The 57,885-nt window shown below is 36.4% G+C and overlaps 4 protein-coding genes across 6 annotated transcripts; all 4 read left to right on the plus strand.

The window, feature by feature from the left end:
• Window positions 1–7,584: 7,584 nt before the first annotated feature.
• Window positions 7,585–16,688, plus strand: LOC112751107 (uncharacterized). Of its 2 annotated transcripts, XM_025800152.3 has the most exons (14): window positions 7,585–8,165; window positions 8,819–8,893; window positions 8,974–9,081; window positions 9,489–9,521; window positions 9,602–9,691; window positions 9,824–9,949; window positions 10,126–10,269; window positions 10,515–10,931; window positions 11,049–11,183; window positions 11,657–11,875; window positions 11,976–12,254; window positions 12,402–12,539; window positions 13,056–13,358; window positions 15,956–16,688. In XM_025800152.3, the coding sequence occupies exons 1-14, from the start codon at window positions 7,968–7,970 to the stop codon at window positions 16,181–16,183; spliced, it is 2,493 nt and encodes an 830-aa protein (XP_025655937.1). In that variant the 5' UTR covers window positions 7,585–7,967; the 3' UTR covers window positions 16,184–16,688. The 2 variants fall into 2 exon arrangements, with proteins under 2 accessions (XP_025655937.1, XP_072073233.1); XM_072217132.1 differs by lacking the exon at window positions 9,489–9,521 and having other exon boundaries at window positions 7,588–8,165; window positions 8,974–9,092; window positions 9,586–9,691.
• Window positions 16,689–17,855: 1,167 nt separating this feature from the next.
• Window positions 17,856–24,366, plus strand: LOC112751106 (chloroplastic group IIA intron splicing facilitator CRS1, chloroplastic). 2 transcript variants are annotated; one of them, XR_003176217.3, is made up of 10 exons: window positions 17,856–18,984; window positions 19,679–20,132; window positions 20,212–20,342; window positions 21,229–21,576; window positions 21,982–22,138; window positions 22,217–22,509; window positions 22,609–22,668; window positions 22,786–22,869; window positions 23,221–23,441; window positions 23,962–24,366. XR_003176217.3 is itself a non-coding variant. In XM_025800151.3 (9 exons), exons 1-9 carry the CDS (start codon window positions 18,046–18,048, stop codon window positions 23,356–23,358), a joined length of 2,604 nt encoding a protein of 867 aa, XP_025655936.1. In that variant the 5' UTR covers window positions 17,856–18,045; the 3' UTR covers window positions 23,359–23,762. The 2 variants fall into 2 exon arrangements, 1 of the variants encoding a protein (XP_025655936.1); XM_025800151.3 differs by lacking the exon at window positions 23,962–24,366 and having other exon boundaries at window positions 23,221–23,762.
• Window positions 24,367–27,397: 3,031 nt separating this feature from the next.
• Window positions 27,398–29,521, plus strand: LOC112751119 (uncharacterized). Its single transcript, XM_029293379.2, has 2 exons — window positions 27,398–27,682; window positions 27,789–29,521. Exons 1-2 carry the CDS (start codon window positions 27,575–27,577, stop codon window positions 29,334–29,336), a joined length of 1,656 nt encoding a protein of 551 aa, XP_029149212.1. The 5' UTR covers window positions 27,398–27,574; the 3' UTR covers window positions 29,337–29,521.
• Window positions 29,522–30,316: 795 nt separating this feature from the next.
• Window positions 30,317–32,692, plus strand: LOC112751117 (probable serine/threonine-protein kinase SIS8). Its single transcript, XM_072217141.1, has 6 exons — window positions 30,317–30,515; window positions 30,648–30,688; window positions 30,963–31,031; window positions 31,645–31,745; window positions 32,103–32,181; window positions 32,286–32,692. Exons 1-3 carry the CDS (start codon window positions 30,317–30,319, stop codon window positions 31,008–31,010), a joined length of 288 nt encoding a protein of 95 aa, XP_072073242.1. The 3' UTR covers window positions 31,011–31,031; window positions 31,645–31,745; window positions 32,103–32,181; window positions 32,286–32,692.
• The last annotated feature ends 25,193 nt before the right edge of the window (window positions 32,693–57,885 follow it).

The following is a 57,885-nucleotide window of genomic DNA, read 5'->3' on the forward strand; positions in this document are numbered from 1 at the left end:
ATATCTTAGTTGGGATGTATTATTATTTAATGCTAAACTAATATATAAAATACTATTAAGATATATTGTGATACATATATACAATAAATTATAGGAAGAAGGATTCTAACCGGTATAGAGTATATAAAAGGATGATCAATTCATTGTATTAATGAGACCAATAAACAATAAATTAAGTATTACTATATTAACGACAGTGACATTGTATTGATGATATGTATTTTTATTTTAATATTAATAATTAAACGTGATATTAAATTACTCAAAATTTATTCTATTGGTTCGAGAGATACAGTTAAAGCAAACAAAACTCATCACGAAGATAATAAAAAGAGAAATATTGGATCAAAAGAATAAAAAGTAATGAAATAAATTTTTATTATATAATAATAATATTATCTATTTAGACGGATATACTAATTATGTTAAAAATTTAACTTTTTTTTTCAGCCATAAACTCAGAAGAACACAACTAGCTCATTTTGGTGACAAATAATAATATAAATTTTTAATAAATAAGATGTAATGTCATTTAATTTACATGTTGTCATATATAAACTAAGACTAATGTCATTTTTTTTTGTCTTTTCAAAAAATTCAGTGCAAAACAAGATATCTCAATTCTACGGATTTTAATTGAATTAATTGAATTTGTCTTTGTAATAAGGAATCAATTTAATTGAATAATCTTAAATCGTTTATATAATTATTTTTATGGTAAAAAAATGTGACAAATTTTCAAGACTCAAGAAATTATTAATAAGGAGATGTATGATGAATTACAAAATTTTTTGTTCAGATACACAATTTTTATATTCTCCTATTTTGTTTATTAATTATTCTTATAATTTTATATTCAAAAACAAAAAAGACAAGCATTCTTATTTCTTTTATTTTTTCACTTGCTTCTTTTGTTTTTTCACTATTGATAGGAAAATGAATCTCTTCAGATCCAAATTCATATTTTGGCCTACCACTTAAAAAAAATGAAGACAAATATAAATATCCATGATATTTAAGCAAAATTATCTTTTGTAAATAACTAACATGTATTTTGATTTATATATACTCTTTTTGAATCAGGATAATATTATTATCATTATTTTTTTAACTATGTTTTTCTCATAATATATATATATATATATATCTTTATTTGGTGCTTTTATAATTTAACATTTTAAAATTTTTTATAGTAATTTTAAGGTAAAAAAATGATATAAATAAGGTTACGGTAATATTAAAATAATGACAAAAATATTTATCTAATAAATTTAAAAAATAAATAATATATTAATAAAAAAATTAATTTCTTAAAAAATAATAGAAAAGCGGCTGAGCCGTTGAGCCGCTAGTGTTATTAATACAAATAGAGAATAAGAGAAAGGAAGAAGAATACATAGATGTAGATATCCGTGAGTTCATGAAGCAAATGATATGAGCAATCAAAGTAAAAGGTACAGGTGCCCAGTAATATATGGTATCTTCATGTAATGTATGCTTGTTGTGGCTGGTGTTTCATGAAATTGTGTTGGTTTGTAATGTTAGGTGGTACAAAATTTTTGAAAAATTACCTCCATTGTCAAAGTATATTTTACTAGAGTTACGCAAAGTCTCACCTGAATTAGATTGTATCAAACCTATTACATGTTGCAACAACAACTAAACCACTTCACATAGGTAGATTTCAAAATCTATGCTGAGAGCAGTCTTCGAAGATGAATTTATTTTTTGACTTTTAGATTTGTCAACACAGTATTCTTAGCATATGAAAATTGCGATTGTTGCTCTTACTCTTCTTTAGCTTTTCGATGTTGTCCTTCCATACCTGCCAGAAGGAGAGAGTTTTCATCTCTAGAAATCATCCTAGATGATGAACTTCTTGCCCATGCTTTCATTGATTTGGAGCAAAAGAATAAGCAATGGCTAGTGGTTTCGGGAATGAGGTTGTAGCGACGGGAAATGGCGAGGATGCACCAGTGGAGATTTTGAAGGACCGGTAATTTGTCATGCAAGCATCGTTAGAAGAAGAATTTGATTTTGGAGATTAGAGACAATTTTTTTTTGGATTCCGCTAGGGAGACAATGGACTATTTGTACAATGTGTACAATTACAAAATGAACATCTTCATACTATCTAGAATAACAAGTACTAGAAATAATAAACATTTTTCTAAAAGCTTAAACTGATTTTGGGGTTCACCAAGGATCAAATTTTTGACCTTTCGAATCTAGAGTTCTAATACCATGTTATGATACCACTCATCCCAAAAGTTTCAACTGATGGAAAAAGGTAACACTAATGGTTATATTTTTAATACTCCTTAAACCTCTATTGTACACATTATACAAATATTCCATTAGCTTCTCATACTTTCCCTTTTTTAAAATACCGTCCAAGTTTGTTTGTGTTGCAGTAATTCTGAGCAGAGTTCAATTAGAGAATGGTAAAAATTTTAAAGAATGAAATAGAAGTATATTATTTAAAAATAAATTAAAATTTTAAAATTTAAAATAAATAAATAATTTTTAAAAATTATTTCTATTTATTTACCGATAAAATAGCATAAGTTTTTCAACTAGTTGAGACACAAAAGAATATCATTAAATTATTATAAAATAAATATCAGAATTGTATTTAAATGTTCAGAGTTAATCTAAAGAATAATATCATTTTTTTTTTCGAAGTTAATACTTTTATTGCAATCAAATAGTTCAATTATAATATCTACTGCACACAATCAGGATAAACATATATAGAAATAAAAAATTTGGAAAAATTTCTAAAAAGAACAATACCAAGCTATAGCATTAGGGATTCAAAACAAAAAGGTCAAGCTATTCCTTCCTCTTCATTTCGATTGTTATGCCTCCCAAGTCGCCCAAATTCTTCCGCTAATGTCAGAGCTTGGGATAGAATTTTCCCAACCTCAACTTTGTAATTTTAAAAAATGAGAGAGTTCTTGAACAACTAGATTTGTCATAGCAGGTAACTTACTTGACTGAGTTTTTCTTTTGAATCTCCTCTTCTTCTCACCGCTTCCATCAACTGACACCACCATTCTCATGGTTCCATAGTCAGATCTCTAGGAATCACACTTGTTACTGGTGATTTATTCCAGACTTGTGCAACTCTCTTACAGAAGATCAGGACTTGGAGATGCATTTCCAACAGTGAAAAACATCGCGGGTACAAATTGGGGATATGAGGTATTCTCTTATGAAGAATCGTTTTCATCGCTACCTCTTCATGAGCAAATTTTCATAAAAAGGCATTGATTTTTGGTTAACATCGAACCTCCCAGATGCATTTCTAACAGTGAAAAACATCGCGGGTACAAATTGGGGATATGAGGTATTCTCTTATGAAGAATCGTTTTCATCGCTACCTCTTCATGAGCAAATTTTCATAAAAAGGCATTGATTTTTGGTTAACATCGAACCTCCCAGATGCTCCTCCATAGTTGTCTACTTTAAAATCTGATGTAAAGAATAATATCATTATTTGTTTGTAAATAATAAATATCATATCGGATACTTGTATTTATAATTTTAATATTTTTAAAAGATAATTTATATTTATTAAAATTAAAAAATTTAATATAATTTCATATCATTTGAAAAAGATATAGATTTATGTTTATTTATTTATTTTTTGTTAGTTTATGTCTTTTAAAAGTATTTTAAATTTTAAAAATAATTTTGTCAAACACATTGTTATAATTTGTATATATTGAAAATAAATTTTTATTTTTATTTTTTGATTTATCAAACATAACTATTATAAATAATAAAATTATATTTTAAAATTAGTTTTAATAAGTTATTTTAAAAATTAATTTTTTTATCAAATTGGACTAAAAATGTCCAATTACCAATGAGAAAATTACAACATGAAATAAAACAAAGATTACAATGCTTGACATGTCTCAATTGCATGTTACAAACATGTGAACCACTCGTTGATAATGACAACAACAAGGTTTTTAAGGGAAGCTACTGCATGAAGTTCTTCTTGTCAAAACAAAGCTTGATCAACAAACACCTTCAAAGAGAAAATTAAATTTGGTGGTGTTTTTGGATGCTGTCACATTTGGATGTCTAGAAATTGAAAAGTCTTTGACTGGCGATCTATGTCATCAACTCACATTCTCATGAATCTTCGGTGTCAAATTTTCTTCCTCTCTCTTAACTCTATGTAATTTTATTTTGTCTACCTCTAATAGTATACTTGAGATTTTCTATTTTTTTTTTCACATGTTTATGCTTATTGTCCTGTTAGACCTATTTATAATTTTATTTTACTCGTCAATAAAGTTTGATGTATTTTTGAAAAAAAATGCAAATCAATTTATTTATAATGTACATTTTGTTTTTCATAATGAGTATGAAAATTTTAGGTTTGGAGTAGTATGATCTCTATTCAAATGTAATAGTGTTGAGTTGTCATTTCTCATAGAGAAGAGAGATTATTATAGAGCAAATGGAATTAAAAAAATAATCAATTTTAGAATAAGTAATAAGAGAAAATAAATAAATAAAAATATTATTAGAAATACTAATTTTAAGGAATAGTTTTATAAATTCATTCTTAATTTTTATAACTTTAATACATTCTAATAATATTTTAAACTAAATAAAAATTTTAAAATCAACACTCATTTAAAAACAGAATACGACTTCTGTTACATAATTTACGATTACAAGTACTTGATCAAGAGAATTGAGAGTGCTTGTAAGATGAAAACCACATCTTATTACATGAACAAGACAAAAACACTTGACTAATACTTTCGGTACTTTTTATCCTTTAAGGATTTAATAATTAAGCCATTTACTTTATCGAGAAAAGAAAATTCTTCCAGTTATGGTTTTCTTTTAGCAATAAAAAACACACAAATTTAAATATAAATTAATATAGTCTAGACCGGCCAATATTAAAATTTAATTTGATGGTCAAGCCTATCATTATGGAATAAGACTTGCTACCAAGAAAATAAGAGAGAAAAGTCTAATGGCATATCACAATTAGATTGTGGGTCAACTCGGGTATGACATATAGGTTGTTGAATCAATCTACAATTCTCTAATAATAATAATAATAATAATAATAATAATAATAATAACAATATAGCAATGTTTGGGAACATTATCTTTGTACAACTACTGTACGTTCAAGGTTTAGATAATTCTTATGTTTATTTATGTTTAAAACATTTTTATATCATGGATACAAATATGAAAAATTTTTAAATAACATTCAACACAAAAAAACAAAAAGCAGGTGAGAAATTTGGATGTATAGGTTTGTTGTCATCATTGGCAATGGGGTGGCATCGATCGGCATGAAAGGCAAGTTGTCCTTCAATGTGGCTGGCCACATGCTGCATATAAAGTAATAAACCTACCTTTCTGATTTGATATATTATTTTTCACTTCATTTTAAAATAATTATTATTTTGTTTTTTATATTTTTCTACCTTTTATTAATTTTTTATGTATTAAAAAAAATAAAACGAAAGAAAATAATATTTCTAGTTCAGATTGGTAGTAAACAAATAAATAAATAAGAGAATGAAACTCATTATTATAGTCACTCATTCGGTGAAATATCTGAATATATTTTTAATTTGCTATTTAGTATTATGTTTTAAAGAAAATCTTAATATTTTTTAAAACAATAAACTTTACATTTTTGTTCTTTCTTTCAATAAAAACTTAGTACCAATTTAAAAATTAAAAAATTCTACTTACGCATAAAAAAAAAAGAATTTAAATTTTTTAAAATAAAGAATCAGCAACATGATAAAATAAGGAGTTAATTGAATATTTTTAAACAAATAAAAAGTATAAAAATTATAGATATAGATATAGATTGAAATATTTAATTTTTTATATTTTATTATTTATCTCATTTTCATATAAAACGAATTTGTTATATACATATTTCATTCTTAAAAAAGATAAGATTAAAAAAAAAAAAACAGTGTATTTAGTTTGTGATGAGATAAGATATTATGATCATTGTAAATATATTTCGCCTATGATAAAGAGAAGATACATGTATAACTATCTCATTTACGATGAAGATGGAATACATGCAAAAATAACCTATATATATTCGTCTGTAGACGAGTTCATTTGTTAATTTTTTAAGTTCTTTTAACATTTTTTTAGAAAAATTCTGTTTTTTCTACTTTTCTCGTTAGATTTTAGATCATTGAACATTCAACCGATTGAATGCGACTACACATTGCTAACGTTCGCCTATAACTGAATTAATTGATTATTTCAATATTATTAATAGTATATTAATTTTGTTAATTAGTTTAAGTTAGATAATAATGATTTTAAAAAATATAATTGTTAGAAAGTATGTAGTTTGTTTGGATTATTTGTTGGGTAGTTAGTTATATCTTACTTAATAATTTTATTCTAATTAATTTAAATTAGTTAGACTTTTTGTGACATGATAAAATATTATTGAAGAAAATTGAAAAAATAATATTGGTGTTATAATGACATACATAAACTCTTTGTAAAGCTGAAAATTCTTAATTATTCTATATCACATATATGTACATATGACCATTGAATTTTTGATGAGGAGACGAGATACTTATTTAAAAAAAGTGAGTTATTTAGATAAAGGTATCTAAATTTTTTTTTAAATATATTTTGTAGTAATTAAAATTTAATACATATAATCAATTAAATTGTATTATTTTTGTCAAAATTAAGTCAGACAAATTAATTTGATCAAAAAAATAATGAATCAAATCTTGAATTAGTCTAAATTAATATTATAGAAAATGACTAAAATACTCATATATAACGCTATGACGACAGAGAATTAAAGAACTAGAATTTAGGATTCTCAAAATTAACACATATAATAGGAGTATTTTAGTCATTTTCTATAATAAAGGTATTGTAGTTATTTTCTATAAAAATAATATTAATTTAGGGCGGTTCAAGATTTGATTCACTATTTTTTTCAGTCAAATTAATTTATCTGGCCTCATTTTAACAAAAATAATACGATTTAATCAATTATATGTATTAAATTTTAATTACTAAAAAATATTTTTAAAAAAAGACGTTTAGACGTTTTAAACGTCTTTATCCGAGTGACCCCTTAAAAAAATAGTGTTAATCACAATTGAATTTTTAATTTTTAGAAAAGGTGTATCTTATTATTTTAATTTAAATATGATTAACTTTTATTTCATTAATTTAAAAAATAATTACAAAATTAATTATAATATATTTATATATAAATATATATTATTTAATTTATTTTTAATATATATTTTATATTTTAATATTAATATTAATCACTGATTTTATATATATATAGTAAACTTGTTTTAAAATCTTATTGTAAACCGGTTTAAATTCACCGTCAGTAGATATTAATTATTACCCATTAATAAAGACGATCACTCTCCAAATGATTGAAATATCATCACTCCGAAATCCATATTATTATTTATTACTGCTATTGAAATTCATGATCACTCCATAATTAAATAATTAATTAAAATAAAAAAAGTATATAATATTAATATCCGCATTTTTCCACTTGAAGACATTCGGAAACTGCTTCAGTTTCAGTTATCGAATTTACCATTCAGCTCTTCCCACTTTTTGTGGTCTTTGTTTCTCTCTCTCTTTCTCTCTCTCTCTCTGTTCTTCTTCTAGTAATACAATCCCCTTCAAAATCCGTCAAATCTTCTTCCTTTATTCCATTCTTCAATTCCATTTCCCAATTGGGTACTCTTTCATTTCCCTTTCTCTTACCCCACCTTGTTTTCTGGTCTCTTATTGTAAAAAACTATGAATGAGTAGGTAATGCATAGCAACAAGATCACACTTTTTGACAACTACAAAGAAGAAGAACAAGAAGGAAAAAAAAGTTTCCTTTTTTATTTTTGTGGCATTAAGAGCAGAGTGATTTGGTGGTTGCAATGAGTAGAAAGAAAAGGGGACTTTTGTTCAACATAGAAGAAGTTGCAGTGGACTTCTTCTTCAACCATCTCTTGAAGGAGAAGCCATCAATTCCATTCTTCATTCCTCTGGTTTTGGTTGCTTGGGCTATTGAGAAATGGATGTTCTCTTTCTCCACCTGGGTTCCCATTCTTCTTGTTGTGTGGATAGCTATACAGGTAGATATTCAGTGATGATTGGTAACTTTTTTATTTTTATTTTTATTTTCTCATTTTAAAATCTGTATTCAATACATGAATTGAATTTGAAGCAACAAAATGTTCCCCAATTTGGTGGTCTTCCAATCATTGTCCTTAGTTTCCCCTCTTTTTGTCTTACTTTATCCATCTGGCATTTACTAAAATATTTGTGCACAATTTTTAGTACTACAAACTATCTTGCCTGATCACTTTAATTGTTGTTGTCAAATTTCATGAAATTGAGGTCATTTCAGATTCAATTTTTAACTAATTATATTTCTGATTATGGTGATACCTAAGTTTTTAGTATAAACTGTTAAGATATGCACCGTTGACCTTTTTTGATTAGTTGACATTGGAGCATAGTTACATAGAACGCAATCCATTTGTATATAGTATGCCACATTTAAAATATTTTTTGAGGGAAATATATTATGGGGCTTTGGTATGCAGGTGAATTGTGAATTGGTCACTTAACGGGTGAATTCATGTAACTATGCATCGAAACACTTATGTGTAATGTAATAGAAGAAAATAGACAAAATCAATGGTGGTTGAGCCTGAGCTTAATGATATTTTTCCTAGTGTATGATATAAGCAGTTAATGTGAGATTTTGCTGTTCCATTTTTAGTATGGTAGGTATCAACGGAAACTACTTGTTGAGGACTTGGATAAGAAATGGCAACGAATCATACTGAACACATCGGTACCTTTCCCTTCTCCTTTTCATCATTTCACATTCCCAAAGTGCTTTATGAAGTTGACTTCAGCTTCCTGTTCTTATAGCCGATCACTCCGTTGGAGCATTGCGAGTGGCTGAATAAGCTCTTGACTGAAATCTGGTCCAGCCATTATAACCCAAAGCTTTCAATAAGGTTATCGGCGATAGTTGAGGTGAAATATCAGTGCCGTTTCCTAGTACATTTATGTTACTGTCAACATTAAAGTATAGTAGTTATTATGGTTAAAGTAGTTTGTTTAGATTCTACATATTGTTATCTTCTACATTTTGGAATACTCTCTATGTTTTCAATAAAAAGGGTAACTTAGATTGGAAGTCTGTAACACAAACAGATTTCTGTTTTTGTAATTTGTTTTTTCCTTTAGCTCTTATGGTGATTAAGAAAACATTGAAAGAGTCGATAAGTTTCTTGTTGGCAATTCTTATTCATTCTACACTCTGCAAGATTTCTACATTCTGTGCAACACACTCTTCAGACATGCACTAACACCCCACCCCCCGCAGGAATTGTTATGTATTTTCTAATTTGATTTTCTTGCTTTTATCTTTATGTCTCTAGAAACGTTTAAAGCTCCGGAAGCCAAGACTTATAGTAAGAAACACTCTTTTCCTTCAATCATAGATGCTGGAAATTTCATAGGTGCATGCTGAACTAGGGAAATCATTCTGTAGGAAAGAGTCGAGCTGCAGGAGTTTTCATTGGGTTCATGCCCTCCTAGTGTGGGTCTTCAAGGGATGCGATGGTCAACTATCGGTGATCAGGTTTTACTTCCTTCACATTTCAATATTATAACCTGAAAAACAGTAGTTTTAGATATTTTATTAAGAATATTTCACATGATTAGGTTTTGATTCAGACACAAATGAAATGAGCATTTTCTTGGTATTTAACAGCGAGTCCTACAACTGGGTTTGGATTGGGACACAAATGAAATGAGCATTTTGATGCTTGCGAAGCTTGCAAAGCCATTGATCGGAACTGCTCGGATTGTGATTAATAGTCTTCATATCAAGGGTGATGTATGTAAAAGCAATGTCCGCATTTTGAATTTTGAAGAAGCAAATTTAGAGAAAAAGAAAACATTTGGATATGTTATCTTTACTTCTAGGGCTATGAACTGATTTTCATGCATTAATTAAAAACATGGTTTGGTGCTTTATCTTTTTGTTATTAAGATTCATATTTCATTTTGCAGCTTCTATTTACACCAATCCTGGATGGAAAAGCACTTTTGTATTCATTTGTATCAACTCCTGAGGTGAGAATAGGAATCGCCTTTGGAAGCGGTGGAAGCCAGTCACTTCCTGCCACTGAATGGCCCGGTGTTTCTTCTTGGCTGGTGTGTTTCTACTACGTTTGATTTAATATAATTGTTGTAAGAAAAATAATAAATTTCGAGTTGTGCTGTTTTCCATAAAAGACTTCTATTTGCGGTGCTGTTGTAGAAAGAATATGAACTTCGGTTTTGATGCAACTCTTAGAAATTGTAATGCATTGTGGATTATGAAGCTGATTCTATGTAAACGGATATCAGCTTGATGCCTTTCTTGTAATCATGCTTATTTTGAATTTATTTTTTTGTAGGAAAAGCTTTTTACTGACACCTTGGTTAAGACCATGGTGGAACCTCGGCGCCGCTGTTTTACTTTGCCTGCTGTTGATTTGAGGAAGAAGGCTGTTGGTGGCATTATATATATTAGAGTGATTTCGGCTAGTAAACTTTCAAGGAGTTGCTTCAAGGGGGGATCTAGGAGGCCTCAAAATGGTACAACCAATAGTTTCTCGGTGGACAGTTTTGATGACAAGGACCTACAAACATTTGTCGAGGTAGAAGTTGGGGACTTAATCAGGAGAACAGATGTTAGACTTGGATCAACCCCTCGATGGGATGCACCATTTAATATGGTTTTACATGATAACGCTGGAAACCTTCGTTTCAATCTTTATGAGTCTCATCCCAACAATATCAAGTGTGACTACCTAGCAAGTTGTGAAATCAAGGTACCAAAATAATTACCATGTCAGGTCAAATAGTAGTTACATTTCTTTAGTCTTTATTATGTTTTGGAAACTACTTCAACTTTTATACAGTCCTTACTATGGTAAGTTTTTGAGCAGATGAGGCATGTTGAAGATGATTCAACAATATTCTGGGCAATAGGACCCGATTCTGGGGTCATAGCAAAGCAAGCACAATTTTGTGGAGATGAAGTTGAAATGATGGTCCCATTTGAGGGGGCTAACCCCGGGGAGGTACAGTGTTTATGACCATTCTATAATTAGTTCCTCCTGCTTTATGATTTAGACACTTTGGTTGCATTATGGCCACGCGGGAAACAATTTTCTCATGTGAAATTTGTACACGAACTGGACATATTTTCAATGTTGATAACATTTCTTTGTAAATAACATTATATCGATATTAATCATTTAAAATTGATTATGGAGTTTCATAGTGATAGCCTTTGTTGTGTTATGCTTCTAGCTTCATCTGTTTGTGGTCCGGGCTTAGTTTATTATATCAATTTTAATTGGTCTTAATGAATGCTATAACCTTTTAATATACAAAATGATTATTTTTCTATTTTTGACTGATTTTTAGTAATACCTCCTAGAAAAATGCTCTTTAGGCCAGATTTTGTGATGGATAATTGATTTAGCTTTTTGAATGAAAATAAAATATTGTTGAATGGCATATTCATTTACCTCCTTTCTTCAATTTTCAGTTGAAGGTCAGCATTGTAGTAAAAGAGTGGCAATATTCTGATGGTACGCATAGCTTGAACAGTCTCCGGTCGAGTTCTCAGTCATCAGTTAGTGGATCATCAAATATTCAGTTAAGAACTGGAAGGAAACTTAACATAACTGTTATGGAAGGAAAGGATCTCGCTGCAAAAGATAAATCTGGAAAGTTTGATCCATATGTCAAACTTCAGTATGGTAAGGTGAGTGGTGTTGTGTCTCCAAGGCACTTCTCTCTCATTAACATGATTAACTGAGGTTGTAATGATTACGCCATATATAATTTTGTTGTTAATCTTCCAGACTGTCCTGAAAACAAAGACTGCCCATGGTTCGAATCCTGTATGGAACCAGACGTTTGAATTCGATGAGGTTAGTGGCGGTGACTACTTAAAAGTAAAAGGCTTCAGTGAAGAAATTTTCGGAGACGAAAACATTGGTAGTGCAAATGTAAATTTGGAAGGGCTGGTAGATGGAACAGTCAGGGATGTATGGATACCTCTAGAAAGAGTGCGTTCTGGAGAATTAAGACTTCAAATACAAGCAGTCAGGCTCGACGACCAAGAAGGATCAAATTCAAGGGTGTGTTTTATCAGTAAAAAAATTAGTGATGCTTTTAGTAAATTATACAAATCAGAAGAAAAGATATGCAAACAGCTGAGATTCTATTTGTATATTATCTCTTAATCACTTAATTCTAACATGCTTTGCTACATTGAAAATGGCCAGGGATCAGCTCCAGGCCCGGCCAATGGTTGGATAGAACTTGTTCTAATTGAGGGAAGGGATCTTGTTGCCGCTGATCTACGAGGCACAAGCGATCCATTTGTGAGGGTGCAATATGGAAACATAAAGAAAAAGACGAAGGTTGGAACACTTTTTCCTTGGTTTCTTTTCATGAAAGTGATTTTCCTTAGGCATTACAGTTTTATCTGGATTATGATACAAATATTAAGGCAAATTACACTGACTTGCCCCACAGTTAAGCGTTATTAGTAAAAATGACATTCCTTCGTTTGTAAAAGTATACACTAATCTTTTGAAATTTAGGTTATATAACACTTGACACCCTTGTATTCTGTAAAATGTGACATTAACCTCCATTATAGACATATTGACCTCCCCTCGAACTCGAAGGAGGGTAGTGTAAGCATGATAAATCAAGGGGAATTGTGTGTAACATCACCTAAATATTAAAGGTATCCATGGCATGGTGGATTCTTACTAACTTCTATAACTTTTCAGTTTGCCGTATCTCTCTTATCTTTCATTTCGTTTAATCCTTTTGGGGTAACTTGCTCCTCAATTATGTATTGCTTTATTTTGCAAGGGTAGATTGCACTTTTTTTTGTCTTGTAATTTCATATTTTCATTGTGGTGTAGGTTATATACAAAACTCTTAACCCTCAGTGGAACCAGACCTTAGAGTTCCTCGATGATGGTAGTCCCCTTGTACTCTATGTGAAGGACCACAATGCATTGTTGGCCGCATCAAGCATAGGTGAATGTGTCGTCGAATATCAAAGGCTGCCTCCAAATGAAACGGCCGACAAGTGGATACCCCTCCAAGGTGTGAAAAGGGGAGAGATTCACATCCAAATTACTAGAAAAGTTCCGGAGTTGCAAAAGAGAAATAGTATAGATTCTGAACCTTCCTTGAGCAAATTACACCAAATTCCGAACCAGGTGAGATCTTGCAAATCTAGAAATTTCTCTTCTAAGTTGCTAACTAGATGGAGAAGCATGGGTAGATAAAGCATATTAATTATATTTTTTATAGATATAATAATAGAAATAATTAAGAGAGAAATGAAAATTTAGTGAAAGCAAATTATCTTTTACAATAAAATAAAAGCTTACTGACATAAAGGAAAGAAAAGGTATGTAACTATGATGACCCAAAGCCGAGTTATAGATTCAAATATTACAAATTTGGTAATATAAAGTTAGAAAAATGTATATAACTGTTATGGCCAAAGCCCCATTATAAATTTGAATAATTACATGGAATGGCTTTTGTGATGTTTCCACAATAATGTAGATTTATAGATGGTTAGCGTATATACTCTCTTGTCTCCGCACCGATGTAATGCCCCACAAAACTTGCACACACTTGTTGCCCTTCCTAGATTCCAGGCTTCACTAATATAATTTGCCAATAGGTGCATATATACATCCAAACATAAAATTATTGATGAACCAAAGATTTTTTTTTTTCACATGTAAGTTTATTTGGTATTTGGATATTGAGCAAAACAAATTATGTTTTGTTGTAAACAATAATGGGATAAGATTCTAAGGGCTTACCTGTCTGGAAAAATGGCAACTAGTAGGAATTGTTTTTGTGAAGAAGTATGTTCAATTTGTAAAGTATGTGTTTGAAAGTAAAATAATATAAATTAATAAATAAGGGAAAAACTCTTTAATATATAGTCATATATACTTGAAGTATGAGGGATGTTGGACATCGTCTCAAATTAAGTAATTGCTTTCTGAAATCATCAACTCGTGCCATAGAACAAATTTATATATCTAAATAGCGCCAAAGAAAAATATCAAAATAGGATATTGTTTCGCTTTTGCTCTTACTTGTTGAGTAAAACTAATCAATCATGCCACTAAACTCTTTATTCTGTTGTTCAGTTCCTTGTTTAACAATTAATAGTTGGGTTTCCTAGATTAACTATGTTTCTTTTGAAATAATTAATTCTCTTCACCTCAATGTGAATACCTAATCTGTTAGAATAAACTACACTGAAATGAATGATTAAGAAGATCAGTGGATTCCTTACCAAATAACCACACAAATTACTTTTGCTTATCTCTTACTTTCACTCAACCTGTAGCAAGCATGACAAGAAGGTTTGAATTCCTTTCTCAAGTTCATGTCAATTCAATCAAGTGTTGATTAGACATTTGAATAGGAAACGTGAATTACATCATAATGAGATTAATAATCAAAGAGTGGCTATATCAATGGCCTAATTAAAGGGTCTATCTCATTAACGATGAGAACAAGATAACAAAAATGGAGGAGAGGTGAAAGAAGCTCCATTGAGATTGAAGCCATTGTGCCTTTTTTGTATCTATTAGTGATCATTTGGAACTCAATAACTTCCAAGAACCTTCTCCAGCTGCCTCCTCAGTGTTAACGGTTTGGAGATTGTGCCAAAAGATGCTTAATTGCATGGTTAAAAACCCTTGAATGATAGACTCTGTAGTATTTAGTTGGATTGGAATTCATGCACCTCTAATGATAGATCTTCAGCTTGACAAGTTTTATGGGATCAAATTAGTCATATAACATCTATTTGGTGTAAAGCTCTCAAACATGTTGAGATTGGAAAGCTGCACTTGGTTGATCTTTTGTTTGTTTTTTGCTTCTTTGTAAGGAGGATCTCTGATACTCTCATCTTTTTGTAATTTTCTTAATGACATTCCTCTTTTATTTTAAAAATACCCCTTTTATTACCCTTAATCACATGTTGATTAAATAATTTACGTGTTGAGAGTCGCAATTGTGCTCCAACATGGCATGCCTGTGTTAGAGCCCACAGTTGCAATCCTGTATCTTCTGACTTGATTGTGCTCTAGCATGGTTGCAATAGGTTGAATTTCCTCTTTTTGTGCTAAACATACATAAATAAGAACTATGAAATCATTAAATAACAAAACTACACAATTCTACTATGTATAATGGTATGGAAATGGCTAACATCTATGCTAAAGACTTGGGAAAACATAACTCACATTGGAGAATTATCATGATTAAGTGGCGATGAGTGAATGCTCACAACAAAAATACCATTCATGAGACAACTGAATTCTCAATGGCTTCGAATTTTGCTGAAGCACTCTCGTACAAAATGTTTCTTTCTTACTATTTCTGCTTACATGTTCTTTATTCAATGTTATGAATGAAATGTTTTATCAAATGAAATGGGGAAGTATAGAATAGGAGGCACATCAAAAGAATTAATTGAAGAGAGAAATCACATTGTAAGCCTAAGGTGTAACCTGTGTTAAGTCCCTTAACAAAACTTGCAAAACGGAATAAAATTAGAACCTAGATCTTGCAAATACACTGCTATAAAATATTCTTACTGCTGTAAAAATGCTTGCTGCAAACTTTCCGCACTGCTATATTGAGCTTCAAAATGACCAATTTTTCAGCATTATTGAACAAATGTTGCAAAACTATCAACATATAAGTTGTGCTGTGTGAAGTTATTATCATCCTCATTTTATGTTGACACATTGCATAAATTGAAATATCGTCGCAGATTAAACAGATGATGATCAAGTTCCGGTCTTTAATAGAGGACGGAAACCTCGACGGGCTATCAGAAGCTTTGAGTGAGCTAGAAACTTTAGAGGATACACAAGAAGGTTACATAGTCCAATTGGAAACTGAGCAAATGATGCTTCTCAGCAAAATAAGGGAGCTAGGTCAAGAGATGATTAATTCTTCTCCTTCAATGAGTCGAAGATCTTCTGGAAGTGGAAGCTGACCCTTGTCTTCCTTCTACTTTGTAGTTGAAGTTAATATATACTTTCCCATGCTCAACTTTGCTTATGGGAAAAAGAAGGACCATCATGAAAAGATTTTGTACATGTTTTCTAATTTTCTTAGCATGCAAGTCATCTTATAGTATCACATTATAGCTTGTATATGGTTAATTTGATTAATTTTTGTATTGGTATGCATAATGTTGGGAATCAGGTGCTGCATTCAATACAGAAAGGACTATTATAGTTTTTCTTCATAGGGTTTAGGCCAGTAGATATCCTTAGAGATTCATGGGTTTGGACAACCAGAAAATTAGTTTTGTTTCTATTGTAGGAATGTAAGGGTTGTGTAGTCTTTTCACAAGACATGATTTTATAGGATGTGAAGGTTGGTTATTTCCATCACAAACTAGTTGTGGAATTGTTACCATTATATAGTTGACATGAGTGGTGTTTATGTAAACTTAAACTGGTGACATATAATATATATAGTTCCACTCTTGTTTATTTTTCTTTGCATATATATAATTTGTCACTTTTGAGCATATATCATGTCTCCATTAACATATCCAGTAACTGAAGAGATACTATTAGTTGTCATTGTCAACAGATTTAATAGATAGATATATGATTCTGAGGTCAAATCTCCAATGTAATATGGCATGGTTGATTGTTTAGATTTAGCATGCTTTTGTATCTCTCTCTTGTTCTCTTTTGGCTAAAAAAATTTTAAATATGGAAACTACATGATGTATCTGCCAAAAAATGGATCAATCAAGAGAACATTTCCTTGGGGTGAAATTCATTTTAAAAATGATAAAGTACATTCATTGGGAAGAATCTTTTTTGTAGTCAACAAAGTGATTTCGTTAAAAGATAATTGCAGACAATGGGTAACAAATTAACCAAGTTCGAAAGTTTAAACAGAAAAGAACATCCATCCAGAATGTAGAAATTGTTAGTGTTTGAATGAAGTTGTAAGTTGAGAGGAAAAGAATCACCATAAGACGATGAAGAACTTTTGTTGTGATGAATGAGGTTGTGTGATCATATTTGTTTGTTTCAGGTACTAATGTTTCCTGTTTTTAGTTTTGTATGTTCTATGTTGAGCTTTAAATTTGAGTTGAGAAAAGGTGAAAATACAAACTTGTACCTCTGGGCAACCTATGTCTTTTTTCTGAAATGATTTTAGAAAATTTTACATAAACAAAGAGTGAAATAATAAATAGATTAATCCCAATTAATTTATTGGTAATAAAAATAATATTAATTTGTAAGCTTGAAATGACAAATCAAATCATAAATTATAATTAATAATTCAATAAAAAAATTAATCATTAAATTAATTATTAATATAAAATATTTATTAAAATATAAAATATATATTAAAAATAAATTAAATAATATATATTTAGATATAAATATATAATTAATTTAATGATCAAATTTTATTTTAAAAATATTATTTTTACACTAAAATTAATTAATATATATTTATGTATAAATAATTAAATACATATATAATTGAACTCATTTTAGTGTGTATTTTATATTTTTATATGTATTTTATAGATGGTTAATTTTAGTATTTAACATGATTGTTTTTATTTACATAGTAATTTTTTAAATAATTTTGTAGATATTTTTTTATGTAAGTTAATTTTCACACCGAAAAAAGTGAAAAACCTTATCGCCTTTTGTTGCTGCCACTTGCATTGCATCATCATCATCATCATTTCTTCTTCTTCTTCTTCTTCTTCTTAGTTACACAGCTCCAAAGTCTGCAACTTTTCTCTTCCGAACACAAACCGAAGAAAACGAAACGAACAATGCGACTCTATTAAGAACTATCAATACAAAACAAATGGCGTTCGCAGCCACCACGACGGCAACTACTAACCTCTCTGAATTGCACCTCAAAACTTGTTCACCTTCATCACTCTCACTCACTTCTCCTCATTCTTCATCTTCCTCCTCAACGCTCTTCTTCTTTGGCTCTAAACCCCCATTCCGCACTCTTACACTCACACCCTTCTCTTCTCTTAGAACCTCACAACAACAACATACAAAACAGAATAACCGTTCTTCTTCCACAACAAAACCTAACACCAACACCAGCACCAGCACCAGCAACCCTTCTGCCCCATGGCTCGCAAAAACCCCTCCCCCCAATAATTCCTCCAAAAGGGTCACCGAATCTCACACCAACGACCCACTTCATGATACAACGGAAAATCGTTACTTTGACGGTGATAAGGGGCAAAACGCGGTTGAGAGGATCGTTCTTCGGTTGAGGAACCTGGGATTGGCTTCAGATGATGATGATGATGATGATGATGAAGAAGGAAAAGAAGAGGTCTCAATTGGTGGTGCTGGTGATGATTTTCCGGTGACCGGAGAAGAGAGGCTTGGTGAGCTTCTGAGAAGGGAATGGGTTAGGCCTGATGCTATTGTACGTGAAGATGATGGTGTTGGTGATGATGAGATGGTTTTTTTGCCATGGCAGAGAGAAGTGGAAGAGACAGATATGGGTGCTGCTAAAGAGGGAGGGGAGAAAGGGATGAGGGATAAGAGGAGAGTAAAGGCTCCAACTTTGGCGGAGCTGACGCTTGAGGACGAGGTTTTGAGGAGGTTAAGGAGGGAAGGAATGCGTACTAGGGAGAGGGTTAATGTCCCTAAAGCTGGGCTCACCAAGGAGGTTATGGAGAAGATTCATGAGAGGTGGAGGAAGGAGGAGCTTGTGAGGCTCAAGTTTCATGAGGACCTTGCAAGGGACATGAGGACTGCTCATGAGATTGTTGAGGTTTGGTTCATTGCCTCTGCTTTTGCTTTTGAATTTCTTTGTTTCGGTTGAGACCTCGGCGCCGATTGATCATCGTGACCTGATAGCGTCAATTGGAATGATGTGTTGGTTTTATAGTTTGCAAATGAATTGATCTCTCTGAGAAGAGTAATGATCTAGCATCCCAAAAATGTTCTAAACAATTTAATAGTAAAGATTTTTTATGTATTGAAATCTTAAAAAAGTTTTCAACTCTTCTCGCATTTGGTATTTAGTAGGATGCTTAGGAGGATAGATCATTGCTTATCTAAGAATAAACCCTTTTTCGCGTGCGCGCGAATCATAGATTAGGACTAAAGATCATGTTAAAATATAATTCAACATGATGCACACCTTCTAAACCATGCTTTGGAAAATGCAATATCAAATCCAGACATGCTAGAAATGGCAGCTTTTTTTTTATGTTGAAGTAGTTGTAGAAGTTGACATGTGATAGGACATGAATAATTTACTTCAGTGTCATTCATGTTTTGGTGGGCTTCGTGAGCCGCTTCTAAAATTAAAATTTGCATTTGATTTACTTGTTTGGTCGATATATCACTGATATACATATTTATACTTGTATCCTTGTTCAAGCATAGCCATTAGAGATTTACCTTTGATGTTTGTTCTAATGCGTTGAAGAGCATATCAACTGACTTGTTGCAGTGTGCAGCGCCGAACAGGAGGGTTGGTCACATGGAGGGCAGGTAGTGTTATGATGGTTTATCGTGGTGCTAATTACCAGGGGCCTTCATCTGGGGGTCAACACAATGCAAAAGAAGGTGATGCTTTTTTTGTACCGGATGTCTCTTCGAGAACAAAAGACAGTGATGCAGCCTCATCATCGGAGAAGAGTGAGCCAATTGTGTGGAATCGAGTACAGCCTGAAAACATGACAGAGGAGGAAGCGGAGTACAATGCCCTGCTTGATAGTTTAGGTCCTCGTTTCATTGAATGGTGGGGTACAGGAATACTTCCTGTTGATGCTGATTCACTTCCCCCTACAGTTCCAGGTTACAAAACACCCTTTAGGCTTCTTCCTACTGGAATGCGTTCTCGACTAACAAATGCGGAAATGACCAATTTAAGGAAACTTGCCAAGACACTTCCTTGTCATTTTGCCTTGGGTAAAATTTGTCTGTTGTAATATTTTGTTGAGTTTATTTTCCTTTTACTTATATGGATTATTTCCTGGCAATTATGAAGGGAGAAATAGACGTCACCAAGGCCTAGCTTGTGCTATTCTTAAGCTTTGGGAGAAAAGTTTAATTGCAAAGATTGCTGTAAAACGTGGTATCCAGAACACAAACAATGAACTGATGGCTGAGGAGATAAAGGTCTGTTATTTGTGGTTTCCCATTTGCAGTTATTTGATTCTATAATTGTGCTTGTATTTAATCCAGAACACTGACAATAGGTTGGAAAGTTGATAACATCAAGTGAAATATTAGAGAATGAGAAGGGAGTGAGACAGAGGAGGCTTGAGGGAGAAGATACATCAGGGGTAGATTAGGTATTTAGCTCATAAGTTTTTTGTCCTAATCTAGTTGGCAGCCCTAGCTGGTAGAGTTTGTTAGTCAAGTCATAGTTCTTCTAATTAGGTCAATCAGGCTGTAGGTAACATGAGTTGCTTGTGGGTGGTTCAATTGGAACCAAGACCGTGCGGAGGTGAGGCTGCGGTGTGGGGGTTGTTAAAATGACCTCTGAAGTTTTTAACCGAAAAAACAGTGTCCCTTTAAGCTGTTGGCTATGCTTTATTCAGTACATTGGAGTAACAAACCAATCAATAATTGTTTTACAGATTGATCTTCCAGTGAAGTAGTGCGTTTTTGGCATTGACTTTTACTAGTAACATAATTATACCTAAGAATAATTTTAGGGGCATTATATACTCAAAGAATATATTATTTTATTATTTTCCTTTTATCCATAAGAATGTGGTTCTTTTTTTAATCTTCATTTTTTAAATGTTATCTTTTTGTTTTGGGGGGGGGGGGGGGGGGATCTATTTTGAAGATATTGATACTCATTCTATGGGCTGGTTCATGTAAGGTGGTGAAAAATTAGTTTTGTTTTATTTATTTATTGTTTTTGTTTTCTTGTGTTTTTTTTTTAAAGCATAATTCTTTAATTGCTCACATGTTATAAGCTAAAAATATGTAAATCCATCTCATATGTTAATCTGATTATCAGAAAAGTGACTGTTATTCTGTTAAAGTGCAGACATTGACCGGAGGTACCTTGCTGCTAAGGAATAAATATTACATTGTTATATATCGTGGGAAGGACTTTGTCCCGACAGCTGTAGCTACGGTCCTAGCTGAAAGACAGGAAATGACCAAACAGGTACAAGATGTTGAAGACAAGTTCCGGTCTGGTGTTCTTGATGCTACTCCATCAGGGAAGGATGAATCAGCAACACCACGAGCAGGATCTTTAGCAGAGTTCTATGAAGCTCAGGCACGCTGGGGAAGGGATATATCTACTGAAGAACGGGAGAGGATGATGGAGGAAGCTGCCAAATCCAAGCAAGTCAGGCTAGTCAGACATATCGAACATAAATTAGCTACCGTAAGTGGGTTTTTTTTTTTTAATAATCAATTGTTTATATGCTTAACATGATTTATTGTGCATGTGGATATATGTTTGGCATAGGAGTTGGGTCCTGTCTTTTTATTTCTTCATTGTTCAAGATATATATCCTTATCCTGTTAACTTTATCCCATTAAATTTTACTTTCTTAGTTTGTCTGCTGACAGTTTTGTAAAGTTTAGTTTAGATTGTAAATTTACTCAAATTATGATGCCTAGATCAGCTGGCTGTAACTTTAAAATTATATGCTAAGATGAATGCAATGCAACATATGTTGCCGGATTCTGGGTTGAATGGGATTTTCATGTTGTTTTGATTGGCCTCCGCAAATCTTGACAATTGTTAACTTCCCTTGTTTGTATTTAACACTTAATGTATGAACAGGCTGAGGCCAAAAAACTTAGGGCAGAAAGGCTGTTAGCAAAAATAGAAGCATCTATGGTTCCAGCTGGTCCTGATTATGACCAGGAGACAATCACAGATGAAGAACGTGTTGTGTTCCGTCGGATTGGTTTAAGAATGAAGGCATATTTACCACTTGGTGGGTTGATTTTCGTCTGACCGAAAGCTGTTCCATTCCAATGATACAAAACTGACATCAGTTTGTGTCTAACTGCAGGTATTCGTGGTGTTTTTGATGGTGTCGTTGAGAACATGCATTTGCATTGGAAACATCGAGAGCTTGTAAAATTGATATCAAAACAGGAGACCCTTGCTTTTGTTGAAGATACAGCAAGGTTACTGGAATTTGAAAGTGGTGGAATCCTAGTGGCAATAGAGAGAGTTCCCAAAGGATTTGCTCTTATTTACTATCGTGGAAAGAATTATAAGAGGCCCATCATTCTGAGGCCTAAAAACTTACTGACAAAGCAAAAAGCATTGAAGCGATCGGTGGCTATGCAACGGCATGAGGTACCCCTTTGTTATATTGCTAATCTGTTCATCTTTTTTCTTTTCTTTTTTCCTTTTTAAATCTGTAATGTTATATTCAATCTTGTATGAACTGTGCAGGCTCTTAGTCAGCATATTACTGAGTTGGAGAAAACCATAGAACAAATGAAAACAGAACTTGTAAGTATTTGATCCATCATAGTTTATTTTGCTCTGTGTTTTTATGTCGGCATTTTGGTTTCTCTATGGTCTCTATTATCAAGTTTCATCAACCTATAATTTAAATAATTTCTGCAGGGAATGCCTCAAGATCTGGAAGATGAAGATATGCCAAACATAGAGGACCATAACCAAATAGACAATAGCTCGGAATTCAGCCAAGTAAGATACCCCACTTCTCTTGATGGTTTCTTATCTGCCTTACTTTGGGAATGCAATGGAATTGTTCTTTGCCAAATCAATACAACTTCTGCATATAGCCATGGCTTTCATAATTTTCTCGATCATACAATTCTGATTCTCCTAGACAACAACTTGGGTGATAAGTTTTGGATCTAATGTAAACACAGCTATATAGTATAATGCAATATGAGACTGTTCATCACAGTAATTTACCTATCATTGAAAGAGTGTAGGAGGTCAAACACTGATGGGATTCTTTTTTCCTTTTAATTTTGAAAAGAATAGATTATCATTCCAAAATTAATTTATCCACTTTTATGTTATTTGCAGAGCGAAGATGAAAATTTTGATGGTTTGGATGATTATGATGACGATGAAGATGATGATTCTGATGAGGAGCAAGACATTGATTGGGAAGATGAGGATGACTCTGAGTTTTCTAAATTAGAAAATGGTGAACATCCTTGAAGGCCATATGCAAATCCTTGAAGGCCATTCTGAATTTTCAAAATTAATTGCAATGAACTTTGCCAGTGCCTGCAGCTAGAGCGGTATCAAACTTTGCCATTTGATCATTCAGTTCATAAGTTTGCGACACTGTTTTTAATACCTTGCACTGTAAGATAAGATTGATCTCCCCATTTGGTTAAGTTACTCCAATGGTCCCTATAATTTCATTTAATTTTTAATCAGGTCTTTATTATTTTTAACGTTTGTAATCAAATTCTTTTGTATAGAAATTTTCAAATTAGGTCTCTAGTTCAAACTTCTATAGTCTTACTGTCTTAGTCCTTGTATTAACATTTGTACAATACAGGGACTTAATTAGAAATGTTTAAGCTACAAATATCTAATTGAAAATTTTTATTTAAGAACTTGATTACGAACTTTTAAACTATAGAAAATTAATTGAAATTTAGTGAAACTATAGAAATTTCTAGAATAATTATACCTTTCCATTTCTGTGATTCTAAATACCATTCTTTTTAGCTTTATGATGATTATGCTATGTTAAGTATCAATAGTCTAACATATTAGACTAACTGTAATGCATACTATTTTGTACAACAGGTTTCATGATCAATTTTGGCCTTTGCACAACTTGATAATTTCTTCTTGATCAGATGAGGTGTTAATTTGTTTTTCCCCCCTAGGGGACTATTTTGCAATAAATCTAGCAACTGTTCCTACTTGTAGAGTGAACGAGTGATCATAAGAGGCAGGCTCTCATAAAACTTGAGTGGTTCTTCCGCTTACACAATCTGATCTGAAATTTGGTTTCAGTTTTACATAAAAAATTCTACAAAGATGCGAGTACATATAATATTTCAAGCACTGTTGTATAATTGAGTCTGAATTTCATTGTAGATTACCTGGTTATTGTAAATCCTCCTTCAAACCGTAATTTCTTTTTGTAATATGTTATGCTTTATATGCAATCATTCAATGCAGCAAAAGAATAATTCCTTTATTTAAGTTATGTTGGTACTTAATGGATTCTCTGTCAATGTCATTTTGTTACCATTGAAGAATTTGATGTAAATGAATTTTATGTAAATTATTGAAGCTGATAGAAGACCCCATGGAGTTTTGCAATTAATATTATTCAACCAAAGTCAATTATTCTATTCAGCTTAAACTCCTGTATGCATGAAAAACTCTTTTTTTTTTTTCATTTATTTATTTTTATTTATTTATTTTTTTTTTGTATCCTTGGCATTAAGTAGTGATTTTGACACAGTACCATGTAATATAACATTATCAATACGTATGTTCTCTAACATCTTTTCAGTACTATTCTCCATTACCATTTCTTCTTTTTTATTTTATCATGATGATTATCTTCTCCTTTTCTTGTTCTTTTAGCCATTTTTTCATTTACCACTAACCTGAAGGAGACATCAAAATAGGGTGAGACAAATGAGATATACATTTTCGGAGGTGGGAGGGACATCAAAATAGGATTAGATTCTTCTAATCTTGCGATTGTAGGGAGAATTAGATGAGATCTCGATTTTGGCTATCTTTTTAGAAAAAATTATTTTGGTATATAACATTAGAATAATTTATTTTAGAAAATAATATTTTTATTTACTTTAGATTTTTTTTTTTTTTTTGTCTCTTCAAACTACATGATTAGTATATCTCCATATATCATACATATGAAAGTGAATAATTTTTGTTCAAAGACATTATTTGAAAGGGCATTCCAATGACAATCTTACCACTTACATATGTAGATAACGTTTTATTAATACATGAGAATGAGAATAAAACAAATTGGTAATCAAATCGATCATATTATGTAGTATCACTAAATTACTGGTTAAACCAATAAATTATCGTTAAATTTATTAAACTGATCATAATTTGACACTCATTTACCGTGAGTTTATTACTTGGTATGACTCGGTATACTTGTCAATAATAAGTGTGAAAAATTCTGCATCAATCAGTTACCTTCGACAGCTATAAAAAACTCTTTTTCAGCAAGAACCTCAACCGCTGTGCTTTTTTCCATGCTAAAGCCAATCCACCAGCTCGGACTAACAAACTAACAATCCTCCAATCCGTAAAATGACAAGATCGCAACTTACTTTTTACCAGGCGAGATTGATTTTGTTTCACATATAAATACAATCTCCATGGAGTAGAATTGACACAAGGTTATGGACTGTCAGAGTCTCTCCAAACTCGACAATTTCATGGCGAATTAAAAGAAAGGAATAAAGAAGGGAATAAAAAAGGAATTGACAAAAGTCAAACATTATCCTAGACGGCACAAAAACTCTATTTTGAGAAAATCAACGTACTCCTCATACTATACTTGTTAGTAATTTATGATTGATTTGAATAATTACTCATAAAAAATTTTAAACAGTATATAAAATATTTTATACTTTAGTAAAATTAAACTTCAAAAATAATTATTGTTACAATTCAGGGGTTTACAATTATTTTATTTAAACAAAATTGCTTTCTTTAAAAGATAATTTCTGTGAAAAATAAATAATAGTTCAATTAAACATATTAAATTTTTGAATTGACTTTGTTCGATTTAGTAGTACCATGTAATTCGAATAATATTAATTTGATTTAGTACTATAATGGCTAATTCAAATTCAATAAATTCGATTTATATAGAATTATGAACGAAGACATATACATAACGTTATTTAGTCTGAAACTTTCATATAATATTGTTATATATTTGAATTATACATGTGTTTTACCCTACAATTTAATTTTAACATATTTTATAAAATTAGCTTTTACTTAGAATTAGTTGGACACAATAATCCGAGTTAATATTCAAATTAGCCACTAAAATTTGATTCCGACTCAATTTAGCTCTCAAAGTTTTAATTGACTCTAATTATATTCTAAAATTTTGACCCGAGCATCAAATTGGCCTTTATGTCGTTTTCCGTCACCGGAGTGTTGACCTAGCAATTTTAAATGACACCTGTCGCTCTCAAAACGACGTCGTTTTACTCTTGGCGCCGAAAATATTAGAAACTACGTCGTTTGATATGAGAAAAGGGTTAAATGAAAACCCAAAAGAACATAAAATTTCATTTTTATTTTGTCATTAAATAGTAAATACATAACAATGTTTCATTCACATAACTGATATCACAGTTACATATATTTCTTCCCACCTAATCCATAAGCTACAATCACAAATCCAAAAATAATAACAAACACAGACAATATAATATTCCACATTTTTAATATTCTAATTTCAGCTTCAACTGCACTAATTTTTCATCTCGAAGATATTTTTCAATGGTCTTCACTAACTGAACTTTCATTTCTGGCAACTATGGCTTCTTCTTCTTCAACAGCTGGCCATTTAAAAAAGCCACACCATCTCTTACAGGTAGTCTACAACACCAAAAATCAAAAAAAAAAAATGAGAGAAAAAATAACTACAAAACCAACAAGAATTTGAGAAATAAGACACACAATCAACTTGCAACAATTTAACCAACTCACATTATAGTTAGGGCATCCATAAAATGATTTTTCTGGATTAGAATCCGTCCCAGACCACCACCGAAGAATAGGACGCAACCCACAACCGCACCAATACGAAACCTTCTCACCTCTGTCACGGTGTGCGTTCTTCACCCAGCCACCATGCAAACGAGCTCTACTAGAGTTACTCGAGCCTTGACTGCTGCTCACCAACATTCTTCTCAATTCTTGGAGATACTCTTGCGATTTGCGGAAATTGGGACTTTTAGATTTTATTTAAAATTTTTAGGGGTTAAATTGATGTCTTCAAACATTTTACCACGTCATTTAACTACTATGATGTGTTAGGTATCACCCAAAATTGCCACATCAATTTTTCGATGACAAAAAACGATAAAAAGATTAAATTGAAGCTCATGTCAAAATTTCAGAATACAATTAAAATCAATTAAAATCTTAAGGGCTAAATCAGCTCGGAATCAAATTTGAGGGGTTAACTTGAGGATTAACTCCAATAATCCAATAGGAGAAATCTCCACCTCCTTAACAATCTTTTTCCATTGACCATTCACACAACAAAAAATACAATTCTCTTTCTTTTAGAAAATAAGCCATGATGTGCGAATAATCAGAAAATTATCTCCAATTTCATTAACATGGTTCGTTGATTTGGTCTCAACTATCAAGTCTCAACCTTTGTTTCATGACAGTGATTGTTTCCACCATTGAATTCGCTCTTTTCTCTTCCAACTCCTTCTTCTCATTTGATCGGATTTTACACAAACATGTTGCGTGCAGCATCATTCTCCAGGTTCAGCTTCTCTCTTCATATCCCCTCTTTTCTTGTGCCCTATGTTTTCCCTTTTCGCTTTCCTTGCTGTTCATGTTCAATGTCAAGTCTTCACTCTCATTCTCAGCTCACATCCCCGCCCCATGTTGATGAAGCTGTTGATTCTTTCACTCGCATGCTCTCTATGCGTCGCACTCCATCCATTATCCAATTTAACCAGATTTTGGGGTCCCTTGCCAAGACGCACCATTTCCCCACCGCCATTTCCCTTTTTCAGCAATTGCAAACCAGGGGAATTGCGCCCAGCATAGTTACTCTGAATATTTTAATCAATTGTTGCTGCGGCATGGGTCGGATCACTCTCGCTTTCTCTATATTCGCCATGATTTTCAGGATGGGTTTTCAGCCAAATACCATAACGTTGAATACACTCGTTAAAGGTCTCTGTCTATGTGGTAAGGTTGAAAAAGCACTGCACTTTCACGACAGAATGCTGGATCAAGGATTTCAGTTTAATCAAATCACTTATGCAACCTTGATTGATGGGCTCGGTAAGACCGGACACACAGCAGCTGCTATTCAAGTGTTGAGAAAGATCCCACGGTATGGCATTGTTCCTGATGTGTTCATGTACAGCGCAATTATTGATAGCCTGTGCAAGGATACACTTGTAAGTGAGGCTTTTCATTTCTATTCTGAAATGCTTGCTAAGGGAATTTCTCCTAATGTTATCACCTATACCACTTTAATTTTTGGATTGTGCCTTGTGGGTCAACTTAAGGAAGCCATTGATTTACTAAATCATATGATGCTGAAAAACATTATTCCAAATGTTCGTACCTATAATACTTTGATTGATGGACTATGTAAGGAGGGAAATATCAAAGATGCTAAGAGTGTGTTGGCCGTGATGACAAAAGATGCTGTGGAACCAACTGTGGTTACTTATAATTGTTTAATGGATGGGTATTGCTTGGTTAATGACTTAAACAAGGCAAAATGTATATTCGACACAATGGCTCAGATAGGAATGGCTCCTAATATCCGAAGTTACAATATTATTATTAATGGCTTGTGCAAAAGTAAATTGATGGATGATGCCTTGAATCTCTTTGAAGAGATGCGTCGCAAGAACTTGGTTCCTAACACGGTAACTTACAATACTCTAATTGATGGCTTGGGAAAATCAAAGAGAATCTCTTGTGCTTCAAAGCTTCTTGTTGAGATGCATAATAAAGGTCAACCTGCTAATATAATCACTTACAATTCCTTGTTGGATGGGATGTTCAATATCAAACAACTTGACAAGGCACTTATGTTATTTAATCAGATGAAAGAGAGTGGCATTGATCCAAATATATGCACGTATACTATACTTATTGATGGCCTATGTAAAAGTGGAAGACTTATAGATGCAAAAGAGATTTTTCAAGATCTTTCCATTAAAAACCATCATCCAAATGTGAGGACATACAATGTTATGATCAATGGGCTCTGCAAAGAGGGCTTATTTGAAGAAGCATTGGCCCTGCTGTCTGAAATGGAAGACAATGGTTGCTCACCAAATGCTGTGACTTTTGAAATCGTTATTCGTGCTTTGTTTGAAAAAGGTGAGAATGACATGGCGGAGAAACTTCTTCGGGAAATGATTGCTAGAGGCTTATTGAATGGATGAAAAAAGATAAGATACATCGACTCAAATTAAAATCACATCTCTATTGTTGCTGAATGTGTATCATAGTTCTGTAAATTCTGTATCTATTGGGTCAGAGGACTTTGGCAATGCCATAACATCAATACCACTGATGTCTTGACTATCTCATTTTTATTCAATTAAGTTTAAACTTTCAATGTTTGCAATTGCTATCATCCTTTTTGATTACACTATTCTTTATTGATTCTTTAGAGGATATTTCTCGTTGTAGCTTACAGGTTAAGTGTTTAATATCTCTCTATAGTAATTAATAGATATTTGCTGTTATCCTATGAGACCATATATCTCAACTATTATCATGCTACAAACTAAGAAAAACAAAAAAGAGGTTTACAAACATTTGCAAATCCATTTGCAAAGAGTTCCCTGCTGTGGGCAGAATGAAAGTCAAAGATGTTTCATTATATATGATTGATGCTGCCATGGAAAATCCTCACTTAGCTCCATGATTTTTTACTTGAAAGTGGTGTCATTGCTCCTCCAAATTTATTTTCTGAAGTTTATCACGAGTTAGGCTCCCCAACTGAAGAAAAAGATGAACACAAACCAGAAAGTGGACAAGAGACTCAGGTTGACGAAAATCTCGGTCCTACTTTGCCTCACCACAGAGTTCATCCGAAAGGAAGTTCAAACAGCCAGCCGGAGCACTCTAAGCCTGTTGAAGGTTTAGGAATAAACCTTCTTCTTGATCCGAAGTTAGCAGCTGTACAACATACACCATCCCAGGTAACATATGGGAAAAATGTTCCAGTTGCGGCGGCTGCAGCAGCAGCTGCTGCTGTTGTTGCTTGCTCTATGGTTGCTGCTGTAACAAAGTCAAACACTGACTCGAACATTGAGCTTCCAGTAGCTGCAGCGGCCACTGCAACTGCTGCAGCTGTAGTAGCAACCACTGCAGCTGTCAGAAACAGTATGAGCAAGGCAGTCGAAGTGACGGACACATGGATGGCACTGTTTATGAGCCGAAGGGTAGTGGTGATGGTCAGAATATTGTGGTAGGAGCAAATTCAGAAGGTGATAGAATACCTGATAGATCTATAGTAAGCAATGACAGTACAAAATCTGATTTTACATTTGATGATGTTGCCGAGTATGACATTCCGTTGGAGGAAATCACACTGGGTGAACATATCGGACTTGGTATTAACTGTACTTTGCTCTATAAGATTTGGTTGCTTTCTTTTGTTATATGGTGTTATTTATAGTTTTATACATATAAATTCCCATATGATGGCTACAATTACATTTTGGTGGCCTATTTTTTGCATTCAGGATCGTATGGGGAGGTATACCGTGGTGAATGGCGTGGAACAGTGAGTTTTATTCCTATTCAGGCATACATTCCATATCTATCTTACAATTCAAATTGTATTTTCAACAAACAAATTATAAAATGTAATTTTTTTTTCTTAACTAAGCAAGGCCCAAGAAATTTTTGGCTTCAGTTTCATTTTTACCCTTAACAAAAGTAATCAATACCTTATACTTGACTACCTTTTATGTTTGTCATTTTTTGTTGTGTTTTTCTGTTAGGCTGTCGGTTTTTGAATTCTTTCATTTACATCAGGTCTCTGCTTTGGTTTGTAGGAAGTTGCTTTAAAAAGATTTCTTGATCAAGATATATCTGGTGAATGACTTGAAGAATTCAAAAGTGAGGTAATATTTCATTAGTGTCTCTTTTTGTAGTTTCTACTCATATGTTTATCTTTGTTGATGAATGATTTCATTTAGTACACATTTACAACTATCAGTTGTGATTTTTATGCTCCATAATGACATCTCAGATAGCTGCAATACTTTATTTAGATTGCTATTGTATTTGTCCCAGGATAATTTGAAAGTTGGATTAAATACTTTGTCCTGTTGAATTGCATTTTTTTAGAAGTTCATGGTGAAGATTGACCATTTCGAAGCTCTTTGATGTAATCCTTGTTTTATTTCTCCAACATTTTATAGCTTCTATTGTTGTTATATACTTCCATCTTGTGTGCTTCTCTTCTCTCTATGAATAGATTTCCTAATGCAATTTGAGAATATAGTGGTGCATGAATGTATATATAAGAGAACATATATATATGGAAAGAATATATTAGATGGAGACTAAGAAGTAGGGTTAGCACATTGGAGTTATTTAGCTCATGCAGTTGACTATACTTATTCAAAAAAAGGATTTTGTTTAATTCTTTTATGAATGCCAAAACTAGTTGTGCATTTTCATGAATTTATATGATTTTACTGCATATTTAACATATGATGTAAGTTGCCATAGGTTCAAATAATGAAAAGACTGAGGCATCCAAATGTTGTTCTCTTCATGGGAGCAGTTACTCGACGTCCGCATCTTTCTATTGTTACTGAATTTCTTCCCAGGTAACTTAAGATTCCTTATTTCCTGAGATTCATATGAGACTCTGTATTCCAAATAGATCTTAGTATATGATCATTGGTACAGAATAGTGCTATGCAGGCCAAAAAGATTACTTCTAAATGAACATCTAAAATATCTGATGTATGCTGTTAATAGCTCAAATGTCAATTGAGACGTAATAAGCAAAAATAAGATGAAAATTTCAGTTATTATTTGGTTAATTTAGACACAATTTACCTTACTATATATTGTGTTGGACTGTTACACTTTTCCAGGAGTTTTTATTATTTTGATTAATGTTGTTCTGGAAGGATTACTTTTAATGACTCTGAAGTCTGAACTGTATATTTCCTATGCAGAGGAAGTTTGTACAGACTAATTCCTCGACCAAACAATCAATTAGATGAGCGAAGGCGGTTGAGGATGGCCCTTGATATTGTAAGATTCTGTTTTGTTTTCTTGCAATGTAGTTTCTTTAAGTAAATTATTGCCATAATCAGTGAAATTGAGTTGATGTGACATATCTCTTTAATCTTCTTCAGGCCTGAGGAATGAGCTATTTGCACAACTGCACTCCAGTGATTGTACACCGTGATTTGAAGTCACCAAATCTTCTTGTTGATAAAAATTGGGTTGTGAAGGTGCCAACTAATTGTCATGAGTGAATTTTCTTGATAGCATGCTGAATGCTACCTGTAGATATGATTTAATTTGAAAATATCATTTTTTTAGTTGTTCAATTATAACTATAATTAAGATAGGTATAAACATATCTTATTTTTACAATAAACAAGTTAACGAGATGTATAATAACGTGTAAAAATATTTATATACTAGCATTAAATCGTATTTTCCTTCCTTTATTTCCTTTTGTTATCAAGAATATCAGAATAACAAACATGTTTTGCTTTATTCTACCATAATGTAAAAATCTGGTCCTTTTAGTCTTTTACACATCTATTGTAACAAAAAAAAGAAAAAATTAAAAGAAACCCTGAAACCCTTTATTATGTTCTAAAAGCCGAATATGGCCACATGCAGAATCTACGAAAAATCTAAAACACAACTGGCACGCTAAAAGATAGAAAAGAAAGACAAACTACATGCCTAAAATAAAGGTATAAGCTGCCATAACCCTCATTTCTAAGCTCAAATACTGTGTCATACGGTACCCTCTGCCTTCCGAATTATTCGTTCTTTGATGCTTTTGTTTTTCATTTTGCTATATATTTTTTTTCACTAAATCAAATTAAAATCAGATTTCTAATTTCTTTTATGAATCTTTTCTGTAAATAGAATTAATTATAATTGTTCATACCCTGGCCCAATAAATAGGGCCTAGGATCCAAGCAAAGAAGCCCAACTCAAAGGGTTGGCTCTCCCCCAGTACCAGCCTTCATCCCAAGAAGTCGGTACTGAACACGACCTGCTCCAAAGAAGTCGGATACGAGGGTTAGCTGGCAGATAACACTCATTCGAATGAGTAACTGCCCCTAGAAACTCTCTAACCACTTCATAGAGCCATATCTTAACCTCCCTAAGATATGGGAACGGTTATCCACCTAAAAAGGTGGCACTACTTCAGCGGTGGTTATTGGTTCACCACTATAAATACACTGACACCATTCAGGTATCTCTAAGTTCCAATACTCTCTAACCTGCTCACACTCTTGCTAACTTAGGCATCGGAGTGTCTTTGCAGGTACCACCCCCCATTCTTTCTCACGTACAAGTCGGACGGAGGAACACCGAGTACCAGATCCACTCGAAAGCCACCTCCTTCATACGTTTGGGCCAACCAACGCCATCCAGCCCATTAATCTCCGGTTACCCACCGTAACATTGGCGCCGTTGCCGGGGACCCGAGAGATCAACCAGTGATGGCGGATAGATCCCCTGAAGAGGGTCATGTGGAGACAGATTCTGAACAAGAGAATCTGAACACTGGAAACAATGAGGCAGACCAGACCCTTCACCAGGAAGCCAATGATCAACACAGGGAAGGCACCTCCGGAATAAAAAATCCGAAGGTAAATTCCTCGGAGAGGCACGAATCAGAAAAAGAAGGACCATCCCACGCAATTGAGCTCATGGGATTAGTCCACAGTCGCCTCGAGCAGCTAGAACAGGAACGGGAACGACAAAAGGATACCGAAAAGAACCTAAAAGAGGAGATGGAGCGACGAAAAGAGTTAGAAAGAAAACTCTTAAAGTTAGAATCCTCCCTCAAAGGTCAGAACTCCCACGACGGTAGAGAAGATTCGCCCTTAGGGGAGAAAGATCCTTTTAGCGAGGACATAATGAGGGCAAAAGTTCCGAGAAACTTTAGAAGCCCCGATATGGACCTCTACGACGGAACCACTGATCCAAAGCATCATCTGAGCAACTTTAAAAGTCGGATGTATCTGGCTGACGCTTCTGACGCTACGCGATGCAAAGCTTTTCCGACAACCTTGTCAAAAGCAGCGATGAAGTGGTTCAACAGCCTCCCTCCGAGGTCAATTACCAGTTTTGAAGACCTCTCAAAAAAGTTCTTGATGAGGTTCTCCATCCAGAAAGACAAAGTAAAACATGCACCAAGTCTCCTGGGAATAAAACAGGAGGTCGGGGAGTCCTTACGGGCCTATATGGAAAGGTTCAACAAAGCATGTCTGGAGATTCAAGACCTGCCCACCGAAGCAGTCATCATGGGGCTAGTCAATGGTCTTAGAGAAGGTCCCTTCTCACAGTCCATATCAAAAAGACACCCCGCCTCTTTAAGTGATGTACAGGAAAGAGCTGAAAAGTACATCAATATGGAAGAAAATGCTAGGCTAAGAGATCCGAGTTGGCGACCTGGTCACCCTCCCTCAACGAAAGAGAGGGAGAGGGAAGCTAAGAAGAAGGAAGAACTCGGCCTCGATAGGCCAAGAAAATATCACTCTTATACTCCACTGAAAGTTCCTGTAGTGGATGTATATAGAGAAATTTGTAATACCGAAAGGCTGCCTCCTCCCAGGCCCATTAAAAATAAAAGAGGGGGGAGCCGCGGTGATTACTGTGAGTACCATAAGATATATGGGCACTCCACAAACGACTATTACGACCTTAAAAATGTGATAGAAAAACTGGCCAGAGAAGGTCGGCTTGACAGATATCTCATAGAAAGGTCGGACAGTCATGGAAAAAGAAAGCGAGATGATATGGATAGAAAAGACCCACCACCACAAACTCCGGAGAGACATATCCATATGATCTCAGGAGGGTTTGCGGGAGGGGGACTCAGAAAATCTTCTCGTAAAAGACATCTCAAGAGAGTTTACCAGGTCGGAGAGCGGTCCTCCGACCTTCCAACCATTTCATTCACAAAGGAAGATGGGCGAGGAATAATCCCTGGGCACGACGACCCAGTGGTAATTACCATGATCCTGGCAAATGCCCATCTACACAGAACACTAGTAGACCAAGGAAGCTCAGCGGACATCCTCTTTAAGCCCGATTTTGACAAACTAGGGTTAGATGAGAAAGAGTTAAGAGCCTACCCCGACACCCTGTACGGATTAGGCGACACGCCAATAAAGCCACTAGGATTTTTGCCCCTCCATACCACCTTTGGAAAGGGGGAGAAATCAAAGACTCTGAGTATAGACTTCATAGTCATCGACGTGGGGTCGGCCTATAATGCTTTAATCGGCAGAGCTACCCTTAATCGACTCGGAGCGGTGGTATCGACACCCCACCTCTGCATGAAATTCCCGACCTCAGCGGGGATAGCAACGGTGAGGGGAGATCAGAAGCAGGCAAGGAAATGCTACAATGAAAGCCTAAACTTGAGGGGAAAAGGCAAAGAAGTTCACGCAATAGAGCTCGGTGGAGCGAGGATTAAAGAAGAGCTGCGACCACGACCCGGAGGAAAAACCGAGGAGATTCAGGTCGGAGAAGAGGAAGGAAAAAACACTCACATAGGAACCAACCTGGGGGAAACCCTAAGACAAGAATTGATTAAGCTCCTAAGAGATAATTCCGATCTCTTCGCCTGGAAGGCCTTCGACATGCCTGGGATAGATCCCGAACTCATGTCCCACAAGCTCTCGGTCTACTCGGGATCTCGACCTGTACAACAACGAAGACGCAAGCTCGGCCCAGAGCGAGCTCTAATAGTAGAGGAGCAAGTACAAGCGCTCCTAGAAGCCAGTTTCATCAGAGAAGTCAAGTATCCAACATGGCTAGCCAATGTAGTGCTAGTCAAAAAACAAAATGGTAAATGGAGAATGTGCGTCGACTATACCGACTTAAATAAGGCATGTCCCAAGGACCCTTATCCACTACCAAGCATTGACGCCCTAGTAGACTCTAGCTCGGGGTATCAATACTTGTCGTTCATGGACGCCTACTCAGGGTATAACCAAATCCCGATGTATGAACCAGACCAGGAAAAAACATCATTCATCACGCCCAGAGCTAACTTTTGCTACGTGGTCATGCCATTTGGATTGAAAAATGCAGGGGCCACATATCAGAGGCTGATGAATAAGGTGTTTGCCCCTCACCTAGGGAGCTTAATGGAAGTGTACGTCGACGATATGCTGGTAAAGACCAAGAAAGAAGTCGACCTCTTGTCTGACCTTTCACAAGTCTTTGACACCATAAGGTTGCACGGGATGAGACTAAATCCTGCAAAGTGCGCCTTCGCGGTGGAAGCAGGAAAATTTCTAGGATTCATGCTAACACAAAGAGGGATCGAAGCCAATCCCGACAAGTGTAGAGCTATCCTAGAAATGAAAAGCCCGACTTGTTTGAGAGAGGTCCAACAGCTGAATGGCCGGCTAGCAGCTCTCTCCAGATTTTTGGCAGGATCAGCACTAAGATCCCTTCCACTGTTCTCCCTATTGAGAAAGGGACACCAGTTTGAATGGACTCCCGAATGCGAGGAGGCGTTCCAGGAGTTCAAAAAGTTTTTGAGCCAACCTCCTATTTTGACCCGACCTGTAGCCGGAAAAGACCTCGTCCTATACCTATCCGTGGCGGACAAGGCTGTCTCAGCAGCCTTGATAAGAGAAAACGAGGACGGTCAACACCCAATCTATTTCATCAGTAAAGTTCTACAGGGCCCTGAGCTAAGGTATCACAAATTAGAGAAATTTGCCTACTCCTTAGTGGTAGCCTCTCGAAGGCTACGGCCTTACTTTCAAGCTCACACAATAAGAGTCCGCACGAACCAACCCATGAAGCAAATCCTCCAAAAGACGGATGTTGCAGGAAGAATGGTTCAATGGGCAATAGAGCTCTCCGAGTTTGACTTGAAGTACGAAACTCGGACGGCGATTAAAGCCCAGTGCCTCGCCGACTTCATTGCAGAATATGCAGGGGATCAAGAGGATAAACCAACTACATGGGAACTCTATGTAGATGGATCCTCCAATAAAACAGGAAGTGGCGCAGGCATAATATTGGTAGATGAAAGGGGAACCTAGATAGAGGTTTCCCTCAAGTTTGAATTCCCAGCTTCAAATAATCAGGCAGAATATGAAGCCTTGATTGCAGAATTGAAGCTGGCAGAAGAAGTCGGTGCTACGAAGGTAATGATACACAGTGACTCTCAAGTGGTGACCTCCCAAATAAGTGGAGAGTATCAGGCAAAAGACCCAAATATGAAGAGATACTTGGAAAAAACTCTGGAACACCTTGGGCGCTTTGCAGAAACTGATGTTACGCACATAACTCGGGACCTAAACAGCAGAGCAGACGCCCTATCCAAGTTAGCAAGTACCAAGCCAGGAGGAAATAACAGAAGCCTGATCCAAGAAACTCTCCAGGAACCTTCAGTGGTAAAAATGAAAGACAAACAAGAAGTCTTTGAAGTGGTCGGATTAAACCTCGGATGGATGATGATTGGATTTTTGACGGTTTAGAATTTCACAAATGAAGTCTCGTTGCAAGTATAGTTTCTAAACCAATCACTAATCCTTTCATACAAAAAGTTGTTTGTCACTAAAACAAACCCCTAAAATTTATAAACCGAAGTATTCAAACCTCGGGTCGTTCTCCCTAGGATTTGCAATGAAGTGTCTTGTTATTGGTTATGAGTTATTTTGGGGTTTTGGATAAGAAGCACGAAAAGTAAATGGCAATGAAAATAAACTAACAACTATAAAAGGCTCTTGGTAAGGTGTGAGAACTAGAAGTCCTATCCTAGTTATCCTTCTCAATTGTGATGAGAATTGTTCATTGCTACCACTTAGTTAACCCTTACTAATTAAAGGAAAGTCAAGTGGATGAATTGACTTGAGCCACAAGTCCTAGCCAACTCCCAAGGAAAGACTAGCCTTAGTGCACTCCAAACCAATTAGCAATCTCTCCAATTATCAATCAACAAAGGAACTAGATAACTCAAGTGTCACTAATTACTCTACCTAGGCCAAGAGGAACAAAATCTTTACTAAAATCCAACCAAGCATTTCATCAAACACTTGGAAGGCACAAAGAAAAGTATAGTCAATCACAACAAGAATGAATTCTAACTACAATTGAATGTAAAGAATTAACAACAACAATCAAGGAAATCACAATTATCATGAATTACCTCAAATTGCATTATTGAAAGAAAACCAAGGAACAACAATATATCCAAAACAAAATGAAGAATTACAATTATTAAAGCACACATCTAGAAAGAGGAAGAGGAGAAGATTAAGAATTGGTAAATGAAAAGTGAATCAAAGCATGAGTTAAACCTAGATCTAAGAAGAGAGATTAACCTAAACCTAATCCTAATCCTAGAGAGAAGGGAGAGCTTCTCTCTCTAGAAACTAACTACAAAGCTCAACTAAACTAATTGGTAACTAACATCTAAAGTGATCAATGATCCTAAGTGATGAATAATTCATTCTCCTTAATCCTTCATCCTTTTATTCCTTTCCCTTAGCAATTTGGCGCCAAAAATGGGTTCAGAAACCCTCTCAAATCGCCAGGCACGTGTTGCATTAATGAGGTCATGTGCCATCATCGGCGCGTGCGCGCATGGTACGCGTGTGCGTCCCTGGTCGATTCTGCAATGTGCGCGCGAGCGCCTTGTGCGCGTGCATGACTGACTTTGCTTCTTTGACTTTTTATGCTTCTCTCCACTTGTATGCTTCCTTCCTTGCTTCCTTTGATCCATGCCTAGTTTCAACCTGAGGTTACTAGCAAACACATCAAGGCATCGTATGGAATCAAACAGAAACTAGAATTCACCAAGATAAGGCTTAAAAAGCATGTTTTTACACTTAAGCACAATCATGGGAGAGATAACAAAACCATGCTAACTCTTAGGCTAAATGTGACAAAAGGTTATCAAAATGTTCTAAATTCAAGGCAAAACAAACCGTCAAATTGGGGTTTGTCAACCTCCCCACACTTAAGCCTTAGCATGTCCTCATGCTAAAATAAGAAGGAGCTAAGGGGTATGGCATTTATTGAATGCAACTAAACTATATGAGTCCTATCTAAATGCAACTATCTAAAGCAATTGGAAATGCTTTGTTCAAACAAATCAATTCCCAAGAGAGCATGTGTAAGTACAAGAGCTAAGTAATAAGGGCCAAGTCCAAACCACAATTGTATTGAATTGTTAAAAGGAGTTCAAACTTGCAAGGATATAGATAATGTGGGTGAAGACATGTGGTTGAACTTTTGAACCCTCACCGGATGTGTATCCGCTCTATTCACTCAAGTGTTTAAGGGTTAATTCACTCAATTCTCTTCTAATCATGTTTTCCAAGATTTGATTTTCTTCTAACAATCAACATTTATTCAATGCATGCATACATTCATCATGAGGTCTTTCATTTAGGTTGTAATGGGGTTAGGGTCAAGGTAGGATCATTTATGGTCAAGTGGGCTAGGATTTGAGTCTTTGATTAGCATAGACTTTCCCACCTAACCTAATTAATGACCTATACAAATGCGAGCTATTCTAACTACCCATTCTTCACTTTTTCTTACATACTCATGCATTTTCTTTTCATTTCACAACACTTATGCATTGATTCCTTTTTATTGACTTCACTTTGGGGCATTTTGTCCCCTTTTATTATTTTTTTTTCTCTTCTGTTTTTTTTTTCTTTCATTTTATTTTTCTTTTCATCATCATTTTTTTTTCTTTTCTTTCCTTTATATATATATATATATATATATATATATATATATATATATATATATATATATATATATTTTTTTTCAAACTAAATACAAGAACATCAATGCATAAGGTCTCTACATTTGATTAATACATGAATATGTGCCCAATTCCTAAACATAAAAGTGTATTGCCCCTTTTTATCCCATCCAATGTTCCCAAGCCTCACCAACTTGAATAATACACACTCTCACTAGCCTAAGCCAATCAAGGATCCAAACAAGGACTTTTCATTGGTTTTCCGCCTTGGGCTTGTAATGAGCTAAAATAAGGATGAGTTGGTTAAGCATAGGCTCGAAATTGGCTAACAATGGAGAGTAAAAGGTTGGCTATTTGGGTAAGTGGCAAATGAAATAATGGCCTCAATCATATAAATGCACAAACACAAGAAATAAACGGATATATAGAATCAAGCAAATTAAGGATCACAATCATGGAAAGAGAACAATTTCACACAAGAATGGAAAATAAGTGGTTATAAAATGTAACCACATCAATAGGCTCAAGTCTCACAAGCTTGTGTTCTCAATTCAATACATGCTTCAAAAGGTATGAATTTCAAGCAAGTTTCAAAAATTTTCTTTCAATCAATTGGGTTAATGCCCTATATTTAAACTTTCTTGAAAAAAAACTCAATGTTTGACTAAGCATTGTTGTGATTGAAAAAATTCAAATTTTTTTTTTTTTTTTAGTTTACCCTTTTCTTTTTCACACAAAACCAATTTCTTATGCAAAAAGGGTGACTAAGTTTTACTTAAAACATGATTTCTAATCACAACCACAAACTAAAGGGAGAATATACAAAAGGAGATGTGCAAAAATGTATAAAGGAAAATCAAACTAAAATATGGAATCTATCATCCAAAATATCTAAAAATATCCAAAAGCATCAAAATATCTAAAATCCAAAATAAGCAATAAAAGTATCCAAAGCAAACTAGAAATGCATCAAAATATATACAAAAATGTGCAAAATGAGATAACTAGGCCGAAAAAGAGTTCACCGGTTCCCAAATAATGCTACCGGTGCCCTCCCCACACTTAAGATTAAGTATCGTCCTCGATGCTAAACCCGAGGATCAATGGGAGGTGCAACGATAGGCTTTGTGAAGACGGGGCGGCGGCGGAGGGCTCGGTCACGGCGCGGTTAAGAGGGGTGAGAGGGAGAGAGAGAACGGGTAGTGGTGAGAAGGGAAGAGGGGTTGAGGGTGAGTGAGGGCGAGTCGCCGGCGGTGAAGGTGGCGCGGCGGCGGAGGCGGTGCTGCTGCTGCGATGGTAGATGGGGCGAGGGGAAGAAGATGGAGGTTGAGAGGGATGGGTTGCGCGACTGCGCAGTGTGCTTCGCGAGGTAGGGTTATCCCGATTTTTGAATTGGCGCGTGCGCGCACCTTGCGCGTCCGCGCCCATTGAGAAAAATGGGCTCTTACGCGTGCGCGTACAACGCGCTTAGGCGAGGGTGAGCGAAATAGGAAAGGGTGCGTGCGCGTACCGTGCGCGCACGCGTGCATGGAGTTGGGCTAGGGCTTAGAGTTGGCCCAACCCAGGCCTAACTCTCTGGAGAATGGCCTGAAGGTTGCGCTACTAGACCTGCGCGCACGCGGCAAGTACGCGGCCGCGGGCATTGAGGGAATGGAGAACTACGCGTGAGCGTACAGTGCGCGCACGCGTACATGAGATTGGGCCTTAGGCTTAGAATGGGCTTGAGGCACGCCCAACTCTCTGGTCCATGGCCTAGTTTGGTGGCACCGCGCAAGGACGCGCGCGCGGCAAGTGCGCGTCCGCGTGCATTGACGAATTCGTGAAATGGCGCGCTGGCGCGATGCGCGCGCTCGCGCAGATGGGGTTGGGCCTGGGGCCTAGAGCCAGCCCAGAAATGGCTTAACTCTCTGGAATTTGGCCCAAGCAGTTGCAGCAGCAGATCGGCGCGGACGCGGCAGATGCGCATCCGCGCGAACTTCCAGGAACTAATAGTTGGCGCGCCCGCATGTAGTGCGCGTCTGCGCCTCCTTTTTTTTTTTTTTTGGGTGTTCCCCTTAGTGTTCACAACTCTTATTCACTCAACCACCATAGAATTCATAAAAAAAATGCAATTTTTGGTATTATTCATCTACTACTAAACACAACATGCATGTGACTAAGCTAACAATTAAATTGTACAAACAAATTTGTATGAAACATCTACCTACAATGGTAACTCAAATCACTTATTAGGCAAATTTAAAAAGGAATGGAAAGAGTTTACCATGGTGGGGTGTCTCCCACCTAGTACTTTTAGTTTAAGTCCTTAAGTTGGACATTCTTGAGATGCTTATTGTCATGGTGGCTTATGTTTGTACTCATCCTTGAATCTCCAAGGATCCTTGCTTCTCAATTGGTTGACAGAATTTCCAACCATTTTCGTCAAGCTTGGGCAAAGTTCTACCCAAGATATGAGTCCCCATAGTTGATCTTCGTATAGCGAACCGGGATCCCATATCTTGTCTTCACACCCATCCGTTAGTTGAGTTTCATGGTTTTGTCGGATGAGCGGTTGACATAAAGGTGATTGGCACATAGAATTCTCTTTACTCCACCAATGCTTTCTCCTAGGTCCATATAAAGTAATTCGTGTCCCAACATCATCCCTATACCTTGAAGCTTTGACCTCAATGAGCCTAATTCCTAACTTGCAACCACTACACAACTCATTCTTGCTTTTAATTCCACAAAGAGCTCTAAGTTGTCCATCCGTTTCAATCAAACCATATTCAGGCGAGAAAGTGAAGCTTATGGATAAGAATTTTACCCACTTGAAAGTTGTGTTGGATGGTAATTTGGGGAGAGAGGCTTCCCCACACTTAGACAATGCAAGGTCTACTTCCTTGTGCTCTTCCTTGTGTATTTCCACCTCTTGACGAATTTCTTCACTTTCAACCTCATCCTTTTTGTTACGTGGCTTGGTGTTATCTTCAAGAACTTCATCTTGTTTAATGAGAGGCGATTCAATTTTGGATAGAAATTCATTGATGAACGAGGTCATCTCTTGATCAACCTCTTCATATTCTTCAATTTCAATATACACCATGCCCTTCTCATCTTCCTTGTGAGGTTGTGCATACTCTTCTATAATTTCGACTCTATATCCAATGGGAGAGGATTCCATTGTAGAGAGAAATTCATCCATGATTGAATCCATCTCTTGATAAGCTTCTTCCAAGTCTCCAACGATGATATGCCTTGGAGATTGCGCACCCTCCTTAACTTCAATATCAAGCTCCTTGGAAGAGTGCTCCATGAGACTACATTCCCTTGGACTTTCAACATCTCCTAAATCTTCAACCACTTCTCCCCTTTCTTCAATGATTATAGGCTTCTCCAATTGTTCCAACACAAAATTTGACTCCTCCTTTTCCACCAAATTTTCCAATTTCACTTTCATACTTTGCTCTTCTTTTGACTTTTCACATGTGGTCACGGAAGTACCTTGAGTATTCAAGCATTGGTGGGCTAAAGTGTGCACCACCTTGGTCAAATTGGTCACAAACTCAAGTGTATCCCGCTTCATGGCTTCTTGTCCTTGGAGTAACAAGATGAGGGGCTCGTCTATTGGGGCTTGGGGTAAATAGGAAGGTTCATTATTTTGGAGAGAGGGTTCATGGTAGGAGGGTGGTTCTTCTTGGTAAAGGTATGGAGATGGTGAGATTTGAGGTGGTTCTTGGTAGTGATCTTGATAGAGTGGTGGTTCTAAGGGTTCTTGCTCATAATGGCCATAAGGATATGGTGTGGATGATTGGTTATATGATGGATATGGATCATATGGTGGTGTTTGGTGATGAAAGGCTTGTGAGAATGGTTGAGGTTCATGTTGAGGGTATGCGTCATAGGCATATGGTGGTGGTTGGTTATCATAAAAGGAGCCACCATAGCCATTAAATTGGCATGCATTAGGATGGAAATTATACCTATAAGTGTCCGGAGGTTGATGCCAATAGGAGTGATCAATTCCTTGAGGCTCCTCCCATCTTGGAGTGTTCCATCCTTGGTACATGTTAGCATTGAAGTTCACATTCCCTACAACACAATTAGAGCCAAACTCATAGCTAGAGTGAGAATTCATTATGGAAAAACAAAATAAAACTAACAAAATATAGTAAACAAGCAAAAGACAAACTATTTACACTATTCACATATGTACAATAACCAATAACATAACACCATTGCTCATCCCCGGCAACGGCGCCATTTTGACGATTGGATTTTTGACGGTTTAGAATTTCACAAATGAAGTCTCGTTGCAAGTATAGTTTCTAAACCAATCACTAATCCTTTCATACAAAAAGTTATTTGTCACTAAAACAAACCCCTAAAATTTATAAACCGAAGTATTCAAACCTCGGGTCGTTCTCCCTAGGATTTGCAATGAAGTGTCTTGTTATTGGTTATGAGTTATTTTGGGGTTTTGGATAAGAAGCACGAAAAGTAAATGGCAATGAAAATAAACTAACAACTATAAAAGGCTCTTGGTAAGGTGTGAGAACTAGAAGTCCTATCCTAGTTATCCTTCTCAATTGTGATGAGAATTGTTCATTGCTACCACTTAGTTAACCCTTACTAATTAAAGGAAAGTCAAGTGGATGAATTGACTTGAGCCACAAGTCCTAGCCAACTCCCAAGGAAAGACTAGCCTTAGTGCACTCCAAACCAATTAGCAATCTCTCCAATTATCAATCAACAAAGGAACTAGATAACTCAAGTGTCACTAATTACTCTACCTAGGCCAAGAGGAATAAAATCTATACTAAAATCCAACCAAGCATTTCATCAAACACTTGGAAGGCACAAAAGAAAAGTATAGTCAATCACAACAAGAATGAATTCTAACTACAATTGAATGTAAAGAATTAACAACAACAATCGAGGAAATCACAATTATCATGAATTACCTCAAATTGCATTATTGAAAGAAAACCAAGGAACAACAATATATCCAAAAACAAAATGAAGAATTACAATTATTAAAGCACACATCTAGAAAGAGGAAGAGGAGAAGATTAAGAATTGGTAAATGAAAAGTGAATCAAAGCATGAGTTAAACCTAGATCTAAGAAGAGAGATTAACCTAAACCTAATCCTAATCCTAGAGAGAAGGGAGAGCTTCTCTCTCTAGAAACTAACTACAAAGCTCAACTAAACTAATTGGTAACTAACATCTAAAGTGATCAATGATCCTAAGTGATGAATCCTTCATTCTCCTTAATCCTTCATCCTTTTATTCCTTTCCCTTAGCAATTTGGCGCCAAAAATGGGTTCAGAAACCCTCTCAAATCGCCAGGCACGTGTTGCATTAATGAGGTCATGTGCCATCATCGGCGCGTGTGCGCATGGTACGCGTGCGCGTCCCTGGTCGATTCTGCAATGTGCGCGCGAGCGCCTTGTGCGCGTGCGCGTGCATGACTGACTTTGCTTCTTTGACTTTTTATGCTTCTCTCCACTTGTATGCTTCCTTCCTTGCTTCCTTTGATCCATGCCTAGTTTCAACCTGAGGTTACTAGCAAACACATCAAGGCATCGTATGGAATCAAACAGAAACTAGAATTCACCAAGATAAGGCTTAAAAAGCATGTTTTTACACTTAAGCACAATCATGGGAGAGATAACAAAACCATGCTAACTCTTAGGCTAAATGTGACAAAAGGTTATCAAAATGTTCTAAATTCAAGGCAAAACAAACCGTCAAATTGGGGTTTGTCAATGGATGAACCCCTTGGTCGAATACCTGAAATTCGACATCCTCCCCAAGGAGGAAAAGGAGGCCAAGAAAATCCGAAGGGAAGCACAACACTATACCTTGGTGAAAAATATTCTCTATAGAAGGGGGATATCAACACCATTGTTAAAGTGTGTACTGACCTCAAGAGCCACCGAGGTATTAGAGGAGGTACATAGTGGAATCTGCGGGAACCATCTCGGAGCAAGGTCATTAGCCAGAAAGGTGATCCGAGCTGGATTCTACTGGCCAACCTTGCAGAAAGATGCCACAGACTTTGTGAAAAGGTGCCAACCGTGTCAAATGCATGCAAATTTCCACGTGGCCCCCCAGAGGAGCTCATCAGTATCACCTCCCCATGGCCCTTTGCAAAATGGGGAATGGATTTGTTAGGTCCTTTTTCCCAGGCGCCAGGACAAGTCAAATACCTAATAGTGGGAATAGATTATTTCACAAAGTGGATAGAAGCAGAACCACTGGCCACCATCACTGCACAAAGAAGTCGGAGGTTTCTCTACAAAAATATAATCACAAGGTATGGGATACCTTATTCCATTACCACAGATAACGGAACCCAGTTCACCGACTCCACCTTTAGAAGCCTAGTAGCCAGTATGAACATCAAACACCAGTTCACCTCAGTAGAACACCCACAAGCCAATGGGCAAGCCGAAGCAGCCAACAAAGTCATACTGGCAGGGCTGAAGAAAAGATTACAAGATGCGAAAGGAGCTTGGGCTGAAGAGCTCCAACAAGTACTATGGGCTTACAGAACAACCCCCCAATCCACCACTGGAGAAACACCCTTCCGACTAGTTTATGGCGTAGAAGCCATGATCCCAATAGAGGTCAATGAGCAAAGCCCAAGAGTGATTTTCCACGATGAGATCGGGAATATACAGGGGCACAAAGAGGAGCTCGACTTGCTCTCCGAAATCCGAGAAGAAGCCCAGATAAGAGAAGCAGCGTTGAGGCAAAGGATGACCGCGAGATACAACAAAAAAGTCATTCGAAGGAGTTTCACCCCAGATGACTTGGTCCTAATCAGAAACGATATTGGAGTCAACAAATCGGGGGAAGGAAAGCTCGCTGCTAATTGGAAAGGACCATACAAGATCAACGAGGTCTTAGGAAAAGGCTATTATAGGGTAACCGACTTTGACGGCAACGAGTTACCAAGATCATGACATGCTTGTAATATGAAAAGGTACTACAGCTAAAAGCGAACCCTACTCCCTGATGTACTCTTTTCCCAATTTCATGATTTTTTCCCAAAATCAAAGGGTTTTTTCTGAAAAGGGTTTTTAACGAGGCATCATAGTAAGGGCTAAGGGAAAATGAATTATCAAAAGCCCTTAGTAGCAATACGGTACCTCCTCAATTAATAAAGATCTCTTTCATTTTAAATATCTCTTTTAAATTCCCTTTTTATTCTCTTTCTACGAAACGCGCCGATTTAAGCTCGACAAAACGTGAAAATCCCATGAACCGACCTAGATGGTCGTCAGGATAAAACGACGAGGTACAAGTCGGCGTAAAGAGGCTATAGAAGTCGATCATGATAAACTCGGGAGCAGTCCGACTCATAAGTCGGAATGCGAAACCGAGTAAAATTAAAATGAATCGCAAAAGTAGCCTAAGTCACGAAAAACTCAATAAAACAAAATTGAGTACCAGGAATAACAAAAAAGAGATAGGAAAAAACTAAAAGTTGTAAGGCTGCCTTAAGGATCAAAGATTCAGAAAAGCAGGCCAGCCCCAAAGAATAGGTTTTTCCAGAAAAGATCAAAAGAATAGAAAAGCATGCGCGCATAAGGTAACTCAAAACCCTTATCCAAAAAGGGAATTTATTTAAAACGCTAAATTAAACCCTTATTAAAAAAGGGTATCGTAAATTGTTTTGTTTACGGCCTTAAAAGGCCAAAAATTGTTCAAACATCAACAAATAAATATAAAGAGTTTAAAAAAGGGGGGGTCCACAGGCCGGACCCCCAATAGCCAACAAATCACTTCTTTGCAAGAGGAGTAGAAGGATCACCACCACCAGGACCAGGAGTTGGAGAGAAAGTCGGAGGAGCGGCAGAAGAACTCGGAGCGTCCTTAGAGCGAGGAGGGGACTCTATGATCCTCTGCCCCCGAGTCTTCAAATCAGACTCAGACTCCACCACGGGGACAGGAGGATCCACGATGGCACCATCAATAACAATCTTATCAGGGTCCAAAGGAGAAAGGTCCAAGTCAGGAGCAATGACTCCGACCTGCTCCTTAAAAACCCTCCAAGCCTCATCAGCACCATCTGCAATAGAGTCCTCCAACTCGGTATAGGCCTTCCGGGCATTCAGCAAGTCATTCTTTACAGACACAAGATCAGCAAATAAACTGTTGTAGCTGGCTTGCGCTGCCTTCCTCAAATCCACCTCCATGTTGCATTGGGCTTGCAATTTTCTCTCCTTCTCCCGGAGGCCGTCCCTCTCCTCCTTCAGCTTGGCAACTTCCCCCTCCAACTCCCTCTCATGCTCCTGATATATGCGAAGCCTGCCTTCCAGCTCCTCGACCCTCGAGGTCGTCCCTAAAGAGCTGAGAGGAGTCTTCTCAAATATATCTAAGAGTTTGCCACAAACCCCCGCCGTCTTGAGACTCTCCTCAACCACAGTGGTGAGGTAGTGCCGAACAGAAACATCATCCATACTCATACGAGCATGGGGATAAATGTTCTTTCGGACGAACGCAAGAGCGTCCGCCTCACCAGAAGTGCCAGACTCTAAGGTCTTGCACTTCTTCGGCTCTGGTTCAGGAGTAGGTCGGACAGAAGGGGGTGGCAGAGAGGAAGCAGAGGAAGAAATTACAATAGGTTGGGAGGGAGTCCCGACGTTCCGAGGAGGAGGAGGAGGAGAGACAACCGCCCTAGCACCACCAGATCTGGCACGAGACCTTGCCTTGGCTTCCTGAACCCTCTGGTAAGACTCTTGAGCGTTTTTCTTTGCCATCTCTGCAAAAACAAATTGGTAGCTAAAAGTCAGACAAGTCGGTAAAAGAAATTGCAAGTCGGAAATAAATGAGAAACGCAAAAAGCTACCTAGTTGTGACTGGACAAAAGTCGGCGACCCCTGGAGAAATTTTTTAGTATCCAAGTATGGGGCCCTCCCCCACACTTCTCGGAGGAACTCTACGATGGCCGCCTCCACTTCGTCCAGGTCGTCCAGACCATATTTCTCACAGGGGGAGGCCTCTAACCAGTATAGAGGAAAGCGAGGAGAAGAACTCTCATCTAAGAAAAAGGGGTGGTGGCCCTCTACAGCTTGCACTTTGAAAAAATAGCTTTTGAAGTCGTGGAAGGATTCGTCAAAAAGGGTGAAAATCCTCCTACCTTGTATGGCTCGGAAGGACACCCACTGTTGCTTATTATTTAGCCCACTGAAGGGCTTGGTCATATGGAAGAGATAGAAGAAAATCCTCAGAGAAGTCGGGAACTCTAAGGCCTGGCTGATAAATTGGTAAATTTTCAAAAAACCCCAAGAGTTGGGGTGAAGCTGGGTGGGAGCAACCCGGCAATGACATAACACAGACATTTCAAACTCTGAAAATGGAAGAAAAACGCCCAAACGGGAGACCATACTCTCATACATAAAAAAGAAATGAGGGGCCGCCTCGTTGGCCCTCCCGAAGCAAACCCGGTCTTCTGGACTCGGGACTACCAACTCATACTTCGGCTCATCCTCTTCAGAAGTACAAATTCTGTGGTGAGTGCGAAGGTGGGTGATAAACTCGGTATCGACTGAAGGCTCCTCCCCTAGGACCGTGACATCAACCCACTGAGAGAGAACATCTACGGAAGCCATTTTCTTTTCTTAAAAGGGGTGACAAGAAACCTACAAAAAGAAAAGGAAAATCAACACACGGTCTCTAAAGGGAGGGGGTACGGAACTAAAGCCTACAAACCAATCTACCTACAAAATAAAGGCACGCAAATAGAAAGCATGTTATAGAAGGGGAAAAAGCTAACCTTTAAGTCTGAAATCAAGACTGGAGGAAGTAAAAGCCTTCGAAACACAAGATTGCAGCACGAACAAATGAAGAAGAGATTTGAAAGATCGCAGAAACGAAACAATGAAAGAGAGGGAAAGTATTTATAAGAACGTTAGGGGGCATAATGGTAAAATAGGGGCAGTCATTAATGAAGATGCACCGTTACCAAGGCTATTGAATCCCTATGCACACCCCTAACGGACACGACGCTTGATTAGACGTAACTGTCAGAACCAAAAGGTCACGAAAAGTCACGTCGGTTTCAAATCATCACGTCGGTCCCCTTACAAATCGGCTACGATCCCGAGTACGATACTCGAACCCAAATCTTAAAAAGAAATTGGGCTCGAGTAGGGGCACTGTTCATACCCTGGCCCAATAAATAGGGCCCAGGATCCAAGCAAAGAAGCCCAACCCAAAGGGTTGGCTCTCCCCCAGTACCAGCCTTCATCCCAAGAAGTCGGTACTGAACACGACCTGCTCCAAAGAAGTCGGATACGAGGGTTAGCTGGCAGATAACACTCATTCGAATGAGTAACTGCCCCTAGAAACTCTCTAACCACTTCATAGAGCCATATCTTAACCTCCCTAAGATATGGGAACGGTTATCCACCTAAAAAGGTGGCACTACTTCAGCGGTGGTTATTGGTTCACCACTATAAATACACTGACACCATTCAGGTATCTCTAAGTTCCAATATTCTCTAACCTGCTCACACTCTTGCTAACTTAGGCATCGGAGTGTCTTTGCAAGTACCACCCCCCATTCTTTCTCACGTACAAGTCAGACGGAGGAACACCGAGTACCAGATCCACTCGAAAGCCACCTCCTTCATACGTTTGGGCCAACCAACGCCATCCAGCCCATTAATCTCCGGTTACCCACCGTAACAATAATATCTTTTTCTTTTTACTTTAGTTTAATTTTAAAAATTTTATGATTAGAAATCTTTCTTTTATTTTAAGTTGGTATTTTTTTATTTTTTAGTTATTTTTATTTCTGTAATTCCTCTATAAAGATAATGATTTCCTGTACATTTGATATAACATAATATTCAAATACTTTAAGTTGGTATCAGAGCAGGATCTCTGCATTGTGCCTCTGATTTATAGCTATGGTTGACAGTTCCTCAATCATTAATCATGAACAGAAGGAGAACACTACTACTCCTCCATCATATTTAAAATTTGAACAATGGGTACTAGTTAGTGGTGACTCCCATTCAATTCTGATCACAACATTTCGACTCAATGGATCAAATTACCTTAGGTGGTCTCAATCAATTCAGATGTATATCCGTGAAAGAGGGAGGATTGGATATCTCACCGGTGAGCGAAGCCAACCTAACATCACTGACCCACAATATAATGTGTGGGATACCGAAAATTTCATGGTGATGACATAGCTGGTGAGCTCAATGGAGGAGGATATCAGTAGTAACTATATGTAATATACCATTGCCAAAGAATTGTGGGATAGTGTCAAGGAGATGTATTCTGATTTTGGAAATAAATCCAAATTTATGAACTTACTATAAAAGTTAGAGAAATTCAACAAGGGAGTCACAATGTCACCAAATATTTTCATACGTTGAAGCAGGTGTGGCAGGACCTTGACCACTTCAATAACTACAAGTGGAATTCAACCACTGATGCCAAACACCACCAACAAATAGTGGAAGAAGGGATAACATTTCGATTTTTGTAGGCTTCAATGTAGAGCTAGATGAAGTTCATGGCAGTGGAAGAACAATCTTACCCTCAATTGAAGAAGTATTTGTTGAAATTAGAAGAGAGAAAACTCGTAGAGTGTGATGATAGAAAAAGGCAAGACTGAACAGACTTTTTTGGAGTCTAATGCACTCTTAGTGACACCTGTTGCACTTAAAAGTTCATCAAATCAAAAGTACCTCTCCAATCTTTGGTGTGACCACTGTAATAAACCCGAAAAACCTGCTGGAAGATTCATGGAAAACCAGCACATTTTAAAGGCAGCAAATCTGGTCCCAAAATATGTTCTACTCCAGCTGCTCATGAGGCTGAAAAATCATCCTTGAGTAAGGAGCAGGTTGAGCAGCTCATACGGCTGTTAAATTTCAGTTCTGTGTCTAGTATTCCTAGTGATTCTTTGGCTCAAATAGGTAATTTTAGTATTCCTATGTCCCTTAACTGCACCTCAAACTTGAATGCACTATGGATTATCGATTCAGGTGCATCTGACCTATGATCAGCCTCTCCCCTTTATTTAAAACTTATTCTCCCTGTTTTGAAAATGAGAAAATTAGAGTTGCTTATGGTAAATTTTCATCTATTACTGAAAAAAGTACAATTAATTATCCAAAAATATTGACCTAAGAAATGTCCTACATGTACTAAATTTTTTTTGTAATCTTCTCTCTATTAGTACAATCTGCAAGAATTCCAATTGTGCTGTGACATTCTTTGACACTCATGGTATTTTTCAGGATCGGACCTCGAGAAAGATAATTGGCAGTGCTAAGATGATGGATTGAGTCTATCATTTTGAGGATATTTCGGAGGATAAAGTAGTCCAAGGATTTAGTGGTATAAGTTCTATGCCTATAAAGTACCAAATAATGCTCTGACATAATAGACTAGGATACCCTAGTTTTCCATATCTCAAACATTTATTTCCAAGTTTATTTAAAAATATTGATTCTTCCTTACTTAAATATGAAAGTTGTATTCGTGCAAGGAGTCATAAAGTTCCTTATTACTCTCAACCTTATCATGCATCTAAACCTTTTACTTGATTCATAGTGATGTATGGGGTCCATCGAAAATAACAACTCAATTTGAAAAAAAAATGGTTTGTAATTTTTATCCATGACCACACATGACTATGTTAGATCTATCTCATGCATGAAAAATCTGAGGTTTTTTAAAAATTTTGAGTATTTTTCAACAATGGTAGAAACACAATTTGACACAAAAATTTCAATATTGAGAAGTGATAATGGCACTGAATACTTTAATAAAAATTTTGGTGAATTTTTTCAAAAGAAAGTTATTCACAATCAATCTATATGTCCCAATGCACCCCAACAAAATGGCATTGCTGAAAAGAGGAATAAACATCTTTTCGAAGTAGCACATGTCATTATGTTTGAGGATAATATTCCAAAGTATTTATGGGGAGATGCTGTCCTAACAGCAGCCTATCTTATAAATCGAATGCCCACGCGTGTGTTAAATTACTGCATATCATTGGATACTTTCAAAAAGAATTTTTCAGCATGTAGGTTGCATTTTGACTTACCTTTAAAAGTATTTGGTTGTATTGTATTTTTGCATATACGTTCATATCGAAGTAAACTTGATCCAAGAGCAGAAAAGTGCATTTTTATTGGCTATTTCCCAAGTCAAAAGGGATATAGATGTTTCAATCCACACACAAAAAAATTTTAAGTAAGCATGAATGTTACTTTTTTGGAACATGAAACCTTTTTTTAGAAAAATTCTCTTCGGAGGAGAGTCTAAGTCAAGAAATTTTTTTTTCATGAACCTTTATCCACTCCTATCTTACATATTAAGGATACAACTTTCACTGATCAAACAAATTCTGAAACAATTATAAAAAAAGATGTGAAAACTAATTCTGAAATTGTGTCAGAATTAGTTGGAACCGAAACAGGAAAAGAAATACCACAATCAGAAAAGGAGCTTTGATGTTATGTTTGGAAATATTCCAAGAAAACTAGAGACCAGCCTATCATCTCTGTACCAACCCAATCTGAAAATTTAGAAGACGGCCCAATTGTAGTATTTCAGGAACTTTCAGATAAATTTGAAATTGCCACTTCTAATAATAACTTGCCAATAGCCCTTAGAAAAGAAACCAGAACCTACACAAAAAAAAGTACCCAAAACCAGCACCAACCATCCTATTTTCAATTATGTCTCTTACCAAAATCTCTCTCAAAATCATCGAGCATTTACTTCTAAAATTACAAATCTGTTTGAGCCCAAGATCAAGAGAAAGCACTAGATGATCCCACCTGAAAAGTAGCAGTGTTAGAAGAGTGGCATGCACTCAAGAAGAATGAAATTTAGAAGATTGTAGACCTATCACAGGACAAAAAATTGATTGGCTGCAAGTAGGTTTTCACCATCAAGTGCAAGGCTAATGAAAGCATAAAGAGATATAAGGTTAGGTTAGTAGCTAAGGGATTTACACAAATCTATGGAGTAGACTATCAAGAGACCTTTGCTTTAGTTGCTAAGCTCAACTCTATGCGAATTCTCTTATCTCTTGCTGCGAATTACAATTTGCCTTTACATCAATTAGATATAAGGAGTGTTTTTCTGAATGGAGAGCTAGAGGAAGAGGTGTTCATGAAACTTTCACCTTGATTTGAGGCTGAAATAGGGAGGAATAAAATGTGCAAACTAAAGAAGTCTCTCTATAGATTGAAATAATCCTCAAGAGTTTGGTTTGAACGACTTGGAATGGTGGTAAAAAGACTTGGTTATAATCAAAGCCAAGCTGATCATACACTTTTCTATAAATATTCAACAGCTAATAAAACTGCTATCTTAATTGTATATCTTGGAGCTAAAAGATTTGAAGGAGAAGCTTGCCTAAGCATTTGAAATAAAAAAAACTTGGCTCATTAAAATACTTTTTTAGAATTGAATTTTCAAGGTTTAAGGAAGGCATTTTTATGAACCAATGAAGATACATTGATGAGCGGATATTTTATACGCTTTTTGGGGATAATTTCATATAGTTTTGAGTATGTTTTAGTTAGTTTTTAGTCTATTTTTTTTAGTTTTTAGGAAAAATTCATATTTCTGGACTTTACTATGAGTTGTGTGTTTTTCTGTAATTTCAGGTATTTTTCTGGCTGAAATTGAAGGAGCTGAGCAAAAATCTGATTCAGGCTGAAAAAGGACTGCTGATGCTGTTGGATTCTGACCTCCCTGCACTCAAAGTGGATTTTCTGGAGCTACAGAACTCGAAATGGCGTGATTCCAATTGCGTTGGAAAGTAGACATCCAGGGCTTTCCAGCAATATATAATAGTCCATACTTTGCATAAGAATAGATGACGTAAACTGACATCCAGGGCTTTCCAGCAATATATAATAGTCCATACTTTGCACAAGAATAGATGACGTAAAATGGCGTTCAACGCCAGTCTTCTACCCAATTCTGGCGTCCAGCGCCAGAAAAGGATCAAAAGCTGGAGTTGAACGCCCAAACTGGCATAAAAACTGGCGTTCAACTCCACAAATGGCCTCTGCACGTGAATTGCTTAAGTCTCAACCCCAGCACACACCAAGTGGGCCCCAGCACACACCAAGTGGGCCCCAGAAGTGGATCTCTGCATCATCCATCAAAGTTTATCCAATTTTTGTAAACCTAGGCTACTAGTTTAGTATTTAAACAACTTTTAGAGACTTATTTTGTATCTCATGACATTTCAGATCTAAACTTTGTATTCTCTGACGGCATGAGTCTCTAAACCCCATTGTTGGGGGTGAGGAGCTCTGCTGTGTCTCGATGAATTAATGCAAGTACTTCTGTTTTCCATTCAAACACGCTTGTTCCTATCTAAGATGTTCATTCGCGCTTAAGTGGAAATGAACAGTCCAGGAGGACTCTGGGGTCATATTCTAACCCCTCTACTGCTTCATATGGGAGTAGCATATGCATACCCTCCATTGGAGTTAGTAGCTTTGAGTTGAATCCTCAGCTCATTATCATGGTGCAGCAAAGTTGCCAGTATTCCGGTCTTCCACAAGAAGAACCTACAGAGTTTCTGGCACAGTTTCTACAGATTACTGACACAGTACATGATAAAGAAATAGATCAGGATGTCTACAGACTATTACTGTTTCCATTTGCTGTAAAAGATCAAGCTAAGAGGTGGTTGAATAACCAACCTAAGGCCAGCATAAGGACATGGAAACAGCTGACAGAAAAATTCCTGAATCAATATTTCCCTCCAAAAAGGATGACACAGCTAAGGCTGGACATCCAAGGCTTTAAACAAGGAGATAATGAATCCCTTTATGATGCCTGGGAGAGATACAGAGAGATGCTACGAAAATGCCCCTCTGAAATGTTTTCAGAGTGGGTTCAGTTAGACATCTTCTACTATGGGCTTGCAAAAGGAGCTTAGATGTCTCTAGATTACTCAGCTGGTGGATCTATCCACATGAGAAAGACAATTGAAGAGGCTCAAGAGCTCATTGATACAGTTGCCCGGAATCAGCATCTGTATCTAAGCAGCAACCCTTCCATGAATGAAGAGGTTAAAACAGTAACTGCTGAATTCAGTACTGTAAAACAAGCTGCTGAATTCAATCAGCAATTGGATTTTCTAACAAAGCAGCTAGCTGAATTCAAGGACAGGCTACAAGAGACAAGGATAGCTAATATACAGATGGACGAACAGTTTAAGCAAACAAAGCAGCAGCTATCAAGGCAAATAGCAGAAGAATGCCAAGCAGTTCAATTAAGAAGTGGGAAAACATTAAATACCCCACCTCAAGGCATCAAAAATTCAAGAAATGAGCGACCCACCAAAGATTCACCTGAGGACAGTAAGAGCCCAGGGAAAAATAATTCTGGCACTAAAACGCCAGAAAATGGGTGGAAGGCTAGCGCTGAACGCCCAGACCATGCCCAAAACTGGCGTTCAGCGCCAGAAACAAGGCAGGATTGGCGTTCAACGCCAGAAATGGGCAAGAATATGGCGTTGAACGCCCAAATGGTGCAGAATCCAGCGTTGAACGCCCAAAATGGGCACATTTCTGGCGTTCAGGCGCCAGGAACAGACAGTGAGTTGGCGTCTAATGTCACTCCAGCTTCTGACTCTGGTACTCAATTGCCAGTGAGGGATCAGACACACACAAGTGCTGATAACAACCCCTCTAAAAAGGCTTCTTTAACCACTAAGGTTGAGGAATATAAAGCCAAGATACCTTATCCTCAAAAACTCCGGAAAGAGGAGCAGGATAAGCAATTTGCTCGCTTTGCAGATTATCTAAGGACTCTTGAAATAAAGATTCCATTTGCAGAGGCACTTGAGCAAATACCTTCTTATGCCAAGTTCATGAAAGAGATCTTGAGTCATAAAAAGGAGTGGAGAGAAACAGAAAGAGTTCTCCTCACTGAAGAATGCAGTGCAGTCATTCTGAAAAGCTTTCCTGAAAATCTTAAAGACCCTGGGAGTTTTCTGATACCATGCATATTAGAAGGTGATTGCACCAAGACAGCTTTATGCGATCTTGGGGCAAGCATCAACCTGATACCTGCATCCACTATCAGGAAGCTTGGCTTAACTGAAGAAGTTAAACCAACCCGGATATGTCTCCAACTTGCTGATGGTTCCACTAAATACCCATCAGGCGTGATTGAGGACATGATTGTCAGAGTTGGGCCATTCGCCTTTCCCACTGACTTTGTTGTGCTGGAGATGGAGGAGCACAAGAGTGCTACTCTCATTCTAGGAAGACCCTTCCTAGCAACTGGACGATCCCTCATTGACGTCCAACAGGGGGAAATAACCCTGAGAGTCAACGATGATGAGTTCAAGTTGAACGCTGTCAAAGCCATGCAGCATCCAAACACATCAACAGACTGCATGAAAGTTGATCTTATTGACTCTTTGGTAGAAGAGATCAACATGGCTGAGAGTCTCGAATCAGAGTTGGAAGACATCTTTAAAGATGTTCAGCCTGATTTGGAGGATTCGGGGGACATGAAAGAGCCTCTGAACTTTCTTCTGAAAGAGGAAAAACCTCCTAAACCAGAGCTCAAGCCACTACCACCATCCCTGAAATATGCATTTCTAGGAGAAGGTGACACTTTTCCAGTGATCATAAGCTCTGCTTTAAATTCACAGGAAGAGGAAGCACTTATTCAAGTGCTAAGGACACACAAGACAGCTCTTGGGTGGTCCATAGGTGACCTTAAGGGCATAAGCCCAGCCAGATGCATGCACAAAATCCTATTGGAGGATAATGCCAAACCAGTGGTTCAACCACAGAGGCGGCTAAATCCAGCCATGAAGGAAGTGGTGCAGAAAGAGGTCACCAAGTTACTAGAGGCTGGGATTATTTATCCTATTTCTGATAGCCCCTGGGTGAGCCCTGTTCAAGTCGTCCCAAAAAAGGGAGGCATGACAGTGATTCATAATGAAAAAAATGAACTGGTTCCTACAAGAACAGTTACAGGGTGGCGC

This window comes from Arachis hypogaea, chromosome 15, assembly GCF_003086295.3.
Source record: "Arachis hypogaea cultivar Tifrunner chromosome 15, arahy.Tifrunner.gnm2.J5K5, whole genome shotgun sequence".
NCBI classification, from domain to species: domain Eukaryota; kingdom Viridiplantae; phylum Streptophyta; class Magnoliopsida; order Fabales; family Fabaceae; genus Arachis; species Arachis hypogaea.

Excerpts from the sequence above, each read along its gene's own strand:
- LOC112751107 (XM_025800152.3), top strand. The coding sequence starts at position 7,968 with ATGAGTAGAAAGAAAAGGGGACTTTTGTTCAACATAGAAGAAGTTGCA. Across the intron at positions 8,894-8,973 it reads GAATCATACTGAACACATCG|CCGATCACTCCGTTGGAGCA; the intron begins GTACCTTTCCCT and ends CTGTTCTTATAG. Across the intron at positions 11,876-11,975 it reads TCAAACTTCAGTATGGTAAG|ACTGTCCTGAAAACAAAGAC; the intron begins GTGAGTGGTGTT and ends TTAATCTTCCAG.
- LOC112751106 (XM_025800151.3), top strand. The coding sequence starts at position 18,046 with ATGGCGTTCGCAGCCACCACGACGGCAACTACTAACCTCTCTGAATTG. Across the intron at positions 20,343-21,228 it reads TGATGGCTGAGGAGATAAAG|ACATTGACCGGAGGTACCTT; the intron begins GTCTGTTATTTG and ends GTTAAAGTGCAG. Across the intron at positions 22,870-23,220 it reads ATAGCTCGGAATTCAGCCAA|AGCGAAGATGAAAATTTTGA; the intron begins GTAAGATACCCC and ends TGTTATTTGCAG.
- LOC112751119 (XM_029293379.2), top strand. The coding sequence starts at position 27,575 with ATGACAGTGATTGTTTCCACCATTGAATTCGCTCTTTTCTCTTCCAAC. Across the intron at positions 27,683-27,788 it reads CGTGCAGCATCATTCTCCAG|CTCACATCCCCGCCCCATGT; the intron begins GTTCAGCTTCTC and ends TCTCATTCTCAG.
- LOC112751117 (XM_072217141.1), top strand. The coding sequence starts at position 30,317 with ATGGATGGCACTGTTTATGAGCCGAAGGGTAGTGGTGATGGTCAGAAT. Across the intron at positions 30,516-30,647 it reads GGGTGAACATATCGGACTTG|GATCGTATGGGGAGGTATAC; the intron begins GTATTAACTGTA and ends TTTTGCATTCAG. Across the intron at positions 30,689-30,962 it reads GTGGTGAATGGCGTGGAACA|GAAGTTGCTTTAAAAAGATT; the intron begins GTGAGTTTTATT and ends TTTGGTTTGTAG.